At 43.0% G+C, this 72,089-nt stretch overlaps 1 protein-coding gene across 1 annotated transcript; it reads right to left on the bottom strand.

Annotated features, from left to right (window-relative positions):
* Positions 1-30,580: 30,580 nt before the first annotated feature.
* Il20ra (interleukin 20 receptor subunit alpha) lies at positions 30,581-62,035 on the bottom strand. The gene is made up of 7 exons (XM_050159456.1): positions 61,211-62,035; positions 46,416-46,551; positions 40,062-40,240; positions 38,619-38,791; positions 37,898-38,042; positions 34,301-34,440; positions 30,581-31,756 (listed from the first exon to the last, which is right to left on the bottom strand). Exons 1-7 carry the CDS (start codon positions 61,305-61,307, stop codon positions 30,992-30,994), a joined length of 1,635 nt encoding a protein of 544 aa, XP_050015413.1. The 5' UTR covers positions 61,308-62,035; the 3' UTR covers positions 30,581-30,991.
* Between the last annotated feature and the right edge of the window lie 10,054 nt (positions 62,036-72,089).

Raw genomic sequence — 72,089 nt, 5'->3', positions numbered from 1 at the left:
CTCAATATGAAAAGGGCTAAAATACTAATGGAAAATTAAAGTGATAAAATTTCTGATGAGCTAAAACGCTGATCATATGCTAGCATACATTACTAATGTAGCTCTGTACGGACACGGCTCTTAACAAAGCCATCAGTGATCTTCATCTCCCTAAATCAATTCTCCACTTTCACACTGCTTTTCCTGTCAATAACTATTGTTGGTCCCACGTTCCTTTAAAAATCTTCTATGTCACATTGACACCTCGGGGTCTGTGTTCAGCTCGCCTGCCATCCTCCCTTGGGTGATCCTATCCCTGCTAACTGGCTCCGTCTTCCGTATCATCAACATTGCTCAAGCATCTAGAGGTCATTGCCAATACCTCTTCATTCTCCAGGGCCGCACTCAGTCCACCAGCGGTTCTTTCCTGCCCAACTGTGCCCATCTGATCACTTACATATCTGCAGCCCCACTTCCCCGAGGTCAAGCTCCCTGCCTCTCACAGGCCGAGCATCCTTCCAGTCTTGTTTCCTGCAGTGAAATCATCACACCAACCCCAGAAATGGATCGTCTTCATAACATAGCACTCCCTTCCCCATGCTCCAGATCACCCAATTCTTTCCCCAGAAGCAATGGAGTTCCTTGTATTTTCCTCTACACTTACTCCATGAATTTGCCAATGAACTCACTTCCATCCAGTGCCTACTTGTGTTAGAATGACTGATCTTCCATAAACCTATCAGGTATTCCCATTATTCTCAGAATATAATCTAAATGATTGGCAAGTCTATCTGAACATGGACTTTCCCACCCACCTCCCAAGAGACTACTCTGCCTTCTTGCAGTCAGAGCAAGTCCATTCTTTTCTCTGCATATTTGCACACAAATATTATTTTCTTATTCTATTTTCTTTGTTTCCTTGATACTTCTAATCAGCTATGCCCTCAGCAGAGAGGTTTGCTCCGTCTCCCACCTAAAATACCACTTTGTGCCTAATGACACCGGTATCTCGCTGTACTTCATAGGTCATCTGCCATGAAATTGTATTATAACTTATCTGCCTCCTGCAGTAGGTACTGTCTATACAGGAAATATTTTAATCACTACCGTAGGTACAGGACCTACAACAATGCATGGCAGATGATGGCATCCAGTAAATATTAGCTGAAGAAAAAACAATATGTGTGAAAAGGTTAAAAAAACCCAATATGTGCAAATATGTAAAAAACTTGTTGCTTATCTCATGTGAAATTGGCATACTTCAAGGTTTATAAATATTGGTAATCAAACTGATAGGAGGTACTATTAGAATGTATAAACTTATCATTTTATCCATTGGCTAACAATGAGAAAAATGTGCATCAAGAAAGTTTATATAGCCAGGCATGGAAGTTTGTATCTGTCATCTCAGCACTCAAGAGTCTATGGCATGAGGATCCCTGGGGGTTTGAAGCTATTGGGGCTCCACTGTGAGATCCTGTTTCAAAGAAACAAAAACAAACAAAAATGTTCTTAATATATGTGTCCTTTCCTTGTGTGTTCAGGAATCTGTCCCAAGGAAACATTTCAAGTAGCTTAGACACCAAAGTTATACTTTAAAGCCATCACTGCCTGCATGGGTAGTTAAATAAATTAATACAGATGAACAAAGTGATTGGTTTCCCGGCCATCCAGACCCAAATGACTACACAAACACTATATTAATTACAATACTGTTTGGCCAATGACTCAGGCATATTCCTAGCTAGCTCTTACATCTTTAACTAAAGCATTTTTATTAATCTGTGTATCACCACGAGGCTGTGGCTTAGGTTCTGGCATTCTTCTTCTTTGGCAGCTACATGTTATCTTCCTGACTTTGCTTTTTTTTCTCCCAGGATTCAACTAAGTTTTCCAGCCTAGCTCTATTCTGTCCTGCTATAGGCCAAAGTAGCTTCTTTATTAACCAATGGTAATAAAACATATTCATAGCATACAGAGGGGAATCCCATATCAATAATGTTATTAAATAATATACCTTTACACAGGAAAATGGATTGCTATGGAAGACAAAAAGGAAACATAAATCACAAACACTGAAATATAAGTTAGGCACATTTTTTTTTCCAGCTGGGTCCGCTGACACGAGCAACGATATTGCCAGAAAAAGCCTTTGCTGAAATCAGGCGAGTATTCTGGGGATGAGAAGCTGACACTCTAGAATTTTAATTTAATGAGTACACAAAAATGCATCAGATTTCCTGAAGTGATAGGTCTGGGAGGTTGTAAACAGACCAAAACAAAGGGGAATGTTGAGTTCAAATGTGGAAGCAGTATTTCAAATCAAAACTTACCCATTTCCACACTGTCATAGTTCCCAGTGCTTGATCTGCATTCTAGAGAAGAAATTTTGCTGCCAGGGTCTAGTCTAGCGGAAACCAATTGTCCAGCCCAGGCGTTTGTTTCCCTGGAGAAGCAGAGAACTGTACAACAATGTAGATGAGGTCCTTCTAAACTCCCACAAGGGGATGGTTGTTCCTAGGCAATATGTCCATGTCTAGGAGCCTGGGCCTGGCTGATTAGGGAACCTGGCATGAAACATGAAATCACCACCCCTTCACCTCTGCCTCTGCCTCTTCTTTTCTCCCTCCATCCTACTTTCTTCTCCTTCTCTCTTCTCCCCATGGTGTATACAAAAATATCTGTGCAGTGTGTGCACGCAAGTATGCAAATGTGTGGGTACGTGGACGCCAGAGCAGAATTTTGGTTGTCTTCCTGCATCACTTTCTCTCTCTCTCTCTCTCTCTCTCTCTCTCTCTCTCTCTCTCTCTCTCTCTCTCTTTCTGTTTCTCTGTCTCTCTTTCTTTTTTTGAGATAGGGTCTCTCACAGAACTGGAAGCTTGCCATTTTGGCTAGGTTGGCTGGCTAGCAAGTTCTAGAAACCTTCCTATTTCCAACCCTCCATACTGGGGTTACAGGCACATACAGTCATACTTCTCTTTCTATGCAGGCGTTGAGGGTACATGTTCAGGTCCTCATGACGCACGGCACGTGTTCTTATCCACTGAGCCATCCCTGTAGCCCCAGAGACACCTATATAATTAGGTACTCTAATTTCTTCTTAAACTCTCTATGTTCTCTCTATTATTTCTTCTTCTAGTCCTAATCCTCAGAATTTCTAGGGAAATTTTTATTTTGTCTTAGCTTCCATTTTTTGTTGCTTTGATAAAATGTCCCAACAGAAGCACCTTCTGTGAGACAGGGTTTATTTGGTTCACAATTTCAGGTTACAGTCCATCCCTCTAGAAGAAGCCAAGGCAGCAAAGATTTGAAGTCGGATATTAACAATGAATTTATGCTCATGGAAAAGTGTGGGTTTTGCTTTCTGTGGACTGGCTAGAGAGTCAGTCTAACCAATCTGCTAGCCCCAGGTTCACAGGGATAGCCTGTCTCAAAAAATAAGGTGGAGAAGAGAAAGACAGAGAAAGACAGTCAGCATTGATGCCTGGTCACCACACCTGCACATGAGTGCACACCCACATGCACAGGAATGTACACTCACATGTACAGGAGTGCATGCCTGCATGCACAGGGACACCCGCATACATGTAACTACTCATTCACCTGTCCATATACATAGTACAGACAGACATACAAATACATATGCATACAGGTACATGGACAGACATAAACACAAGAGGAATAAAAATACCATTACTCACAGAAGACATGACCATGTGTGTCAGGATCCCAAAATATGGATATACAAACCGTTAGAATGCTTAAATTTATTTGTATAATTAATATTCTGCCATTAAGCTATCGCCAACTCTCCTTTAACTGTTTAAGACAGTGTCTCACTAAGTTCAGACTAGCCTTAAAATTACTGTGTAGTCGAGGATGACCTTGAACTTACAGTCCTGCCACAGCCTCCCTAGTAATTTTATGATTCAGCAACAGTGAATTGCAAAAGAAACCAAGCTCTTTCTGTGTGGTTTGTAGAGAAGGAGCTCAACCATGAGAACATGGCAGTGGTGCTCAGCAACACGAGAGAGAGAGGGAGGGGGAGAGGGAGAGGGAGAGGGAGAGGGAGAGGGAGAGGGAGAGGGAGAGGGGGAGAGAGAGAGAGAGAGAGAGAGAGAGAGAGAGAGAGAGAGAGAGAGAGAGAGAAACTCTAGAGATCACACAGTCTTACCCCTTCTTTTACCCAGAAAACATGCTCATACCACCAAAAGTGTTGGTTCAGGGACAATCCTTGCTAGGAAATAAGAGCTTCATGCCATCAGAGGACTGAGACGAGCCAGGTCTTATCTGCTAACCTGCCCACAATGAGCTAGAGATGGATTTAGCTGAACCCCCTTCCTTCCTTTATCCCATGGAGGGTTTGATGTCCAGCTCTAGGGGCTAGCTTCAAGCAGTAAGACTGACACTTAACAGTGGTACCTGCAGCTATAATTGTACCCTGAAGACTGTCTGTGGCAGAATCTCCTCTTTCCTGAGCAGATAAAGGACTCAGGTTGTCAGCAAGACTCCTTCAGTCCCTTTCTTACTGTATGTGCTTTGAAAGGGGAGAGCTTGTAGCCCCAGTTCTTGCCTACCTTTTCCCTTGTCTCTTCTACCTCACATGACCCAGAAAGCAGGAATAAAGAGTATTTGTTGTTTGTCAATAAAATAAAACAAAACAAGGTTTCTGATGAGAGAATATTGCTTGCAAAAGATTATACAATTTTATAACTCCTAAAATTGTAAACAACACACCCGTCTAATCGCTGCCATGCCACCATTTTTGAAAATATGAAAGAACTTTGGAGTTTATTATTTTCTTTAATCTCCAGCTTTAGAATAGTCAGTTACACAGGATCACCCCTTGAGAAGCATGCGTTTGTGTGTTTCTCTTATTGCTAGTTTACTTTTCTGGCCTGTGATCGCTATCTTACTGCATGCAGCTGACTAGTTTTCTAAACCATTTCCTGTGGATTAACCTCTGTCCTATTATGTTTGATTCCTTGGGTTGGCAAAATATGAAATGGTTGAGTGCTTGTGTTATTTAATTTTCTTTGCTACTGATATCCAGGAGAAATGAATGTGATGTCATCACAGTTTTCCTCTTCTGTAATTTAAATTTATTTTCATATTTTTATAAATGTTTTCCCCCCTCCATGAGTATTTCCTGTATATTATGAAGTTTTATTTCGGGGTAGGGGAAACACAAAGAAATAAAATAAAAGCCATAGATATCATACAAATATTCTATCTGAAAATAAGACTGTGAACTATTTTGTGTGAATCCCTTTTTTAGCTTTTGATGTTACATCTGTTTTATAATAAACATTGTAAATTATTATAATTCACATTTACTATATAGTTTTATTGTTTATAGTCTACTTCATTGTAAGGGATATTGAGTAATAATCTATTTACACAAATATTGGCACATGTTTGATAAATTTCCAGTAACAGTACAAAACACATTTGTGGTAGTTTGAAAAAAAATGTCTACACAGATTCATATATTTAAATACTTGGTCCTCAGTTGCTGGAGCTGTCTTGTGAGCCTCAGAAGTTTGGCTTTGTTGGACCATGTATGTCACTGGAGATGGGCTTTGGGAGTGTAAATGCCCAAGTCATTTTCAGTATGACTCTCTCTGCTTCATGCTTGCAGTTCAAGATGTGAGCTCTGGGCTTGTGGCTCCAGCTACCATGCCTGCCTCCATGCCCACCAACTTCCTCGCCTTGATGGACTCTTACCCCTCTAGTGCCTTTGTCTTCTACAAATTTCCTTCATCATGGTGTTTTACCACAGCATTAGAAAAGCAACTGATAAGATATTTTAAAGCTTTGGGTAAATTATATATATATATATATATACCTGTAAGTTTCACCAAGGTGTGCTCCTGAAATCATGGCAGGGTGTGTGGTCAGACGATCCCGAGCAGCTCTGATCTCATCTAACATCACTGCAGGAGACTGTGTATAGGATCCAGCTAGACACCTTGGGAGTTCATATGCTTCAATCTTCACTTACTTGCATATTAATCTCTCCCGAGACTCTTTTTGTATGTACGTATTATGTTTTCACATTCTCCATCTTTTCATTTCCACTGTGAGCTAATAAAAGGATCTCACTATCTTATAAGAATTCTTCCTATATTAAAGCTTCTAACTTCTTGTCTGTCACAGATTTTTAATAGGTTTGCAATTTGCCTTCTTAATGGCATTTCCAGATAACCATGAATAGTTATTGAATTTTGTCAAGAGCTCCACTGGTACCTATTGATAATCTTTCTTGCTTTTAAAATCCACAGATACATTATATTGCTTCAACAAAGATAAATGATATGTTAGACTACTCTTATATTGCATAACCTCTCATATACATCACATGCTATAATTTTGCTTGTCAGTATTTTCCGGAAAACAAACCCTCTAAAGCTGCTAAGTTGCTCATTGCTTTCTGTCACCAAGATCCTTTTTGATATAAAGTGGTCCAGCTCCTTCCAGCAGCAGCAGGCATCAGGTGGCTGCTAGGACTGAGCCCCTGACCTGAGGGTAGGGAGCCAGTGGCCACACTGGCACAACTCTGAGTGAGACCAATTAAGTTTCCCTCTTGAGGGTTTAGCTTATTCAGTCAGTGCGTGATGAGGTCTGGAGCCGAGAGCTCCTGCCAGAAGGACCAGGTGGCAAGCGTGTCGGGCCATGTGCGAGATGAACGTGCAGATATGCAGCAAGCCCCAAGGTTTCTGAGTGGAACAGGGTGCTCTTGACTTCCTGTGGGCTTTTAAATTTCTCACGTCTCCAGTGGGTTCACACGTACACAGATGCTGTGAAAAACTGCAGGGTCGCTTTGTTTGCACAGTTTCCCTCTTCTTTCTTTAGGGGACTTGGGATAGGTCTCTGATTATGCAATAGAAAAACCTTCCCTAGGTACACTGCCCCCTCCTTGTCCACCATAGATCAGGGCAAAGTATGTGGCTCTGTGGTCTCAGAATGGCAGAGGGTCCCTTGCCTCTTTCTAAAGTCAAAGACATTGAGCTCAACATTAAATGAACCCGAAGTGAAAGTTTCCTCCCAGCCCTGTAGTTTGGTGAATCTTTAAAATTAATAAATCTTTATATTGGGGGCATTTTCTAAACCCAGCTTGGTAGAACGCTAAATTAACACAGGATTCAATAAAAAGTAGGAGCCATAGGGCAATGTATTATTAACAAAGATACCTTAAGGTAGGGAGAACTTTTCAATTTTAAGAAATTGATTTCTTCTTCAAACCAGAGGGAGTATTTTGCCTTTCCAGCACTGATTCAGAGGGTCCCTTTGCTTCCTAAGAGATGTAGCTACAGCTGTTGTGTGTCTCCTCACTAACCCAACAGGCTCCTAGCAGTGAGAAGTAATCCAATCACCTCAAGGGATGATGAATCATTAATTTCCATCTCGGGCCTCAGTTGGGTACTGACGGACAGGGCCTCAGTGGCTCTGCTCAGTTTGTTCTGAGTTTCCCTGGCAGAACTGGGCAGTTTTCTCTGTGAAAGTATTGATTTATGTCTTTAGAGGCAGTTGCCATCGAGATCAAGATAAGAGAGATCTGCTCTGTGAATAAAACAGTTTTTATATGCAAAACAGAACTCTGAATTGGAGTTCTTATGGCCAACGGCATGCTCACTGAAACTCTAAGAATTGGTGATCATAGCTTGGCAGTGGTGGCACATACCTTTAATCTCAGCACCCAGGGGGCAGAGATGGGGGAATCTCTGAGTTTGAGGTCAATCTGTCTACAGAGCAAGTTCCAGGACAGCCAGGGTGACACCTGTTTTAATCTCCCCAAAGAATAGATAATCACATTGTTTTTGAAGTGTCAGAAGGCTGAGGGCATCAAGCTAAGCTCCTACAGGAGCTAGCGCCATGCTGGGAAGTGTCTCCACTAACGCCCCTCTCAAGTGTGAGAGAGATCCAATCAACACTATAACAACTATATGTTTTTGAATTCTCTGTGTTTCTTTCTTCTTGTTGGTATCAAGCTGGGGCAGTCTTAGCTGATAGCAATATCAGCTACAGTGTATTTAAACCAATGAAATGTATGTATAACTATTACATTTGAACCTCCTAAAAGTTCCTGGAATGGTCTCTGCTGGGATGTGTGACGAGCGATGAGGGCTTCTCCAGACATGGGACAGTCATTTAGACTAATTGGCTTGTCATCTGGGCATGGTAGTGACACCCATAATCCCATCACTTGGAAGGTAGAGACAGGAAGATCACGATTGTGAGGCTAGCCTGAGCTAGACAGAAAGACCCCATCTCCAAAACAAAAGAGCAAAGCAAGGAAACACAAAGCCGATTCTTTTATAAATTACTTTTGATCAATCCCTGGTAACACCTATTCTGCACAGCTATCTCTGACTGTGTCTTAGGTTGGGTTTCCAAGAAGTGGTCCAGAAAATGAAGAGTCCTTTGAGAATGGTCTATAGGAAATATGCCCATGAAGAGCTGGTAGGAGCCAGGAAATAGGAAGTCAAGGAAGTGTGCAAATTAGTACAAAATATGATATTCCAAGTAATACACAATCTAACACTTCAGGTAGTACACAATGTAATACTTCTGATAATACACAGTTTAACACTCCTGGTATTACACAATGTAACATTTCTAGTAGTACACAATGTAATATTTCTGGTAGCACACAATGTAACACTTTAGTAGTATATAATGTAACACTCCTGATAGCACACAATATAACACTCTTGGTAGTACACAATGCAGCACTCCACAGCAGTACATAATATATTAGTATTCAGGCATCTGTACTGGCCTGCCCTTGGGGCCTGACAGGATACATCCTTAGCTGCAGCCACGAAGAGGACCTTCTGTGTACATTCACTAAGTTCCCTTTGAAAAGGTGGACCTTGTCCACCTCCTGTCTATTTCTCTCTCTCCTCTCTGTTTCTCTGCCTGTTTCTCTGTCTCTCTTGCTCTCTCTTGCTTGCTCTGTCTTTCTGCCTCTCTCTTCTCTTCTGCTATTCCTTAGGTCAGTCTCTCCCTCCCACTTCCCTCTTTTTTTCTGTTCCCTTTTCCCTAAAAAAAAAAAAAAAAAAAAAAAAAAACCCTCCCTGTGAGCTCTCTCTGTCTCATGGTGTCTTTCTCTCCTGTTCTGCCTTTTGAAACTGCAACCCCTGGCAGTATACAATGTAACACTCTGGTATTACACAATGTAACACTGACGGTAGTACACAATGTAATGCTCCTGCTATTACACGACCAACACTTTCGGGAATACAGAATGGAACAGTCTTGGTAGAGCACAATGTAACACTCTTGGTAGTACAGAATGTAACAGTCTTGGTATATACACAATGTAACACTCCTGGTAGGACAAAATGTAACTTTCCAATGGAAGAAAAGAGTAAGACCAGCAGCCAGAAGATGGGGATTCCAGTGGCTCATAGTCTGAAGCCAGTCCTGGACTAGAGAGGGATGGGTACTCCTGGGCAGGAGTGGAAGCCCAATGAAGGAAGGCACTGACAGCATCAGAGGCATCAGAGGCATCAGAGGCTGTGGATGGAGACAAACAGCAAGCTGTAAGTGGGATCTGAATTAACCCTGCCTTTGGCTGCCGGGGATAGACACCTGACTTAGTGAGTGACCCAGAGTAGTCTCCACTGCCACACCGGTGGCATAGGCTTTGTGTAGCAGCTTCATGACACTATCTGTGAACAGTGTTCCTGCTCTGTCCTCTCAGGGTGGCAAGGTGACCCTCCAACCTTCAGCCTGCTGTCTTCATTCCTCTTCAGAAGAGGAAGGGGAACAAAAAGAAGGCAAACATTTTCCAGAAACCTCTAGCAGACTTCTGTTTTAACTTGCCATAACTGTTAACCATATACTGTTGAGGTCAGGTATTCTAGGAAGGTGGCACACGGCTCCCTTAAGAAGAATCATATTTTTAAAAAAGCAAAATTAATGGGGATATAGTAGTAGCTACCCAATAGAGGATCTCTGTCTATCTTTCTCTGTTTCTCTTTCCTTTCCCTTCTTTCTTCTTTTTAAAAAGTCAGTAGGTTATCTTACAAGTTTCCACAGAGAAGATAGAATAGTTTGGGAAGATAGGAAAGCTGGCCAATCAGAAGTTGAGCAAGGGTAGTTGTAAGAACTCTGAAGGAACCTCATGTTTTGGTGAATATCTGCCTGTGCCTTCTTAAAATAAAGAGTAACTTCATCTTTGAGCTTCTGTTTTGTAAGTGAATGGACCACTATGCTGTGTGAAGTAGAACACAGTTTGTAGCTTACGCTTATGGCACCATATGGGAAAAGAGAAACTTATTTTATCTTTTGTTTGAGACAGGATTTCATGCAGCCTGGGGCTGGGCTCACTGTGCTAAGAAAGGACAAATACCTTGATTTTTTGGTCTTTCTGCTTCTGTCTCTCAAATGCTAGGACTTCAAGTATATTGGTGTAGTATGTTGACACTGATTTGTACACTTCTAGGTTTAGTCAGTCTCTCTCTTTCTAGAACTGTCTCTCCCCAGTAGTGGAATCCGGGGCTTCATGGAGGAGAAAAGGGCTCTAGCATATATCTCCAGAACTCCCCCCCCCCGTATATTTTGATACAGAGTCTCACTAAATTACTTTAGTTTGGTCTCGAATTTACTCTGTATCTCAGTAAGTCTTGAACCTTTAATCTTCTGCCTCCACCCTTCCAAGTTGCTGAGATTATAGGCTTGTACAACCAGATTGAGCTCCAAAATTTATTTTCAAGAAACATAGATTCATTTTTTCATTTTATAAGGAAGTTGCTCATACAATTGCATGTCTTTCAAAGTTTCCCATTGATCATTTTCAGAGTGCAGAAAAAAGGGAGAAAAAGGTTTAAAAAGAAGAAGAGAAAATAAGATCTAATGGAAAGATGAGTAATTCATCTGTGGAGACTAAGTAACATCATGCTGAAGATTTAGTTGGGAACGTACCAGAAATACTCTCTAATAAAATCAAGGGGAGTGTGAATCGAACAGTAAGTATTCATTGTGGTGGTTAATTTTAATTGTCAGTGTGAGAGACTCTAGAGTCATCTGGGAAGACAGCTTGGGTGAAGGATGACTTTTATTATGTTAATCATGTGACAAATCTCAGCCACCTGTGGGCGACTCCACTCCCTAGGCAAGATATGGTGACCATTTAAGTGTGGAGACAAACTGAGCACGAGTGCATGGATTCTCTCTGATCTCTTGACTGTAGATGTGACTAGCTGCTTTAAGTTCTTGGTTTGACTTCCCCACAGTGATGGGCTTAACCTGGATTGTGAGCCACATAAACACTTTCTCCCTTAAAGTTGATTCTGTCAGTGTATTTCAGACAGCAACAGAAATGAAACTAAACTTTTCATCTTTTCAAAATCTTTGGATTTCTTCCTTTTTTTGTATTTTGATATCAACTCTGTTAAGCTTAATATGTCCTCATTTTTCAATAACTGATATGTGAATATATTTTCTTCAGATTCAAACAAAAAGTGAAAGAAGTCTGCAATGCATCTGGCTACATAGCAGGACTTTTGCCCTGGCCCGGGTTGGTAGTGGTGACAGTGTCATCATCATATCATCACCACCATCATCATCACCATCATGACCATCACCACCACCACCATCATCACCACCACCACCATCATCATCACCATCATCACCACCACCACTACCACCATCATCATCACCATCATGACCATCACCACTATCACTATCATCATCATCACCATCATCGCCATCATCATCATTATCACCATCACCACCACCATCACCACCACCACCACCACCATCACCATCACCACCACCACCACCACCACCATCATCATCACCATCATCACCACCATCATCATCACCATCACCAGCAGCAGCAGCAGCAGCAGCAGCAGCAGCAGCAGCAGCAGCAGCAGCAGCAGCAGCAGCAGCAGCAGCGAGAAGCTTTCTATGTCAGCTTCACCAAGACCCTGCCCAGGGACCAGTTTATCAGTCTGTCCCTGAAGCACATACACACATCTTTAGCCAATAACTGGTCCTTCTTGGCAAGTAAAAGTTTACTAACAAATTATTATAAAATAAAATGTACACATCGATATTGTGATAAAGTCTTTCAGGGAGTTATAAGATTTTTTTTTTTTTAGTTTAAACTTCTGGTTTTGAAAACTACCACAATATTTTGAAAGACAAATATTCACAAACTGGGAAACAGAAATCAATTTTAAAGTTGGGTTCGACTGGTAAAATAGAATGCTTTTTACGTGTGAAGACTCAGATGGCTCAGGCATTAACAAAGCAGGCAGTTCTAAATTTAATTTTCTTTTGCAGTTAATGACTTAGTGATAGCAGATAAACAGGAGTTTGAGTTATATACAAACTGTGGGTCAGTTTGTTTGTTTTTTTCCCCCCACAATCTCCACAAAGCAGAGAAAATGTAAAAGGAAATAATAAAATACCATTGAACAAATTTGCATTTAAAATCAAATTTAGGCTGACATGAAGCTGGTTTGTACGAGAAATCAAATCTTTTCAGAATATTTTTCTGTAATAATTATCAGCCCTGGATTTACCAATATTCATGTTTCAAAGTAATTTATCAGAAATTTACTCAGTATTATCACAGCTTATAAAATACTCTTAATGGGTGCATCAACAGAAATTCCTTCCTCAAAGTTAAAATTATGAAAAAAATGCTTGCAACCTTTATTTTCCAAGAGAAACTTGTGTTAATTTTAATTATATTGATTTAAAATGAAGCTGCCGAAAAAATAAATTTTGATGATCCAGTATATAGCTACACAGAAATGACAGAAAAAGGTAATGATTGGCCAAGATATCAAATTAACTACTATTTAGTATCCAAGATTATGACACCACATGTTTTCCATAGATGATAAGTATGGTGGTTTGAATAGAAAGGACCCATAGGCTTATGTGTTTGAAAGCTTGGCCCTTAAAGAGTGGCACTATTGGGAGGTGTGGCCTTGCTAGGTGTGACCATGTGTGTCACTGTGGGGGTGGGCTTTGAGGTCTCACATGCTCAAGCTATGCTCAGCATAGCTCTCCTTCTGTTATCTGGGGAATCAAGATGTAGAGCTGTCAGCTCCTCCAGGACCAGGACTGCCTGCACACCCCTGTGTCCTGCCACCATGACGACAATGGACTAAACCTCTGAAACTGTGCAGCCAGCCCAATTAAACGTTTCCCTTTAGAAAGTTGCCATGGTCAGCAATAGAACGCTGACTCAGACAGTGAGTTATGGGTTAGTATTCCCTGCCGCGTGTGTTAGCACAATCTCTTTGAGTCCCAGTGGGGCTGATCTGGAGAAGGGGTCTTTAATGGGGAAGCCAGGGTTAGTTAAATGAAACTGTGGGTGTGGGGCTCTAGTCCGGTGGGACCGCTGTCCTTGTGCGAGTTGGAGGAAGATCAGGAAGTTTTCTCTCACCTAGCACTCAGGACAGCTGTCCGGGGATACGGTGAGGTGGGGAATGGCATCTACAAGCTGGGAAGAAGGGCGCAACGTCACCAGCCCTGGTGCCATCTTGGTCATAAACGTCTGTTCTCCAGAATGGTGAGAAAATACAAGTCTCCTGTTTAAGTCATTCATCTTGTTTTGCTTTGTTATGGCAGCCTGACCTTACCAATACACAGTCCTTTACTGTATTTTTGTTCTTTTGCAGGGCTAGGCCAATGCTCTACCACTAAGCTATGCTATACCTCTGGCCTTTGTAAAATATTTCAAGAAAACAAATCTTTATACTGTAGTACCTTTAATAACATGTCCTCCTCGCTTCTGAAAAAAAATCCCACTTTTATTTCCCACCAGGTAGGTGCTGAAAAGTGTTCAGTCAGCTCCCTGAGTGGAGGCCATCCTGTGCCTTCTGCCATCTTCACAATGGCGTTTCCTTCATCATCCTCTCCTAGATCAGCTGCGTCCACCTTGACTCTATATGACCTTTTAGGTCAAATACTCAATGGTAGCCAGCCAATTAGAACCAAAATTCTAAATGTATGGGGGGAGGACCACGCTGGCTTATCCTAGCTCCAGATCTGTGTTTATAACGTCACATGTTCCTCTGTTCTGTGGTGCTGGGGCTCTCACCAGTATATTTGCTGTCCAGGCCTTCATCTGCGAGGCTCAGGTTGAAGACAGCTCACAAGGTGGTGGTTCAGTCTGGGTTTATGCTCCTAAGGGAGATGGTTGCAGTGTGTATAGAGAAGGTAACCTGACTCCATCTGCCAGCTCAACGTCTTCCTGCAAGGGCATTCAGCATCTTCAGCCGTAGTTGAAAGAGAAGAAGAAATTAGTGATGCATGCATTCTGAGGACCACCTCAGGACTGTCTTGGACAGCTATTTATTGAAAAATAAAATATACCGTTAACGATAGGATTTCTTGGAGATTTTTAACAGAATAATGTATAACTCACTTTTAGTTAAGGGTATCTAAATTTGTGTGTGTGTGTGTGTGTGTGTGTTACTGGAGACTGAACCCAGAGCTAGGCACATGCTTGTCATAAAAATATAGTGATGCTATATTTAAAAAAAGTGCTACTAATGGTTGGTGTGATGGTATGATGGGAAACTACAGATAAAGTGTCACACATGCCTGACAACCTAAGTTTGAGCCCTGCAACCCGCATAAAGGTGGCAGGTGAGAAGCGACTCCACAAAGTTGTTCTCTGACTTCCGCATGCTTACCATGGTATGTGCACAACAATACTAACAAATAATAAAAAGATTGTAATTCCAAGACTCTTGTCTTATGTTTTCACGGGCGAATTTGGAAGATTTCGGATCACTGAAAACATAGCACTACAGCACTTTAAGGAACCAGAAGTAAGTGAGGGCTGCAGCCTGGACCAAAGCCAAAGAAGAACAAAGCCCTCTGCGCCCCTGAGACAGCCACAAAATCAGTGCCGTGAAACACTCTGCTCTGTTGTAGAAGAGGTGCTCACAGAGTTCACACTCTTGATTTAAATGTTGTCCGGATAGTGTGCTGATGTGGTTTGCTAGCCCCCAGCAGACGAAAACAACAATTTCTTGAGTAAAACATTGAGAGCAGCTTCTAAAAGGCTTAGAGTGATTGCTGATGTCTTTCAAGGAAAAAAAAAACCCACAGTCATTTGGAGGCAGCCATGACATGTGTGGTTCACCACTCTTGAGTACTTGTAATAAGGTTGAGTTAAGGGACCGTCCCTAGCCAATCACAATGCGCACTCCCAGGATAGAGCAGTCAAAAACTTGGTGCCCGCTTCCGAGAGTTATAGCATGGCATAAACACCACTGTAATAACGTAAATGGGGATTGACTGGGCTTAGGCCAGAGCAATAAGCCAAAATGCCGCTCAGTGCTCCCAATGAGATTAAAAATCTGAATTAAGACTGGCTATAAAGTTGGAAAGCTGATCTGTCAGTTTGGTTTTCTGCTTTGGTGATTAAAACACTGTGACTCAGGCAATTTAGGGAGGAAATAGCTCATTTGGGCTTATGGTTCCAGAGGATTAGAATATTTGGTGGTGGCAACAGCGTGGCAGCAAGAACAGCAAGGAGCCCACACCTTGAACCAAACACAAAGCAATGACAGCAGAGTCTTAAAACTGTCAAAGCCTGCTTCCGGTGACATACTTCCTCCAGCAAAGCTGTTCCCTCAAAACCTCCTGGACAGTAACACCGAGGACCAAATGTTCAACTACAGAGGCCTATGGGGGACACTCTTACTCAAGTTACAGCCGTGGTAAGACTCGAAAGATCAAAGAAGTGAACAGAATTACTGGTGAGGTTGTGAGATTAGGTGTGAGGGAGGAGAAAGGGCAGAGCTCAAGAGTTTGGCTGGTGTGAAAATGTTTGGGGCAGCCGGGCGGTGGTGGTGCATGCCTTTAATCCCAGCACTCGGGAGGCAGAGGCAGGTGGATATCTGTGAGTTCGAGGCCAGCCTGGTCTACAAGAGCTATATATATATGTGTGTGTGTGTGTGTGTGTGTGTGTGTGTGTATGTATATACATATATATGTATATATATGTATCAGAGGAGCACAAAATCTGCTTAGTAGTGACTTCCTGCCAGGGGAAGAAACATCTCATTTTAAATGGCTGGTGCACAGAGAGCTTTGTAAGTTCCCTGAGGGCAGAGCACACATTGTTTATCCTACATCCCCAGTGCCCAAATATGGTAGACACTTAATGGTAATAATGCATTTATGTGATTTCTAGAAACCAATCCAAGTCACCTTGACCTTTTTTCATCATCTCCCAGAGGCAAGTAAAGTAAGACAAAGAAACATGTAGATGTCTTTTGTCTTTTAACTAATTAGTGGTGCCCTCCTACTGAGGAGGACCTCATGAGCTCAGACTGACTTCTAACTTGCTACACCTTGAATTCTTCATATTTTTCCCACATCCTGAGTCAAGCCATATATCACCACACCTGGCTGTTTGGATTGGAAGCGCCACCCCAGCCCCTGGCCTCCATCCTTGGAGCGCCAATGGAGCAGGGATGGAGCAGAAAGCTCCATTTCAAGGCCCCTCCCCTGTGAGTCGCCTTGGTCTAGACTGCCAAGCAGTGACCCCTCCACAGGGAGGGTCAGGACCACTCCTAAGGCTGTTTAGGCAGCTGCCCAGAAAGGAACACGTGGTCTCCGGGTTTTGCCTGGTCTCCCCTGCTCTCTTCCCTTTGCCATGCTTTCTGGGTACCACCCGGGAATGCCGCAATTAATTAAACATGGGCATCTTTTATTTGGTCTAATTTGATCTAATTGGAATTATTTCCATCGGCAGAGAGGCTTCTCTTAAGAAATATACCTAACACTGGCCATATTTATCTTTCAACTTGTCTCTCAGCGAGGTATTGAAAGGCTCTTATGGTCTGATGAGTCAAGAGCTTGTGGTATCACCCTATCCATCTCTTCAGGCTCTAGCTGATTGTGTGATTTTCTTTTCTTTTCTTTTCTTTTCTTTTCTTTTCTTTTCTTTTCTTTTCTTTTCTTTCTTTCTTTTTTCCTTTCTTTCTTTCTTTTTAGCTGCTGTTGCTGATCATCTGCCTGGCTCAGCAGGAGCAGGGAGCAGAGGGAGCTCTTCCAAGCTATGAGTTCATGTGCCCTTGGCACGCTGTCCGCTTACATATCCAGGCAAGGGTTGCCACTCCCTCCGCAAAGGAAGCTTCCCTTTTCCAAAGCTGTGGAGCAAATTATTCTCCGAAACATTCCCGCTCCCCATTATGTTCCAGGGGTGAGGGGGGAGCTCATCTTTACCCGCAAACAAATCAAGATGTGCTCCAAGGAAAAGACAGGAACTGAGTCAGGTCTGGACACAGTTTAGACTCGATGCCTATGGAGCTTCTTGAAAAAGAATGCTTTTATGATTTTAGTTACTGACATCTACCGTGGAATTATTTTAAAACTCCCCCACCCCCAATTTGGATGTTTAATTTTCAAGTCTGAGAAATGGAAGTATTTTACCCTTTATTAAATAATTCTGAATCATGGTTGGTCTCTCTGGGGGGAAAAAGCTATTTAAAATCTCATTTGACTAGGAAGTAGAAGCCTAAACAAAACAAAAATCTCACAAGGAAACAAGATCTACTCCCTCCCCCAATCACGTTCACTCTTGCATGAGAAATAGACTCTTTATATCAGAATCAGATCAAATTGGTGAGGCTGATGGCAGATTTTGCACTCCCAATTCTCTGCTTGGCACCATCCTGTGTAAACCATTAAACTACAACGGAAACACAGCCGTGGGCTTATTGTGTCTCTTGGACAGAGGAACCATTCTTGCGTTATCTGCTCTCCTTCCAGTCTTTCTGTAGCGATTGTCTATAAACCCGAGGTGGGCTGTTTTTCCATTAGCCACATCTTGCAGGGGGTTTATTCTGAAAACAATTTAGCAGGAGAAAGGGAGGCCTCTAAGGTTGCCTGGAGCAGAGAGAGAGGGTGAAGCAGGAGCCAGACCAGGATACTTGGGCAGCTCTGGCTCTTATCATCTTCTGTCCCCAGTGAGGGGCCATGGTGAGGAGAGAAGTATTTGGTGAAGACCACAACCAACACAGTATTGGGATGATAAGTAGAAAACAAAGCGGGGGGGGGGGTGGGCAGCACGTAGGTGGGTGGGCCAGCTAATAGATTCTATTCCATTTCTGAACTGGGGAGGGGCGAAGGTCACAGACATTGTCATTTCCCTATTAGGAAAGGTTGCAGGGTGATCAGGCCACGACAGAGCTTTCCGAGAAGACTGTGAGATCAGATCGGAGTCATTTTTGGATGCAAACGCCTGTGGCTCTCCTGCGCAGTTCAAGGAAGACTTAATTGCTGTGTGCTGCCTCCCTGCGCTCCTCTCCCGCACTCCACCGCCCACCTTGCCGGAGCACATCTGCAGGCTCGGCAGAGACGTGGCAGGCAGCCACGATTCTGTCCCACACTCAGCACCATCTCAAATGGCAGACTTGCTGGGATTCTGCACGGGAGAGAAGAGGGTACCCAAGCAGTCAGAGGAAAGCACCTTTGACTAGTGCAACAGCTTCCCAGGAACAAAGTGAACCTCGGAACCTTCTGGGCTGAAGGAAGAGAGGCTGCGTTTGAGCGTATTACAACAAACGGCAAGTTGGTGTGTGTGCTGCTGTTGTTGTCAAACCTTAAGTGCTTTTGGTGCTGGAGATTGATACTTGCCTCTCCGTGGGGCTGCAAAGAACACCCTCCCACCCCTGTTTCCAAAATTTTAATTCCAAACTCTGCCTTCTGTACTCAAGCTGGGAAAGCAAATCCAAACCGGAAATGGTCATATTTACTCACTCCCCGACTAAAACCCTTGCAAACTTTGAATCCTTAGCGATTTTGCTTTCTATCATATACAATGTGTGGCCTCGGAGGCTATCCAATGGATTAAGACATTTGCTCATACAGTTACACATTGGTGTACCAGGCTCTAACCAAACCCAGAATACTTTCTCTAAGTGAGCCTTGTTTCATACCTAACATTAAAACCCTACCGCACAGTTCACTTGGGTTCATTGACTCATTTATTTGCAATGATGGAGACCCAGTCCATGGCTCACATATGCTAGGCAAGCCCCGTCACTGAAGCGCATCCCTGACCTTCCAGGTCTTCCTAATGCTGTGTTCTTTTAATACAGTTCCGCATGGTGTGCTGACCCCCAGCCATCGAATTATTTCATTACTACTTTATAAATGTAATTCTGTACTGTGACCAATTGTAATATAAATATCTGATACGCAGGGTATCTGATCTGTGATCCCTGCGGGGGTCTCGACCATACATTGAGAGCTGCCATTTTAGACAGTTACAGCTGAAGCGTCCCTGGATTGACAGCATGCTTTCTGTGGCAGACCTGAACGACTACCTTGTTCTTAGTGACAGCAGAAGGCTGCTGTTTATTTCAGGGTAGCTCCTGTCTGGTGTCGTCATCCCGGGCCGTTTCCTCGTTCCTAATGCGTTTTGAATGTTCCTATCTGAGCTCCTATGCCTATTTAACACGGCCAGAAGGATGCTGCTCATTTAATTCTCACTCTTCCATCTCCATAACTTCTGCAAGAGCCCTTAGTCCTTAAAGATGCACTAGCCCCAAGGCTTCTCTGTTCCCGAGGGTGGTACCAATCCCAGAATAAATGTGTTTGTAATAGAATTTCCACTCTTTCCCTTTCAAGCAATTTTAGGGGTGGGGAGGTAGTTCGGTGGGTGCCTTAGTTGGGTTATTGTTGCTGTGAAGAGGCACCATGACCATGGTAACTCTTATGAGTAAAAACATTCAATTGCGGTGGTTCGTTTACAGTTTCAGAGGTACAGTCCCTTATCAGCAGGAGGGGAGTGGCATGCAGGCAGATGTGGTGCTGGAGCTGAGAGTCCGACATCTTGACTCAGAAGTAACAGGAAGTCCACTGTCACACTGAGGGAAGCTTGAGAAAAAGACCTCAAAGTTTGCCTCCACAGTGACGCACTTCCTCCAACAAGGCCACACCTCCTAACAACGCCACTCCCGTTGGGGGCCAGTTTCTTTCAAACCACCCGAGTGCATAAAAATGCTTGATGCACATGTATGAAGACTTGAGTTCACAATCTCCAGTAGCCACGTGAAGATCTAGGTGTGATCTTGTGTGTCTGTAACACTGCCACTATGGGAAGGAGGGCAGAGATAAGGGGACCATTGGGCTTGTTGGTTGCCAGCTCCAAGTCGAAGTGAGAGCCTCTGTCTCAAGAGAATAAAGTGGATAGTGGTAGAACTGGGCACCAGCATCCCCCTCTGACTTCCATGAATATGCCTGCAGGGGCACATAAACACATACACACACACACACACACACACACACACAATGTTCAAATGTCACAAGTGATGCATACCCATGGTTAAAAATAAAAACAGGAAACTGAAAAGAAAAATCATGTACTTTCATGTTTACTTTTAGAAATAAGTATTATTTTAAAAATGCATATATACTTATAAAATATTATATGCCCCATTGCTTTGAAACATTTTCCTACTTAACATATTGCGATTATTTTTCTTAATTCAAATGCTGGGCTAATTTTGTGGTGAAACGGAATGGATTTAATTGATCTTTTCTATTGGAGATGCAAATTCCTTTTAGGTCTTTGCTACTGGAGATAGCTGCATGGCATCTTAGAGTTTTTGTTTCTGTGCATTTGCCCTATCTGTTTTATAATGTAAATTCGCTAGATTCAGTTTTGTTCTGACCACAGCTCCACTCATGGCCTCAACGTTGTCGGCTTCAATGTGCCCTGGCTTTGTTGGTGCAGATGGTGAAATTACCTTTATTGGATTCTCCATATTAGTTCCTCTGGTGTGGACTCTTGATTTTGGCTGTTGGGTCTCTTGTTGTTTCTCACTTTGGGTTTTCTGGGCTAGAGGCTGTCTGGAGTGGGCCAAGCTTACCTCTATAATCTTGTGATCCCTGCCATCTCTCAGCACCGCCTGTCTTTGTCCTCCCTTTACACATCTCAAAGCTTATCTTTCCTAGATGTAAACCATGCTTTGTTCCCAAATTCCAGAAAATTAAAACAAATACAGAAAAAATTAAAAAAAATATTTCCCAAGGAAAACATCTGACTTATTTTACTCTTTTTGTATAATCTTTCTGAGTATTTTATTGTATCTTGTTATTTATTGTAGGTGCATGTGTGCATGCATATGTTTGAGACATGTATGTATGCACAGTGCACATGTGAAGGTCAGAGGGCAACAAACAGAAGTTAGTTCTTGCCTTCTACCCAGGTAGTCTTGGCTGGCACTCAGGTGGCCTCTCTGGCCTTCTGACTGACCAGTGTTATCTTTTTAAAGTTGAAGATGCTTGCTTATCCACTTCTGAAGTCAAATTTACCTTATCAGCCTTATCACATTATGTCAGTCTTTGGTATAAAGCTCCCCAGTGACTTCCTGCAGGTATGAGGGTACAGCCCTGGGTACTGACACAGTCCCTCTCTCTGTCCCCTGCTTCATATCTCAGCTGGCTGCTCTTGCTTCACTATGGCCAACTGCGTCTCTTTCACATCCTCTCCAACACACACATAGAAGCCAGGACCCGAACATGTCCCCTGACCCTCCCCTTGTCCATGAACCCCTGTCTGCATTCTGCTTTGTGTATTCTATCTCAAAACCATCTTGAGACCCAAGGTAAGTTAGGCTTTTCTTCTGCAGTTTTCTTTTGAGAAGTCTTCCCACGTAAAATTAAATTAAAGGAAAACATGAAAGGCTTCTGTTTAAATGCTTAGTTTTCTTGGCAGCAGAAGCCTAGCTGGTTCATACTACCTAGTGCATACACACGGTCCTTTTCTATTGAATAACTGGTGTCCATCAAAGCTCAATTGAGTACATTTGTGTGGCTTTATTTCCTGACATCAGTTCATAGAATTTCAAGATTTATGTATTTATATATTCCCCCTGCAGCTATTTGACTGAGTAGCTACAATGTCATAGGTATTATTTTAGGTATTGGAAATATAATAGTGGGGAAATGATTAAAATCCTTATCATTTTTATATTGAAAAGACAGCATTGTCCCAAGAACCACAAAGAAATAAAGAAGTCCTTGTCATGATAAAGTTGACATTGCAGAAGTCATGTGACATATTACATATTGGAATAGTTTTGGAGTTATTTATAACTGTTGCCCAGCTGAACATTGCATGCGCTTCCAGTGTACCTGCTTGTCCATCACAGACTTGTGCTGGCTGTTGTGCACTGTGTAAGGTACAGGTGATCTGGACATTTCCTCCTCCCCTCCCATTGCCGTTCACTCTGATTTCATGTTTTTTTTTTTTTTAACCTGTTGAGAAATCCCAGTAGTATGATTATCAGACTTGAGACACAGAGTACAGTAGGAAACGGAGCTAAGCGTCAAGCTATATTTAACAATGCAGCCACACTCCAGCAAAGAAACCTTTATTCTAGTTACGTACAATGTCCCTGTGACAAGCGCCTGAGAGAAAGACTCTAAAGAAGAAATGATTTCTTTTTAGCTTGTGCTTTCAGAGGCGTTCGCTTGTGATTGGCTGGCTACGTTGCTGGGGTCTGACAAGAGGCAGAAACATTGTGAGGAAAATCTGCTCGCCTCATGCCAAGTGGAAAAGCAGGAACAGAGAGACAAGCGAGGAGCAGATAAGCTCTCGAAAGGCTTGCCTCCAGTGACCTATGTCTTCCACCCGGGCTCCTCCTCCTCTTCTTCCTCCTCCGCCCCAGCAGCTCATTTGGTGCGAACTCAGTGCATTAACTCATTGATGAAGCTAGTACCCTCATGATCCAATTGCCTTCCAGTATTGTCACTATCTGGGGACCAATCTTTCAACACATAAACAATTTTGGGAAACATTTCATATCCAAACCATAATAGCTGGCTTTGGGGTATTCTGAACAATGAGCCAAGAATAGAAAGTGTTATTCAGATGGAGGGGGAACACAGGCAGTTTCTGGCAGCTCTAAGTCTATGACTTATTCGTACCCTTGAATTGTGGCATTGTCCCTTAATGTCTAGACTTGGTATAGAGTTTGGAGATGGGCCCATGATGACTTCTTTGCCTATTTACATAGTTCTTCCTTTTTCAATAACTTGAAATTTTCTTTTAAGAGAGGAAAAAAAAAGGAACATGGGCAAGCAGGAGAAATGATGGACAGGGAGGAAAAGATGAGGATAAGAGTCAAAGTAAGTTCTTGGAAGACTGAGCTCAGGGCTGCCTGTCCGATTCTGACTCCTGAGCGGAAACTTCTGAACTGTCATGAGTCACATGCAAGGAGAGGCACGACTTGGCTCTTTGTAGGCTGTGGCCAAGGACAAGTTCCCGGTGGTTTGTGGGAGACATACTTTCAAGCTACTGAATTGCTTGGAAGAAAAAGAAGGAAAAAAAAATAAGGAGATCATTTTAATCATTCCAGGAATTTTATTTTTATATTTTATATTAGATATTTAGAGGTGGGAGACATTTTGGAGACCACCTATTTTCACCTTACCTTATGGGGGGTTCTGTCCTCAAAAGCTTCAGGATAAGCCAGTCTATGCTTCATCCAGTGATGGAAAACTCAGTCTCATGTGGTCAAGAATCAAGAATTGTCATTTAATTATTTAAGTGCCTCCTGACTTGAGATGAATTCTGTTTTTTAGCAACCCTAGCTATGTGTCCTACCAGATTGTCTAACGTTCCCTTCACTGGAGAGTCTTTGCCTGTGGCCCCTTCAGAACATTACTAAATCCTGGATTTCATTCCTCCTCTGCACATCTGAGACTCCAGATCCCTTTAAATAGCTTTCTAATTGATTAGCAATCTTGCTAAGGTGTAATGTTCAGAAGGAACACAGTACTGCTGGTTTTTTAGACTAGGACGTAGTTGAATGCCAATAAAAGTCTCGCTTATTTCATTGTACTTCTGATTACATAAATGCCTTAAGTATACTCTGTTTTTGTTTTCATTCTCTCTTTTTCTTTCTGCAAAGGTAAAATTTCTAAATTTCTTTATTATACGTGGATCAAAGATGTGCCTGCTTGACAGTGTTGTTTGAGTCTGCAATTAGGCCGTCTTTCATTTTGGAAGTCAGTGACAATAAGCTACCAGGAAATGTGAAACACGGAAAAAGCAAAGTCATTCTATTAAAAAAATGATCACTAAGCGTTTGTAACCAAGGCAGCCACAGCACAGGAAAGGCCAAACATTTTGACATCTTTCTTCTCCACACACTAAAATTTGTTAACAGACAACAAGGTTAGACCCTTCAATACCTGTGAGCATTGAAGAGTGGCCTGAATGTCAAGTTTGTGGGAAGCATAGTCCTCTTCATTTCCTTCAGGGCTCAGCTGTTCCTTTCAGTTTTCTAGGAGAGCCTAGATGCTCAGCTCGAGTTCTTCAGAGCAGAAACGCTACTAACCAACCATCCACAACTCTTCCTTGTGTAGAACTTTAGTCAAAGACTTGGTAAATATGGCATGGTCATAAACATACTTGTTTCTGGTCCACATGTGAAAATAATGGCCTTGTCATTCCAAAGGCCTTGACCAACATTATGAAGGCAGTAACTAGCAATGGAGCCTCTCAGAATGCCATTAAAGTATACCAGAGACTTTGGGGTTCTATTTTTTGCTAAACTAAATATACATATAAGGGCTCTTATTGCATACTAAATTTGAAAAAAAAATAATAAAAGGAACACTCTGTCCATAGGAGACTCTTACAATTCTAATGACCACCCCCTGTCCCCCCTCTTTCCTTGGATTCCAAAGGGGGAGACTATGACTGTGTATACTGTAGTACTCATTGGTCCACCTTTCTTTATAGTTTTGCCACTATATTCTTTTAAAAGCAAAATAGCGGATCAGAGAGTCAACCTCACACCTCTTTTTTTGTGAGGTTTGGATTGAAACGAACTTCATGTTTCCCCTCTCACATCAAATATCCTGAAATGTCTACAGATTAAATCAGCGTAAGTAGGATTTAAATACATCCATCAATCCCCATCCAAAGACTGGGGAATATATGAGGAGAAGGCATAATATGTAATCTACCACAATTACATAAGGCCCTTCGGAGTTGAGTCTAGTTCTTATTTCCTGTGGAAACCAGTTGCAGAGATGCCAATGGCTGGTCATACATCTCTCCGTCAGTGTCCATCTGTCTTGGTGGTCTGTGCATGGAAACACGACCATGAGCCAGATGGCTACCCCTGATGAGTACCGCCTTCCCCAGGATGACAGATCCAGAAATAAAAGACCATCTACCGAGCAGCATAAACAACATGACTCCTCTGTTTCCTTAGGCAGCAAAAGGCAGATGTATTTTTTTTTTTTTTTGCTGGAAGGAGCCTCACCTCAATGACCCGAATATTAACCTGAAGCTGTCATGTGACAATGAAGCTAGTAGGTGGAAAACCATGCGGGAAGAAAGCTTCAGCTGGATTTTCCTTGAATTAAAATCAGAATGGAAAACAATGGGCAAGTGTGCTAAATATGAAAGTGAGAAAATTGGTGTCAGGATCCTATAGCTGCCCAGGCACGGAGGCAATGGTATCGCCATACAGACCCGTGATGAGGGTCGGCAGTCCTCGAGAAGAATGGTAGAGGACCAAAGTCAGTACCCACAGGTGAAGATGCACCTGACGGTCATCAGGTCACATGACAGACCATCAAAAAACAATGCTTTTTAGAGACTCGGTCATATTGAAAGCACACACTATATGTGTTTTAAAACAGCCAGGTCCCAGTGTATAAGAAAGGATCTGAGGTCCTGAAAGCTTGAGGAACGAGGCAGGCAGAACAGCGTAGATGTTGTAAGCGACTCGGGACTTACTGACAGAAGTGTGGTCCTGGGTAGCAGCAAGAACAATGGATCCTGGTATTTGGATGAGAACTAAGGGGCTTATCAAGTGGTGGAGACAAAGGTGATGTCACCCAGTCTGGGATGTACCTGGTTTAGCTTAAGCTAGCATCAAGGACATGAGGTATATGAGGTGCCGGCTGCACCAGGGTCTCATCACTAAATTGCACATATGGCTTGTTCTGATTTGAATGTGAAATGTCTCCAAAAGGCTCATGCATGTTCCTGCATGTGGTGCTGTTTTGGGAAGTTGTGAAACTTTTGAACAGGAGCCCTGGTAGGCAGACACGGGGTTGTAGGAGTGGGCTAAAGTACTGTCTGCTTGGCTTCCTGATCAGTGGGGCTGTAACAGACCACACCCACAGTCCTTATCGCTGTGGTTAGGGCCCCAGTGCCTTGTCTCCGCAGTCATGAACCTGTAGGCTAAGATACATTCTTCTCTGGTTAAGTTGTTTCCTCTCAGATGTTTTTGTCCCAGTGAAAAGTAAAGCATCAACTACATTATTGCTTTACTTCTTTGTAGAGTTTGGCAAACTCTGTGGTAAACCCAACAGGGATGCTTCAGGGATACTCCAGGGAGCTGTGAACAGATACAGCTCAGAATTGCTGCAGCCAGGCCAGACTGAATATTTATGGAATCTATAAAGGAACCTCCCTCCATCTTTTTGAGAAAAGGATGGCTTCAAATTCACATAGCTAAGGCTAGCTCTGAACTCCCAATTCTCCCATCTCCATCTCCCAGGTTCTGGGATTACAGGCATAGCCACCATGTGTGGCTATGAAGTACTCTTAACAGCTCCAATTTTTTGGTCACTGTTTTTGCTGTTAAAAACTAAATATTAAACTCAGAAAAATAGTCCCCACTCTGCTGCTGATTCTGCCATCAATAAGGCGGATACATCAAATGTAATCATTAGCTAAAATAAAATAATTCATTAGACTTTTTTTTGGGGGGGGTGAAAGAACCAAGTTAACAGAATGATTCAACATGATCTTCATTTGGGAGTGTATGCATGCAAGACTCTGGGAAGGTCTTCAGGACTAATTTGGGCTGGTCATTCTTTGTTATAGTGGCTTTGTTGTGCAGAATATCCCCAGCTTCTATCTCCATTAGCAGAGATGTCTCCCTCTCCAGGCCAGGTGTGATGGAGCATGCCTCTAGAGTCAGTCACTCAGGGAGAGTATGGCAGGAGAACCACTTGAGCCCGCATGTCCTACAGCATCCTAAATTCTATACCTAGTCCCAGGTAAACTTGGGCTGCATCGTGAGACTCAAAAATCAAAACCAAAATCAAAGCCTCCAGACATTGCCAATGGTCCCCAACTGAGAACAGCTTCTCTGCCCTAATAAATCTGTGCGGGATTTAATTATAAATAACTAAAACTATTTCCATTTCTAGTTGGTCTATGATCTATCTATCTATCTATCTATCTATCTATCTATCTATCTATCTATTATCTATCTATCTATCTCTCATCTATCTGCATGTATCTTAATGAATTTTCTACAATAAAAATAAAAACTATTAAAAAACCCATAGCCATACTATTATTATAAATTACAGGCACTTTTTTTTTTTTTAAAAAAAAAAGCTTTGAAAAACAACTGTAGATTGTGGCTGATATAATGTGAGGAACCAAAGAGGAAAAAAGAGAAAAACAATCCCAAGATAATTTAGTTTGGATTCATCTGGACGATGCGGGGTGGTAATGTGTGGGCCAGAGAGAACAGGATTTATGACCCAACGCCCCCAGCCAAGTTGATCAACTCCCTGTGTAATGCCCTCATTCTGTTGATCACACTGGGTAGCTTTGCGCTCTGGGCTGTACAACGAGCTTTGCCTTGCTGTACTGATTTCTTGAGGTAAGCACAGCCCAGAGCATCAGCTCTGTCTCCTGTTCCCGGGAGACAAGTTCCCTTTACACACTCTCATCCCACGGGCAAGATACGACATTTGGTGTCACTCACTTCTCAGTGGTGGAATCGCCTTTCTTTTGTTAACAGTATTTATTTTATTTCTTATGTGTCTGGGTGATTTGCCTGCCTATATGTTGTGTACCACATGCATGCCTGGTGCTTGTGGACTGAAGAGGGTGTCTAACACCCAGAAACTGGAGCTGCAGATGGTTGTGAGCAGCCATGGGGGTGCTGGGAATTGAACAAGGGGCCCCGGGAAGAACATACAGTACTCTGACCATTGAGCCATCTCTCTGGCTCCAGTGGTGGCGTTTAGGAATGAGGGACTATGGGTACAGATTCAGTGACAAATGTCTTCATGAGTAAGAGAAATCTATTGTAGAAGCCGTATATAAACCCCTGTACCGAGTGATCACCAGTGGTAAGCTGAATGGCATTGGTCAAGAACCCTGCCTCTTCACAGCCATACTTCCTCCACAGGGATAGACTCCAATGAAGATCCAGAGAAGGTGTTGGGGCCTGACTATACAAGAAAGGATACATGACATCTGCCTCCTACATCTGAGACATAATGACCTTCTCCCTACAAGAAATACGCCATAGTCTTGTTTAAATGTATTGCTCTGATTTCACTAATTAATTCATCATAGGCTGAAAATATAACTTGAAAAATGAATTTAGTATGCTGCATTAGTTTCACGTAGTCACAATAATAGACCCGGCACAGGCGACTCATAAAGTAAAGAAATGCTGATCTTTGGCTCACAATTCCTGTGGTTTGAGCTAACAAATGGACAGTCTCTTACATGTGGCCTCTTTGAGGGTCGCATACTAGGTCAAGCGTGCACAAGGAAACCAGTGTTTGGAGCACAAACCAGGAAGCAAAGACTGGGGGACCTAGGTCTCACAATTCCCTTCAAGGGTATATCCCCAGTGTCCTAAAGCCCTATACTAAGCCCCACCTACTTGAAGCCCATAGTTTTTAATAGCACAGCCTTGGGGACCAACCTTTCAACATGTGGACCTGAAGAGATACTCAAATTTTAGCATTGCTAATTCAACTACCACGGCAACTCAGTCTACCACAGAGCTATTTCCCCTTTGTGACCACAGGGCTGACTGGGAGCTGTGACTCCCCAGCATTAACAGAAACAATGGCACATCACTAGATAAGAGAGCAACCAACTCTCGGAATCGAAGGTGTGCATTTTCTACAGAATGCGTATACCTTTGAGCCAACGAGCTAGTTGAAACATCTAAGTCGAATCCTAAGCCAGGGATTCTTCCCATCTCTGTCTTCCTCTGTGTGTATGTTCACATGTTCCAAGATACTGAAACCCTGTACGCTTCTGATACGCTTAGAATGGCAAGAGACAGAAAGACAACCCAGAACTAGATTCCTCTTTTAAAGGCAGAAAATGTGGTTCAACACGGGACGATTTCAGTGGCGGTGCAGAGAAGGAAGCAAATCACCACTGTGCTTTCAGGTGAGAAAAACCACGTTAGGCAAGGCAGACATTTACATCATTCTCGTGTCAAGATGGCTGCTGGCTCTGATGCTGAGCACAAACTCAGCAGAGAATAAAGATGAGGCCATAGCCGCCATTCCACACACTGCCCTGCTCTAAGTGTCCCCTGAAGACTAGCTCTTTTCCTCCTCAAAACAATGATAAAAAAGTTTTTATTTGTACTTCACGGATGAGGACACTGATGGATGTAGTAGGCACTTCATAAACAAATAAATATTTCATGAATGAAATTAATAAGCCAAACTACCATCAATTATTTTCCTTTTTGCTTTTCAAAACAACCTAGTCTTTTCTATTCCTGAACTTCATTTCCAGTTTGTAGCATAAATCTGTTCTTCCGAGCCACCAGAATCATTTCTACAAAGACCAAGAAGAACAGAACACTCTGATTAATATGATTATGCTCTAAATTAAACCATTAAATCAGAAACTGTTTGCATTTGTGGATAATTGCAAAAGACCATGACCCCAGAATCCATCTCTCCTACCAGAGCTGTCTGCTTCTGCCAAACATATGACTAAGGAAATAGGATGATATCTGTCTTCCTGAAAGACGCGCAGTGGGCTGAGTTCATAATTAAACAAAAACATAAGGCGTTGATATTCCTGTAGGTCCAAAACATGGAAACCTCAATTGTTTTGCATGGTTCGGCTTTATAGATTCTGTCGTGTTTAATGTAGTGTGATGTAGAATTTAATTAAATGGGGGAGACGATGGAATAGTTACTGGAATTACCAGGAAGGTGTTTTATGATGTACTTCAGCTCCCAGAGTGAACCATGTCAAACTTTAATAAACCCTTCCTCATATAGTCATTGAACTTGCTTTCCTATGCCCCGTGTTTACTTACTACGGATTTTACTATTATGGAGTGAGGTGATATTCATTCACGCATCTCCCTAAGAGACCTGGCAGTATTGACTGTCCCTGTAGAATGGTTAGTGATTCAGCGCTTCAGGTGTGGGTGGGACATTTTACAGTTACTAAAATGTATTTTAAACAATACATCTCCCCCAAATAAGTGTGGCATTCTATTAAAAAACTGTGGCAGATCTTTTAGGCAACACAGGGCCCTATTAAATTACTGAGAGGGTGTTATCCTGGCTACAAAAGAACAGCCATTTTGCTCACACTCCAAAACTGCCCCAAAACTGATAAACACTGCCTCTTATGGAAGACAGAAGCATGAAGGCTGGCCTGATTGCTCGTTCTGAGCGTGGGTTGTCACGACTGCACAGTGAGTTATGTCCTTTATATGCTAACCACTCTCCATCCACTTCGTGGCATGGGTACATCTTGGAGCGTCCTAACATTCACACAATCAACAAATTATAGAAAAGGGGTGTTTATAAAATACGTGACTTTTATGAAACATTTGGATAGAGTTACATGCATATGGTAAAAATCCAGAACCTAACTGCACAGGCGTACTTGTTAGAAAATAGGAAACCTTGACCATGGTACACACTCCCCATCCAAACTGGAAATGCTTACTCTGTCTACAACAAAGCCCAGGGCTCTGTATTCCAGGAAGTTCCTGTACTCCAGGATTTGCTGTGGATTGGGAAGATGGTCCCGTAGAAGTCAACCATCTGGAGGTGGCAGGGTCAACCAAGTGCGTGAACAGAAACAAGACAGTCATGTCTAATGCTGGGGAATCTGAACACGGGTTGACCTACTTATTTCCGTGGTTCACCCCCTGGAATGGTTCATTCATTTGCTGACAGGCACATGCCCCGTCACTAAAGAAGTCAGCCAACAAAACATATGGGGTTAGCTTTCCATTCGTACACTCAACCCCCAGTCCTCCATAAATTGCATGAAATAGTTCTCATGTTCGTCCTCTGACTTGTCAGGTGCCTGGCTCTCATAGAGTCTAGACAAAAGGCCACCCTCTGCAAGCCGTTCTCTCTCATAACGTTGGTATTCCACAGGCTCCTGGCCAAAGCTAGGTAAAGAAGGGATGCACAGCCTGCCAGTGTGAGGGTCCCAATCCACCAGTGTTGTAGATGACTCTTCCTCTGGCCCCTCTCCTGAGCCAGGATGCTCCTGTCCCAGGGGACGTAGGTCTTCAAGAGGCGGACCGAAGTTTGCTGAAGCTGCCTGTGGCTCAGATAATTTCCCTGTGCTGGATGCCTCTTCCTGCCCACAGAACTGGTGGTCTTCGGCCTCTCTGTAGAAATCAGTTGGGACACTGTACTCGGCCTCGGTGTCGGCCTCCGGAGTGGGCATGGTGCCGCTAAGCCATTCACGCTGGTCTAGGCAAGCATTTCTGTCGCTTCGCTCAGCACCACAGACATTGTCCATCAAATGCGAAGAGTATCCTAAGTGTTGTCCCTCCACCTCCTCCAGATGGGGCTCCCGGCTTCCACGGAGCTCGGAGTCATTCAGGCTGGAACTATCACTGCTTTTCCCCAGCAAGCTCATATCCTTTTGAGAACATTTAGAATCATCCAACATATCGAGGGTGATAAAATTGAACTGAACTGTTTCAGTAGGTTCAAAGAACCTTTCAATTTCATTTCCGTAAATCAAAACCTGCAGAGAGAAGAGAAGGAACTTCATCTTTTCACTTCGGAGAGAGATTACAAACAGAGCCAGCTAGAACTTCCGGTGTTGCCGGATAGTGTGAGACCCTCTCTGACCAACTTGGGAGAGATAATTAGGCTCGGTCTATAGAGAAAACTTTACTCTATCAACAGAATGCAACCAGAAGTGAACTGCATCACTGGTGAGTGTCCAGTGTGAGGTGCGGGGTCGGGGCTGTGTGTGTGACTAAAAAGGGGGCTGCTGGTGAGTCAAGTTCTAGAATCTTCTCGATTCTTTAAGATTGGAAACTGCTAGATGAGGACTGTTGATGAGTAAGGCAGGTGAAAGCGTGTTCTGTTTGCTGTTAGTAAGCTGGGGCTGCCCAGACCACTAGCCCTTTCCTGGATAGGCCGTGGAGTAAGATTCAGAAAGGGAGTATGATATTTCTATTGTCACCTCGACAGTACAGAATCACCTGGGGGGAAACTCAATGAGGAACTTTCTATGTTTGGATTAGGTTGGTCTGTGGGCAAGCCTGTGAGAGATTTCCTTACTTAAGCTGAGGTGGGAGGACACACCCTGGACGTGGTCAGCATCTTTCCCTAGGCTGGGCTTTGGAGCCATTAAACCATTGTTCTCTGTGATATTCTGCTTCAAGCCCCCACCATCTTCCCCCATTCCCAATGATGGGCTGTAATGATGTGGGATTCCCATCTTTATTCTATAAATATGTTTTATTGCCAGTGGCTTATAAAGAATCTGCTTTGGGCCTATGACAGCACAGAATGGGGTAAGGTGGGAATTCCAAGCGGAGATAGGGGAGAAAGAAGGCAGAATCAGAGAGACACCGTGTAGCTGAAGAAGGAGACAGATGCTGGAGAACCTTACCTTACCAGTAAACCATGAGCCTCATGGTGATACGTAAATTAATAGAAATGGGTTAATTCAAGATGTAAGAGTCAGCTAGTAAGAAGGCTGAGCTAATAGTTCAAGCAGTGTTGCAATTAGTTTTGTGTGATTACTTTGGGTCTGGGTGGCTGGGAAAAAACAAGCAGCCTTTGTCTACATTGTAATTTGGAACTATGGGCTGAAACAAACTCCTTTTCTTGGAAATTGATTTAGTCAAAGCACTCTGTTACAACACCAGAAAGGAGTGGACGCAGGAATATAATGTTCAAATTGTGCTAGGATAATTAAAAAAAAAAGCAATTAATCTGCTAGTTTATGGGAGATTTTTAAAAAAATTCTAAATCATGTCAATAATATACAAGAATAAGGAAAATCAATAAGGCCCCAATAACCCCAGACACTCTGGAGGCTAAGAGAGGAAAGACCATCTGAAGCAATTTAGTCAGACCTTGTGTCAAAAGAAAAGATAAAGAATTGTGTGGAGACGTAGCTAAAAGGCGGAACACTGTCTGCATGCGCAAGGCCCTAGCTCCACCCTGAGCAACACAGACATAATTTTTGTTCTGCTTTGGGGTACATGGAAGGTGCCTGTTATCGAGGGAGGCATCAGTGACAAGGTACAATCTTCCTGTCACCCCGTGACATGCTTTCATTTAACTGCTGAGCCCATGGGGTCCTTTTCACCAGATGGTCCCAGAACATCTCATTTGCTTCTTCATCTTGCTTCCTCTTGCAGTGTATGCTCAAGTCCTGGCCATGTGCCTCCTAAGTGTGTTTAAATTCCACATTCCAAATCCCTAAGCCCATGCCCCATTCTCCTCTTTGGGATTGTCATTCGTTTCTCCCCTGGTAGCGTCTTAGCTGCATTTGCTTTACTAGGACAAGTTGCTTTTATTTTCTACAAGAAGATCTAAAACAAAATGGTGATCATAGCATTGCAGCTCAGAACCTTACTGAAAATTCTCTGAAGACCAAACAAAGCTCAGTCCTGAGAACAGCACCAAATACTCCTGCGACACAGCCCAGTGTCGGCTCTCCAGTGTGGCTGCTCACAGAGGACACAATAGGCTGGTCATATGACAAACTTTCCCAGCATGCTATCTGCCTTCCCTTGCTCTGCTAATTTCTCTGCCTGTAGTAACTGTCCCAGCTCATTCATGCCCTTGAATATGAAAATGGATCCCCCCCCATACTAAAGATTTCAGGGCTTCCTTCTACCCCATAAGTCCTCAAAAGCTTGTTTTCTTTTGTTTAACCTTCACGTGTAGTCTCTAAGAGGCTTGAACTTGGAGAATGACAGAGAGATCATGACTTAAATGATCTGTTTATTCCAAACCTTATCTCAAGCACTTATTAATTATAAAAGTGTTTCAAACCCGAGGAGGGTTTAGTGTTGGTATATCTGTGATTGGATTCAGTACAAAAGCTGCTTTTTGTTGGGTTTTGGGGTGCAGGGGGTATCACCCAGAATGGCATACACGCTATGGAAGGACTCTCTTACTCAGCTGCTCTCAGCTCAGAATGTGTTTTAGAATTCACCACCAACTTAAGACACTTGGCTCTGATGGAAAACCGTATCTGTTCTGACCCTCCTCTTCTCTCTTTCTGTTGTCAGAACAGTCTTGCCCCGTGCCAAGCACTCACCAAATTCGACGGGTGCTTTTCTTTGCCAACGTGGATGTAACGGTAAACTGAGTAGCCAATCACAGAAAGAAGAAAGACGATGACAGACGTGGGCAAGACATACCAGAAGATGACTTTAAACTTCAATGCTGACATTCGGGCTGTCAAAGAAAAATCACGGGTCAGGACTGAACAGTTGTGTTTCTCAGCTAGACGCCGAGAAGCTAAGTAAGGAAGGGGTCTCAGAATTTGCCATCTCTCTAACCGTGAAAGTCTCAAGGCACTGTCAAAACTCACCCATGTCTTTATAGTAAGTCTGCATTCCTAATATAAGACATTAGGCATTCCGAAATCTCTTTTAATGCTCTGACACTGATCCTGGCTCATGTATGTGAAAACCCATGGGTCTGTCAGCCTAGGAGTTCACAGCTCTTCAAACCAAGCAGCAAACACCCTCTTTAGTGAAATCCCTAGTGCCAGGCATGGGAAGCCTCCCTTTGAGTTAGTCAGGCACCTTTGTGAAGCTCTTGGGGACTGCTTGGAAGTTGTGCTGGTTAACTTTATATGTCAATGTGTGTAGGCCATGGATACTTGCTAGACACCATTCCAGATGATTCTTTAGATGTTTGTAGATGAGATTTAGCATTTTAAAGAGTAGATTTAGAGCAAAGAAAATTGTTCTCTAGAATGTAGAAAAGTCTCATCTACTCAATTAGATGCTCTTAAGAAGAAGAGACCAATGAGCCTGAAGAGGAGGGAATTCTACTCCCATGTGGCATTTGGGAATGAACTACAATGCCAGTTGTCCCTAGGGTACTCAGATTGATGCCTGCTCTAAAGATTTTGTACTTTCCAGCTTACACAGTCAGGAGAGCTGACTCCCGAATATCTCTCTTGTGTCTATATATCCTGTTGGTTCTGTTTCTCTGGAGAATTCTAAACTGCTGCAGAAATACACACTGGGGTACATGCTTGCACATGTGTGTGCACACACACAGAGACCATGCAAACTTAGCACAAACCACATAACCCTTGACATCCTTTATATACTAATAAGATCAGCCATTGTGTCACAGGAGCGTTCTCATCCATGTGGATGTGGGATGCTGTCTGATGGAAAGAAAACTGTGTAGCATCTATCCCACTAACTGCCATTTACAGACGTAAATGGGAAACGGATGTGTGTATGATGTGTGTATGATGAGAGTGATGGGGAGTGAGCGGCCACACCAGCGGGAAAATCCATCATGGGCATCCCTTGAAGCCTCTTTTACTGACTCCACTGTCCGCAGAGAGAGTGCTCGTTGGCTTACACAGAAATGCACCAAGGCTGTGGAACAAATGCTGCGGTTGTTGGATACTTGTCCTACTTCAGATGGGACCTGTTCTGCTTAGATGGCAGCTCAGCCCTCAGCACAGCCCTTGATCTCACTGTGAGACCGGGCTGATCCTGCCTAAGAAGATCATGACAATTTCTGGTGCTTAGTGTGACATAGCACATTTGCTACAATAAACCTAATACATTTTGTTTTCTGATGTGGGAGGGTCTTCTGTTTTGAGGTGGCTTCATTGGTTAATAAAGAAACTGCCTTGCCTCTAATAGGTCAGAAAATTAGGTAGGTGGAGTAGACAGAATAGAGTGCTGGGAAGAAGGGAAGTGAGCCAGACACCATTCCTCTCCTCTCTGGGTCAGATGTGATGAAGCTCCGATTCAAGATGGACATAGGCTAGAATCTTCCTGGTAAGCTACTGCCTCTTGGAGCTACACAGATTATTAGAAATGGGTTAATTGAGGTGTGGGAATTAGCCCAGAAGAGGCTAGATATAATAGGCCAAGCAGTGTTTATATGAATACAGTTTGGTGTAATTATTTCAAGTAAAGCTAGCCGGTGGCTGGGAGCCGGGCGACAGGAAGCAGCCCGCTGCTCCTTCAACAGTTTTCACTTGGGGGGGGGGTTAGTTGAGAAACTTCTGGAGCAGAGATATTTTTTAAGGCATAGTCCCTAAAGAGATAAAATTGATTTTTTTTTTTAAAATAAAGGAAGCAGTGTCTTGGAAGGTATGCTCAGTCATTGACTGGGTGGGATATTATGGGAAGCATCAATACCAGATATGGGGTGCCTGTATCTGTTCCTTTTACTGTACTGGCAAGGAAATGGGTTCCATGTTCTTACAGAGAAGATGTTGGGTGAGCTGTATTTGGTTGTCTCAGCTCTGCCCGTTGAGTAAGCAAGCTCCATTGGACGGTAGGTCAATGCCCTGTTATTGGCACTTATCAAGCTGTTAGGAAACACAGAACTTATTCCAGACACAAAACTTATACCTCCAGCCTGCTCTGTGTCCCTTTCTTGCTTGCTTGGCATTTGCGTTCTACTTGTATATTTGCGTAGAACATCCTTTCTTGCCAAAGAGATGGCATGGTGAAGTGAGACTCCCAGGTACAATAGAAACGGAAGAGGGGAGCAACAGGGTGGCGGTGGGGCATGGGCGGTACTGAGCCTGGAACTGGGGGCTCTTTTTCTCTAAATTTCTAGACAGGGTTTCTCTGTGTAGCCATGACTGACCCAGAACTTGATCTATAGACCAGGCTGACCTCAAACTTAGAGTTTTACCTGCCTCTGCCGCCTAAATGCTGGGATTAAAGGTGTGTGTAGACATTGACTGGTAAGGGATGTGGGCTCTCAGTCAGGGATGGGGGAAGAACCAGAACCCGCAAGAGGTTGTTAGAGGGGAAGGTCAGAATGATAAGGGATGAACACTATCTGATGAGGCAGAGGAACTTGAGGGTCTATGTATTTTCCCCCCCTTTTTAGGGTTTGAGTTGAAGTTCTCTCTGTAGGGTAGGCTTATTAAACAAACACAAGACTCATAACTCCAGGTCTTTTAAAAGAAGCACTCAAGACAACAGTTCCTTGGGAGCCTTGCTTGGAAAACCCAAGAAGGAGGCAGAGAAAAGCAATCGTAGGAGAGTGATTCTGATGATTCCACGTCTGCCTGTGACTGAAAGTGACAGGTGATGTCTGAAGGCAACTTGAGGAGCCTGTATCCCAAGGGGGAATCAAAGCAGTGGTGTCTGCAAGTGTTCACAGGACAGTGCTTTGCTTCCTACTGTACAGTTTTTGGTTAGAGTGACTATGGCTGGATAGAAGAAGAAATGACATATATGAAAATTCTTTCTTGTGGGAGGTGGGATTTCAAGACAGAGTTTCTCTTTGTAATAGTCCTAGCTGTCCTGGAGCTAGCTCTTGTAGATCAGGCTGGCCTTGAACTCACAGAGATCCTCCTGCCTCTGTCTGCCAAGTGCTGGGATTAAAGGCATGGGCTCCCACCACCCATTTCTCATGAAAATTCTTAATTCTGTTTCTCAAGGTAGAAAGCTCTGTTAATTGGGGAGGATGGTTGCCAATGGACTACTGGGCCTTGCTGACATTTTTCAGATGTTGCAACAACCCTCCCTAATAGTGACCAAGCTCAATGGCAGATAGTTCAATGCATTTAGTGAAGTAGACATTTTACTACTGTTTCAAACCTGATATTCATAGACTCTATCTAAACTGTCGTACTTTTTGTTTTATCAGCTTTCTTTCCTGAAGCTAGCTAAAATCTCTCACAGCTTACCTTTCAAAGTACTGAAGCATCGCTTTTGAGAAGGCAGAGGGAGACGAGGGGGCCCTGGGACAAAAGACTCCACGCGGATGCAGTATTGAATGCTTGGTTCCAGCCAGGTGAACTCCAGTGTGCTGTTGGTGATGTACTGGGACCACTGGGGCAGGGAAGTGCAAACCGAGATTAGAGCCAAAAATCCCAGGACCTCCCCAGGACAGCTCGAGGGAGAAGGGAAGGGCCAAGATGCCACCAGATCCTTCCTGTCATAAATTATAAGCTTTTATTTTTCTCAGTGTAGTTTTAAAAATATATTTTCATTTAGCTGAGCAGAACATAGTTAGAAGTGGACCCATTCTTAAGGTAGAGTTCTTGCTTAACTTGGCCCTGCCTTCTTGCATATATATGCATGTGTGTATACATATATATGTGTACAATATATAGCATATAATATATTCATATATCAATAATCCCTGGAAAGTGTCTGAGAGATGATGTGTCAGTAAAGAAGCTTCCCCAGGTGAAAAATGCCCGATTGTTCTACACTCCGATTGTGACGTCACACACTGAAAGGCCAGAAGTCTCCTCAGCTCTCATTTTATCTTGCGCAATATCTCTTCTGAATAGTATCAGCCTCCACCTTCTCGGAAGAGAACTGAAGCAGCAGAATTGCCCGTGCTTGTGGCAGCACAGAAAGGGAGCCCAGAGGACAGACCCCATCCCCGGCAGGGCTCACCATTCGTGATTTAGTGTTGTGCACAGACACGTTGTACTTCAGATTGGAGTATATCTGCTGCATAGAGACAGGGTCATCTTCGGGATTTATCTTCCACTTCTCCGGTGCTATCAGGACAATAGAGACAGACTTCTCTCCCGTTTTCAGGACAACCTCTGGCGGGCCAACTTGTGCTTAGAGGAGAAGACGGTATTAGCATCTTCAGGCGTGAAACAACCCCGAGATAAAGTTACAGCACAACCTTTCTTGGATCGAAGACCTAAAACCACCCTTTTATGGGAGATCCTTTCACCATAAAAGCCCAGAAGCTCTCTGCAGGACCGGCATCTCTGCTGCAAGGACTCCACTCAGTTTGTGGCTCAAAAGCAGTCATTGGCCTCAGTGTAAATAAGTGAGCAGGGTTGGAGTTCTGGAAAACTTTATATACAGACACTGAAGTCTGCAAAAATCTTTTCTAGATTATTTTTAAAATTTATTTTTATTTTATGTGTATGGGTGTTTGCCTGCATACCACAGCACACTCATTTCCAGTGGAGGCCAGCAGAGGGTGTCGGATCCTGTGGAACTGAAGTTAGACGTGGTTGTGAGCCACGTGGGTGCTGGCAACTAAACCCGAGTCCTCTGCAAAGAACAACATGTGCTCTTTACTGCTGAACCATTGCTCCAGCCCCTGACATTGAAATGTAAACTTCACGTCATTTTCACGTGTCAAAAATACTGTTTTTTTTAAAAGCTATTTTAAAAATATAAATAGCATTCTTTTCTTATGCCTTGTTGAAAAACAGAGGAGCCGGATCTGACCTGAGGAGATGGGACACCAACCTCTGACAGACCTGACAGACCCCTAGAAAAGGGACCACCCCCTGGGGCTTCTGTGGCCTTGGACGTTTCATTATGGTGGCCCTGCCTGCATCCCTCATGGTTGGGTCAGTCACATATAAGGGGAAGGAAAAAGAATGACAAAAAAAAGAAAGGGAAAACAAAGAAAAAATAGCAAAAAATAAAAGCAAATATCAGGAACATTCTTGCCTTAATTCTGAGTTACACCCAGAAAAAAACAGCACAATACCACGTTTAATAAAAACGAGATTTTGCTGTGCAATCAGAGAACATATCCATGACTTACTCACCCACAATATATTTTTGAATGCATAGCCTCTTCTATGATAAAAAAATGATAAGACAAAATAAAAGTTTGGTATTATAGGCAGCTGTCTTTAACTTTGAATCTGAGAGAGACCTTAATGATACCTTGGCCAAACCTATCAATCTACAGGTTAGATTCTGGGGTTCACCCACATGAAATGCAGGGCTGGTTCTCAACCTGCTCCACAGACCAGAGTCAAGCAGACCCTTTTCCCTGGGCAAAGTTGCCCATGAGGCCAGAGTACCATGCTAGGAATCCCGATTAGAACATGCTCAGCGGACAGCGGTGTTACTCACTTTCTAGGAAAGGATAGAACCGTCCCGTCTCAGCCCATTCGGAACACTTGGTTTCCCAAGCGGCCTGCACCTTGGCATAGTACTGGTGCTCATAGTCTGAGGTCTCAGCAGAAAGATCGCAGTAGGTCCTGCCGATGCTTCTGCATTCAGACACACTCAGCCATTCCTTCTGGCCGTATCTGCCAAGAAAGAAACGACGAGTTAGCAATGAGGCCCCTTGCAGGCTTTACAATTTAAAAACATCATTAAGAAAAGTGGATGGGAGACCGTCTCTTCAGCAAAACACAGATGCCTGTCTTTCTGATCGATGGGAATCCCCTTTGGCTGTGGTCGATATTTTTATTAGCTGTCAGGAGCGTGAGACAGAGTTTCTACCAACACTTTGCTTTTCTGTGAATTAGAATGTGGATAGTGCGGCCTGAAAGCATATTGGAGTTTCATACTTCAGCGACAGTAACATTTTTGAATACTGTGCGATCAGTCTCTAGTAATTAAGTTTTTATTCTACTATATACTTACACATGTGAGGTTAGAGAGGTGGATGCATTAAGGAAAGTTAGTCTTTTTTTTATTGGAAGAGCTATTACTTTGACATTCTCATAAAATTTAAAGTTTACTAAGTATTAAGAGCCTGGGGGAAATTTTACTAGGATGCAGTGCGTGAGCGTGTACCATCACCATATTGCTACTGAACTGAGAAGGTTGTTTATAATTTCTTGTGGTTGTTGCCGTTAAAATACAACCTCCAAAGAAAATGGGGAGGGGAAGTATTTTCAGCATTTCTCAGCTTAAAGAAACTGTGGCATAAAACGTTTGTCAGTCAGAGAGATAGGGTCGCCCTGGAGGCAGACTACTGAAGGGATTAAAGCAGGGCTTTGGGGAACAAGCCAAAAGGCCACGGCTTAGAAGGCCAAGCAGTCATCTCCAGAGGATGTAGTGTGTGGTGGTCGCCTCTAGAGGGCAGTGTGGAGGACACCGCTGTGGTCCAGGGAGTGAGTGGGAAGGGGTAGTGAGATGAGTGAGGACACAACAGAAAGAAGATCTTGTAGGAGCCAGGACCAGGTGACTGAGCGCATGCAAGAGATAACTAAAGATGATGAAATACCTCTTCCCGGTCAGGGCAAGAGGAGAGAATATAATTGATCTGATAAAGATCACCAAAGAAGAGTGAGTTTGGGAGATTGGGGAGGGGAAGGATAGGAGGAGGAAAATCTAATAAATTCAGCAGTGCCAGGCTGAGTTTGAGGTGTGTTAAGAGTCTTCCAAATGCTGGCGCTCAGGGTTCAAGAGACAGGTATGAGTGGGAGGTAGTGATTCTGGAGTCAATGCTCAAATTGCTCGTGGATGGCTTAGGCAGGAATACCCAGAGCAAAGTCTGCATTTAAACTTCAGGAGCATGACTGAGCATCCTTTGGATATATACATTTACACAATGGTGTGCTATACAGCAGAAAAAAAAAATAATGACATCTTGAAATTTGCAGGCAAATGGATAGAGCTAGAAAACATCATTTTGAGTGAGGTAAACCAGACCCAGAAAGACAATTATCACAAGTACTCATTCCTAAGTGGTTTTAAAACATAAAGCAAAGAAAACCAGCCTACAAATCACAATCCCAGAGAACCTAGACAACAATGAGGACCCTAAGAGAGACATACATGGATCTAATCTACATGGGAAGTAGAAAAAGACAAGATCTCCTAAGTAAATTGGGAGCATGGGGACCATGGGAGAGGGTTGAAGGGGAGGGGAGAGACAGGGAGGGGAGCAATGTAGAGCTCAATAAAATCAATAAAAAAGATTAAGGAAACAAAGTCTCATAAAGTGAAAACAATGTTTTATAGCAGTGTTGCTTTTGTGATTACTTTATGGGCAAAAGTAGAGAAGTTTAAGAAGGACAAAAGTAATTAAAGCTGTACAAAAAAAAAAAGGTTCAGGAACATTAAAGGGGCCATAAAACAGACTTGGGAATAGCAGCAAAAGGGGCGAGTGGAGGAGCATTCATAACAAAAGTCTTGGGAAGAGTTTGTCTTGATAAGGAGGGTTTGGCAACCTTCCTGTGTATTGCCAAAGTCGTCAAAAATCTGGCAACAGAGTTCTGAAGCGAATCTCTTTTATTCCATAAATGCCACATCTGCAAAAAGATGTTAGAAGTGCAGTCAGATCTTAATCATCGTCTCCTTGCAGGTTATCAACCGTGCCTGGAGACTTTCTGATAAAGGAAAAATGGATCTATATTTACATAGATAGTTACATTTGTACTAAGGCACAGAAACAGGTTTTACCAGATTATACCCAAACATCTTTGTTAGCTATGCATTTGGCTGTTTGCCACTCCATACCACTCCAATTCTTTCCATACAAGATACCATTTATGTTACTCAAAACTGATCTACTCGTCAATTTCTTCTTATTGTTTTTGGTCTTTTGAGATGGGAGGCTCATGTGGTCCGGGCTAGTCTTGAACTCACACTGAAGCTGACAATGACCTTGAACTCCTGATTCTCCTGCTTTGACCTTCCAGATGTTAGGATTAGGAATATGGGCTCATGTTGCCTTCTTAACCTGTCAACAGGTTTTGACTTGAAGTGGGAGAAATGCTGTCATTACTTCCTTTGTGTTCCCTTCTGTAAACTGCCTCACTCCACCAAAGGCAGGGCACCTTCTTACCATGTAGATGCTGACCGAGAAGAAAATGCCGGTCACTGATACCTGCTTGGGAGACCTGACAAATAGTCCAACCCCAATCCCGTGGGGGCCTTGCTGGTGGTCTCCATCTATTTCTAGTAAGCGCCAACGTCTATGAATGCCTGTGATGAGCTGAGGCTGGTACTCCAGGCTTACACATTTCCCCCTATTGTAGCAAGTTGAAGAAGGACGCAGGGGAAGTGAGCTTCCTTGTTCTTGTCCCATTATTACAGAGCAGGAAATTGAAACTCAGTACAATGAAGGGATCCAGTCAAGTTTGCAGAAGTAGCAAAAAGGTTTATCTGGAATTGGAATCGCTTTCTCCAGCACCAAAGCTGGTGTTTTGGGAGCTATGCTGTTTTCCACACTAAATTATTTTGTGAGTAAAACTGAAACTTTAAACAATTTTGCTCTGGAAACAAAACCTCACTAAACACTATAAAAGTGTGTACCACGCTCAAGGTTGCTCGGGCAGACTCACAACCTGGCCACAAACCCAGGACTGTCTTGACTCCAGCACTACACCCATGTTCTTGTCCACTGGTACATACCCGAGTGTGTCCGAATACCCATGGGGCAAGTGTCTTTTTAAGTGCTCCTTTTAAAAAGCTGCATAATTTAACTTATTTGTTCTCATATGGCAACGATAACCCTGACTATCATTTAAAGTACTTTCAGAAGCCCTGGGAAGTCTACAGGACAGAGCAAGCTCTTTGCCCCACCCGATGGGAGGAAGAGTGAGGAGAAGTTGGTGAGCTATCGCTTTCTGCGAAGCTGAGGTCTTCCTTTAAACACCAGCTCCTGACAGCATCCTCGGAGGTGAGAATGGGGCTCAAGACAACGGCGAAGGAGTGTTTCCTGAAGTTTCCCTGATCAGAACTCATTTCCCAAGGACAAAAATGGTCATTGTCACTGGCAAATGTGGCGCATGCATGTGTTTTAAAGTTCAAACCATCATACAAGTCAGGAAGTATAACCAAGGGAGAAGCAGATCACTCTAACTCATTAACCAGAAACATTTGGTGTAAGTGATGCCGGGCTTTTTATCCTACTTATAGAAGGAAGAATGATTAGACAGTTACGTGGACAGAAATCAGGTCATACCTGAAGCGGGTTTCTAATAAAGCAACGACTTTTACTTGATTTGAATCTTAATCAAAAGGAATGAGGTAAAATGAAAAGAATTTGCTGAAGTTCAAGTGTTCTGTCACTGTGAGAAATATTAGTTCCTCATGACCTTTGAAGTAAGGAAACCGGTTTTGAAAACCACTGAAATGTTAGCTAACGACACGATGATGTGCTGTCCATCCTTGGTACCCATGGGTACCAAGTCTGTAGGTTCAACCAACCATGGATTAAAAGCATTGGAGAAGGGATTGCATCTTTCCTGAACATTTGCCGTATGGCAGTACTTTGATAGCATTTACACTGGTAGCCTGTAGTATAACAACCCCGGGTGGCTTAAAGACCATGGGAGGGTATGTGCAGATTATAGGCAGATACCTTCTGGAAAGGTCTAGTAAAACTGTGGAGGGTTTGGAACCAGTTTCTCCTGGGTGCCAAGAAAAGATGAAGTTCTACAGTTACGCTTCCTGTCACAAATCAGTCTAGAAAAAGTCTATAAACAGCCCTATTTCTCAGTATATGCCTATAATCCCGGGTCTTGAGAGCTAGGTAGAAGAATTGGGGGGGGGCATGTCGAAAACAAGGGCGAGCAAACTGAAAAGGTTGTGCTGTTCATAAAATAAAACAGCACAGACCGTTACTCTGAATTCTTTGCTTATTCCCAATGGGAATGGTCTTGGAGGAACTTTTTATTCAAACTCACTTTCCCCTTCATGCTCAAATTAGGTGTTATCCTAATTTCTCACTAGTGCTTTGAATGTGGCTGGCTACCTGTTGGCTGATCAGGCAAGCCTCATCTGTCATAGACAGAAAGCTGTAGAAAAGATCTCAAATGAAACCAATGAAAGCACCAACCCTCCCAGCCCACGAGACCCTGAGAACTGTGGAAAGACTAAAATAGTATTTAAAAGTCTGAGGTGTAGGCGTGGGAGTCAGATAATGAGCTTTTCTGTGCAGAATTTTAAACTTCTACTTCTGTCAAATACTTTTTTTTTTTTTTTTTTTTTTTATCAAATCTATTATTCCCTCTGCGGGAGCCCCTGCCTGCCTTCAGCTCCTGGCCTCCTGGGGGCTGGTGTGGCTCACGGCACTGCGGTGAGGTCATGGTCAGCTTGGGCTGCCAACCATCCTCTGCACCTCCTTTCTTCCTGCCTCTCTTTACTCTAGGGTTGTCGCTGCACTGTGACTGGGCCCCCATGATGAGCTGTCACTTCAGCTCTTCTTCCCATGAGATTCTGCGGAACCAAACTGTGGCTCCTTAGGGCTGTCTCACCAGTTTCTAGCTGTAAGAACACTAACATACCCCTTCTCAGAGTGTTGGGCCAGCCTTTTGAGCACGTTGGCACTTATTGCTGAGGAATTATTTTTACTCGTAGAGCTCCAGTGGTAGCCGTGTGGGGCTGGAGAGGTTGCGCAGTGATTAAGAACTTTACAGCATCCAAACCAGGGGCTGGGAAACTCAAGTCCCCAAGAGGTCTGGACCCTCTTCTGGTCTTCACGGGCACCCACACATGTTTGACATACACTCACACAGACACTTACACATGCAAAAGCACATACACATCAAGAAAATTTAAATCTTAAATAAAAAGCCGTTCTTAAAAAAAAAAAGTGCCAGCCAGTAGTGGCACACGCCTTTAATTCCAGCACTTGGGAGGCAGAGGCAGGTGGATCTCTGTGAGTTTGAGGCCAGTCTGGTCTACAAGAGCTAGTTCCAGGACAGGCTCCAAAGTTACAGAAAAACCCTGTCTCAAAAAAAAAAAAAAAAAAAAGGAGGGGGAGCTGTTTTGCTTTTGGTGTCTGTGGTTGTTTCACTCTGGGTTCTACAGTATTTGGTTTGCTTGCTTCACGGTTGGGGGTCCTTTAGTCTCTGGAGATGAACACTGTCTTGAGTATTTTGGCTTTTTCCGTGCTTGGTAAAGGGTCCTGGAGGGCAGGTGCAAAGTGTCCATTTGCTGCTATGTTTAGTAGGATTCACTTAGAATTCTGCTTTGTTTGAGCTGAGAACCATAATTCCCATAATCTTAGCGGTCTCAGAGTTGGTGGCCTGCTTCATTTGCATACACGAACTACCTCTCTAACCGACTTCCTTTCTCCACTCATTTCATCCATTGTAATTTCGTCTGTGTGTATATGCATGTGCACCAATGTGTGCACACACGCACACGCATGTACCACAGTGTGCGTGTGGGTGAGAGAGGACACCTGGCTGGAGGCAGTTCTCTCCTTCCAACATGTGGGTCCCAAGAACGGAATTCAGGTCCTGAGGCTTGGTGGTAAGTATGTTAACCTGTCAAACCATCTTGCTGGTCTCCTTTCTCAGTTTTTGTAAGGTACCTCCTAATGCTCTGGCCTGAATATTTGGTGCTTCTGACTCCGCAACAAAACCACTTTATAATTTATCATAATAGCAAAGAAACAGGAAATGTCCAAACTTTTCTTTAAAAGAACTTAATGCCATAGAAAGTTTACCATTGCATGATTAACAGGGTCTGAGTCTCATATTTATGAACTACGTGTAAGGAAAAGAAGCAACTTACATGAAATACTGCACAGTGTATGTGACTTCAGCTCCGTGTTGACCCTCGGGTGGATTCCAATGCAGGACATTCTTCATGTTGATAGACAAGAAGGTGATATTTGTAGGTTTAGGCAAACCGCCAGGGACACAAGGAACTAGAAAAGGAGTGGAGAGGAAGTGGCGTTTTACTGGAAGGAAGAAAAACTTAATCCTTATAGTAAGTGGCTGACCTTTAAAGATGGCCCCAATGCCTTGGACCCTGCTTTTCTCTTCAGACTCAACCTGAGCGGATGCTGCGAGGCGGTTCACCCAAGAGCAAGTCGCTAATGTGACTCAGGAATGAGGACTTAAGGTCATCTTGAAGTTTCTGCTTTTTGTGCTTTTAACCTCCTGAGTGGCATGCAAAACGACAGCCAGAGTGATGGAGAGACCACGCCCAGAGGTCATTTGAAGGAGAGGATTGGCTGTCTCAATGTCCCAGCTGAGCGCAGGCCTGAAGTAGTTGTGCCCACTCCAGCTCCCCCGCCATAGACTGAAACTCCATGAAAGACCTCAAATAAAACCAGCCAAACCACGCAGCTGAGCCCCAGGAGACCCTGAGAACCGAGAGCAGTTATCACCACACAGATCGCGAGCAGCTGGTTTGAGGGCAGTTTGCTATGCACCAGCAGGAAAATGAACAGTCCAGCTTTTAGAGTTAGATAAAAAAAAAAAAAAAAAAAAAAAACCCATGAGTCTGCACTGGAGGCCATGCTCACTACACAGCCAGCCACTCCCCATTTCCCAGCATGACCCAGTGTGCGCTCTGCTAAAGCCCTGTGCGTATTAAAGCACAGAGTCTGTCCCTACCCTGCTAAGGTGCTATCTTCTCTACAGTGGGGTGACAACTGCTGACCCACTGTGCAGACTGCAGGCCTGTATTAAAGATTTAAACAGAAACTAGCCTTAAAATTTTAGGATTATCATGCTGGTATTATTCAGATCTGAAAGTTAATTGAGAAGCCTGGGAAAATGTGCTTTAGGGCTATACAACCAAAGTTTTATTTAAGCATGGATCATTTTAAAATACACTATTATGGTATTAAAGATGAGAAATAAAATTTCTGATGGATATTATTGAAAGACTGGCATTAGTGGAGGTTGGAGTTTTGACTGGATTCACCAGCATATATAATAAGACAACAGACAGAAAAACAGTCAGTACAAGGTTAAGTTACTCATTTAGTATGTGTGTGCATGTGTGTATGTGTGTACATGTGAGTGAGTGTGTACATGTGTGTTATAGTGTGTGCCTGTGTGTGAATATGTGAGTGTGCATGCATGCATGCGTGTGCATGCGTGTGCATATAGGAGAGTGTGTGCATGCACGCACATGTGTGTACATGTGTGTTAGTGTGTGCACATGAGTATGTTCATGCATGTGTGCATGTGTGTGCATGTGAGTGCATATATGAGAGTGTGTGCATGCATGTGTGTACATGTGAGTGAGTGTTGTGTTAGTGTGTGCCTGTGTGTGAACATGTGAGTGTGTATGCATGCATGTGTGCATGTGTGTGCATGCGTCTTTATATGTGAGTGTGTGCACATGCATGCATGTGTGTGTGTACATGTGTGTGTGTGTGTGTGTGTGTACATGTGTGCAGGAGCTCAGAGCCAAGGAGAGCAGAGAAGGCACTGGATCCTCTGGAATTTTAGTTACAGACAGATGTGAGCCACACCATTGGGTTCTGAGAACTAAACTCTGGTTCTCTGCGAGAGCAGTAAGTACCCTTAGCCACCTACCTACCTCTCCAGCCCCCAGTTTTTATTTTGAAACACTGGCAAGCCCACACAATTGTTCTGTAAGCCAAACTCTGTCTTAGAGGATCTATTCATAGAAATCCTCTGAAAGACGTAACGAAGGATTGGGAAGCTACCACAAACAATGGGAAGAATGCATTTTTCTGAATTAGGATCTGTGCCTTCAGATGGCTCACTGGGGAAAGGCTCTTACGGCTAAGCCTGCGGACCTGGATTCAATTCCTGGGACCCACAGGATGGAGGAGAGAACCAACTCCTAAAGGTTGTTCCCTGGACTTGCATGCTCTGGCAGGTCCCCTGAAATAAATAAAATGTAATAAAAAATAAAATAGACTGATTCTTTTATTGAGTGTGTGGCAGGGTTGAGGATGGGATCCTGGGCTTTGAATACGCTAAGCATGTTGTGCATCCCTGAGCTATCTCCAAGACCAGTGATGATCCATGAATGAAAATAAATGAAAGAATTTCGTGTTAGCATGTAGGAACCAAAGCATTAACACCGGAGAGATCACAACATGCCATGCAATAAACAGTCCGCCAGATTTGGTGAGGAATTTATCCTTTTGTAAATATACATATTCTAGTCTATGAACCTGGAAAACGTAAGATTCGATATTTGCAAATGAAGCTTAGGAAATCAAATTTAGCCCAGTCACTGACATGGGGTCTCTTGATACTTGCAGGAATTAGCTGGAACTAATGTCAAGGAAAGAAATTAGCTTAATGCTTTGGGCAATCTTTGGCTCCGAGTACCTCTATATGATAAATTATAATACCACAAGGCAAATAAGAAAAAGAAAATAATAATTTGTTCTAGAATTAAACTTTGCAATATTATCCTGATTCTAAGCAAGATAAGCTCTTTACCATCTGGGGGACTGAGGGCGCGTAGCTGTGTGTGCTTGCGCAGTGTTTGTCCTGCTTCCCACTTTGCACCTTGATCACTTTTTAAAATAAAAAAATAAGAAAGTTAAACACTAAAAAAGAAGCGCGTCATCTTAACCAATCTCCGCACACAGGGCTAGTGAGGTGATGGTTGCGGTGGGAACGTCTCTGAAAGGCCAGCTTGACCTCACACCTTAGCTTTTCACACTTCCCCTTGGGAATACTCTGTGAAAACTGATGCTGGCAGGTTCTGTAGAATATAGATAATGTACAGTGTGCAGTTAGCGGTGATTTAATTAAGGCCCGTGGATTAATCAGATTTTTTAACAGGGAACGAGGAATGCAGATAGGCAGTATCTCTGACCGAAATAAGTCCCGGTCGTTCAGGACAGAGGAACCGCTTTAACAAAAAGAAGCCTCTAAGATCCTTGTAGGTCTAATTTCCTGTGGAGCCACAGTTTTACATGGCACTGGCACGTGTGGAGTGGGAGGTATCCCAGGAGAAATGTAACTGAAATAAAACCGCATTCTGATATCACTGATGAAAGAAATTGCCAAAGCAAGGCTTTAAAGATGCAATCGAAAAGGAGTGGGATATTCTGATGTGTAGCAACATGATCTGGAGATACAGATCTCAAGTAATCTTAGATCTTACAGCGCAGGCACATTGCCTCAAAGTTTATATGCATAAGCGTCATCTTCGGTAACAACTAGTCTCTGTTTGACTTTAAAATAAGTAAGCAACCCACAAACTAAAGATGCCTAAAACGTGCCCCCAAAAGATTTAGGAACCATTTTGTATTAAAAAGAATGGATTGTTCATTTAAATTAAATTTGGTGGTTGTTACAAGGCAATAAAGCAGTTTTATTCTTCTGAAATGAATTACACTCTGGAATACGCTTTCAATCATTATGTTCACTGATCAATAGACATCTCTCTCTTCCTTGTGCATGTGGTGTATATTCATGCGTGTGTCCATGGGTGTAGGTGCTCCTGAATGAGTTGACATATGTGGGGGTCTCTCTCTCTCTCTCTCTGTGTCTGTGTCTCTCTGTCTCTGTCTCTCATCCTACTCTAACTTGGAACTTGTCTCGACTGGCTGTCCAGTGAGTCCTGGGACCCACCTGTCTCTGCTTGTCCCTTCTTCATGTTGCAATTACACATGTGTGCTGCCGTGCTTGGATTTCTGCATTTTTATACAATGCTGGGGATCTGAACTCGGGTACTCACGTCTTGCGGCAAACACTTCATTTATTTACTGAGCCATATCCCCAGCCTCTCAACAGAGATCTTGATTTATATTTTGCTATTGTCCAAATGGACTTTCACAAATGCTGGGCTAATTATCAAGAGGGCATCAAACTCTGGTGATGATCTGTTTCAGAGCGTAACACAGCTTTTGTAGAAACACATTTAAAGTAGATGTTTCTGTCGTACTTACGATTTCTCTAGCCCCACAGATTCACCACTGGGGCCAACGTTATTTGTTTTACGGCTTAGGCAGAAAGTATAGCAGTTTTGGATCATCTCCTTGTCAACGAATCAAAGTATTGTCCAGGGGGTGGCCCCATTATGAGCAAAGTAGGTCACACCTTATCTCGCCATCTCTCCAGGAAGCAAAACATATTCTTTGTTGTGGCAAGGCTTGCTGTTTCCCAAACTGTTTTTATCAGAGCACATTAAGCCATGCTAATCTTCTTCACTCATGCATAGTACATTTTGTTTCTCTGCTCACAGACTGCTTATTTCCAGAAATGAATGCTGAGCAGAGGCTGTGGGTTAGTGGTTACTTTGTCTATATGTACCTGCGATACCTTTTGCTAACTATGGAATTTTAACGATTTGTCTTTGGCCAATGACAACAAAGGGTTCTAACTACAGGGAATTTAAGGGTTCTGAGTATTCTCCCAGCTGCTTGCCCTCTTGGTCCAGGTCTCATTTCAGTAGATGATGGGTCTTTAGGGACAACTGAAGATGGTAAGCTAAGTGACTGTTTTGATAGTGAATATAGTCTGTACATAAACCTCAACTTACACGAGACTGCACAAAACATACAAGTGGGAAAAAAATCTTCATATCTTGATGACAAGCAAGTGTGTAATAGAAATAGTTGCTTAGGTTTAGAATCATTATTGTGATAGTGTAATGTGTTTTGCACAACCAACTCAGCCAGTCTCCACAGAAGTCTTATAGTAGACACTGCTGTCATCGTAACTCTACAGATAAAGCAACTGACACACAGAGAAGTTAATTGCGTGAGTTCATGTAGTTAATGTGAAGAGAAATGTACTTGAGAGCACACAGCCCCATTTAAACACCACTCACTCACCTCCATTGCAAAGCAGTTATACCAAGAGAAGTCAGAGCTTATGGGAAAGCATGTATATTCTATGACATTGATATATAAAATAATTTAAGTATTACAATGATTTGATACAATGACCTGATCAATACACTAAAAAACATCCACCACATCTTATAATAGAAGGTCTTTCTTTTTTCCTCTCAGAATACTGTCTTCCATTTCCTTCCACATCTGACCCAGAAGCATGCAAGTAGGAGCTGTCTACTAGTGTGCACTATTAAACACATTCCCCAACAGTGTGGTGATGGCAAAGGCAAGGGTTCCTAGACTGTTGTGTCTGAGTTTAGTCTAAGTTCTTTTAAGTTGATGAGTATATGATCTCTATTAATTTGGGATCACAATAAAACTATATATTTCTAAACGTTTCGCCTTAACCTTGAATGTTAGCTTATTGCCCTTCACATTGAGCACTAAAGTCAGTTCCCCCTATATGAATATGAAATGCCGGTTCATCATTTTAGTTATTCACTTCATTTATTACTTTTTGTTCTACAAGTTGAATTGTGCCCGTCCCTTCTCTCTAAATACGCTGAAGTCCTAATTCTTAATAGCTCTGGATGTGAGCTCATTTGGAAAGAGGTTTGGGGCAGAAACTCCATTAGCTGGGGCCACACTGGAGCAGCATTAGCTCTTAACGCAGCATGACTGGTGTCTTTGCAAAAATACAACCGTGTGAAAAGACAGAAAGAGAGAGGGAATCATGCGACGATGGCGGCCACGGCCTGGAGAATGCATCGGCATGCACGTCCAAAACTCCTTGGGATTTCCAGGAGTTAGGGGAAGGATAGACATAACTTATTCTGAAGGCTTCCAGCAGGAGCCCAAGCTGGCCAGCATCTTGATTTTAACTCATAGCTTCCAAACCATGAAGGAATAAATTCTGTCTTTTCAAGCCAGCCATATTGTGGAGCTAAAGCCTGGGACTACTCTGAGTGTATCTAATTGTGACTAAGAGATGAGTTTCTGTCCTTATAGAGCCTCTGGCCACTGAAAAGAAGGAAAGCGCTAAAAAATTAATCATTGAATTAAGCAGATAGATTCTTACACAGTGATGATCAGACTTGCAAAGGGTGTCTGTCACCCCTGTGAGTCACAGGGCATAGTTGGACAGGGACCTAGGGAGAAACCTAGGCTTGGGAGAGCAGCATTCCCAACAGAGACTCTGGCATGGGAAAAGTCATCTGTCTTCACATTTGAAGCGCAATGAGAACGTGGTCCAGCCTCATCAAGCAGGAGATATCATAAGCCTATTTATATCCAAGTGGAGGCCTCACTCTGGAGGGTGCTGAATATGAGTTGAAGGGGATGGACAGAAGGAAGTGGAGACTGGTGAGACTATCCCAGCATCGTCCCAGGGAACAGACAGGGCTTCCACCAGGATGCACGCTTGGGGTTGGCAATGGACCTCAAGCAAAGTTGGGCCAGTTTTCCAGGAAAAGCCCAGTGGAATCAGGTGAAGACCTATCAATGAACTCTTTATCCCTTTGCTGTTTTAATAATACAAAGGAAGAATTAAAAAAAAACAGGATTAATACTTTTTTTTAAAAAAAGAAGACAATAAAATATAATTTAAAAAGGAAAAACACGCATTAGGGAGATAGCTCACTCAGGAAAGTGCTTGCGGTGCAAGCATGAGTATCAGAGTTCGATCCCCAGCAGCCATGTGAGAGCCAAGTGTGAAGTTCTTTATGTCTGGGCTTGCTGGCTAGCCAGCCTGACTCAACCGGTGTGTGCAGCTCCCCGTGAGAGATCCCTGTCTCCATAAACAAGATGGACAGGTCCGGTTGCACCACACGTGGCCTCCATGTGTACACATACGCATGTGTACACACACCCCTCCAAGGAGAACATGCACACCCACACACTCACCTACTCCTACCTGCATCCCCAAAAATGAAAAGCAATCTGATACTTAATGATTCTTTGGTGGTTAAAGGAAAGAGCTACAAAATTTTAGGCAAAATTTCAAGTTAGAAAACTAGAAGGATCCTCCTGCATAAACAGCCTTGTTGGAATGAGTTATTTCTCTAACCAACTACTGCTAAGACAATCAAATTAATATTAAAGTAAAAAAAATAAGCCACACCCACATTGTTTATAGGAGCCACTTGCCAGTTTAAGGGTAAGAAAACCAGCAGCATTTCTGAAAGCATAACTGATTTTCTAATAAACCGTCATTGCCAGGGTCGGTACATAGATTCTTCACGACCAGTCCTGGTCTCTCTCTCTTTGCTGTTTTCCCAAGGCACCAAGTTCACCAGCCTTTTCTAATCCCCCTCCACACCACAGCTCAGTCTGCTCTTTCAGGTCCTTAGACATTAGTGTTCTATGCCTGCCGAGTCTTTCAGAATTAAAACACTCTCAATACTCTATCTGTGCATCATTTGCTGAGTGTCATCTTGTGCTATCTTTAGCAATATTATTACGGCATGGTGACATATATCATCAGTGTGGCCTCCGTGCCACTGAACATTCATGACTCCAGACAGCTGGGTGGAATGTGTTGGACTCGTGACTCTCTTCTGATTTTCTTGACTCCTGTGGAGACTAGATCCCTTTGAGTGTTCGAAATTGAAAGTACCTCAACAAAGCTGTAAGGGATTGGCGGGGAAGTTTCTGTCAACTGCATGAACACTGAAGTCAAAACAGGTTGTCTATACTTGTGAACTAACTCTTATACTTTGGTGCCAAATGTGGCCCCATTCATATGCTAAACCTGAGGGCGGGCTCAATGTTATATTTGAAAGTGGGGCTTTGGGGAAGTGGTTAGATTATACAGGCCAAGTCTCATGGACACTGTTGATGTCCCTGCCTCCCTTTTAAAGATCCCAAAGAGATCCATCTTGCCCTTTACCCGAGGAAGATGCTAAGCTGGCAGACTGTGCATTAGGGAGTGAGCTGTCACCTGTCACCAGAGCTACTAGTGTCTTGATCTTGGACTTTCTCACCCCAGTCTCAAGAGCTGTGAAACATTCATTTCTGTTGTTTAGAACCCCTCCCCATCTTTAGTGTGTTCTAGCAGTCTGGACTGATGAGGACAGTTGTCTTTAAAAAAAAAAAAAACAACAACAAGCTCTGCTTCATCTGAGAAACACCTCTGCAATAAATAGTCCTGTGTCTGCACTTGGGTCCTTCCAAAAAGAGATTGGGAAACCGAGACTTACAACCCATGAATCTAAGACAATTTCATTAATGGAAGTTGATTGACTGAATGATACTATAGTAATGGGGGGGCTGAGCCCAGGTTTTACAGTTAGGCAAGTGTCCTACCACTGACTGAGATGCAATTTCAATCCTTTTAAATATTTTTTTAAAATTTTGAAACAGTCTTGTTAAGTTGTCTGAGCTGATCTCAAACTTGCGGTTTTGCTGCTTCAGAGTAGGTGGGGCTACAGGCATTCAACTGTGCTGAGTATTGTTAGGTGCATCTTATAAAATATGGCTGCTACACTGTTTCTCAGAGACATCTGGGATGCAGTTCTCTAGGTATAGCAGGATGGTATGTGGTATTTACCTAATTGCCTCAAAGCTAATAATACCAAAATGCTATTTAATAATGTTGCAGTTTAGGGCCTGGAAAGATGGCTCAGCAGGTAAGATCATTTGGGAGTCTTGCATATAAAAACTCAGAGACAGATATCTGATCTTCAAGCTAAAGATCAGAAAACAGAGTGGCGAATCACTAGAGAGAACTTCTATCTCTACCAAATCTTCTGACTGAATGGGTGAGATCCTGTCTCCACAAATTTTCAGACTCCATACTCCAGTGAGTTCATGTCTCTTCCCTTTTATCTTCCTCTCTCAGCCCAGCCATATCACTCCTGTCTCTACCTCCCTAGAGCTGGGATTAAAGGTGTGTGACTCCCAAACACTGGGATTAAAGATGTGATCCACCACCACCCGGTTCTGTTTCTGGATCGATCTTGTGTAGCCCAGGGTAGCCTTGAACTCACAGAGATCCATCTGCCTGTCTCCAGAATCTTGTGATTAAAGGTCTGGGCCACCACTCCCTGGCCTGTGTGGCTGACTAGTGTGACTGCTTTGTCTTCTAATCTCCAGGAAAGCTTTATTTATTAAAACATAAATAATATACCAGTATAGATATTAGTATCAGCAGATCCGACGCTGCATTGACAAAGTTAGAACTTTTCCAGGAACAGGGTGGGAACTGGATCAATAAGCCGCCCACTTCATACTTATTCATTAAAATTAGCACGGCCTTTCAGGAACTGTGTTGAAACAGGAAGTGGGACACAGCACCTTTATTAAAAAACCGCATCTTAACACGTGTGCCTTCTGATAACTGTTTGTGGTTTGATTCAGTGCTGCAGAGGGCTGCAGACCACAGTGGCTTGTGGAGTCTACCAATGACCTTGAGGTCAGTCTCTACCCACAGAGGTCCTCACTCCTACCCACTCCACAACCACCAGTTTCAGAAAGAGCTTCCTTTCTACGATGTTGCCGTGTTTTGCTCAGATGTATTTTGTAAGTAGGAAATGTATGGGAAGAAGAATGTCAGTACCTGGTGATTTAGAGAAAGGATTCACTTAGTGTGAGACTTACCCCAACCCCTCCCTTTTGCTAATATTTAAATGAAAAAGGATTAGATGTATATTGAATTGTTAATATTTGATGCAATATATAGGAAACAGTTTTGGTTATTTGCTGAATTTTAATGCATTTTCCCAAAAGCATTTAATGGTTCTTTTTCTATTAAAATACATTTGTCTTCTGTTGCCTCTTTCCTACTCAAGCAGGAATGTGATGTGGTGCATTCTCTCAGTTACATTTGCACCACAGCGACAGGAATGCCTGACAGAAAAGGTTAGGAGAGAAAGGCATTATTTAGGTCAAGATCTCGGAGACTGTCCAATTAGAAACCTCTAATTTGGAAGGCTGGAGGGAGGAGCTGGGGGCAGCTCTGCTGTAGAGGCAGAAACCTGAGGCGACAGCTGCCCACCTGGCATGAACCCGGAAGTGGAAACTGCAGGCCAGAACCAGGAACAGTCATGTGGCCTACCTCTATGATCTACTTCTGCTAGCAGAGCCCACATCATAAAGGCTCTAAGACCCTTAGAGCAGGCCTACAACCTGGGAGGAACATTCCAGACACGAGTGAGACATTTCAGATTCAAACTGCCCCATCCCCACATTATATTAAGGCTTTTCCCACAGGGGCCAATGCTGCCCTTGGACTAGACGAACTGTCTTGTTCTGCATGTCTAAGGAAAACTCTTCCCTTTGGTTCTGGCACTGGCTCCCTAAGTTTCCTGTCTTTCTCTGGAGACCACATGAAGAAGGGGTCTTTTTCTTGTTCAGTTAGGAGCCTGGAAGAGTTCCTACGTGTACAGATGATTGACATTAAATGAGTGAATGGGTGGGTAATGGGATTAATTAAAAATCACGTGGAGGAAGGATATATTTAAACCTGGGGGAACTCAAAGTGGATACATGAGATCTCATTTTGTGCAATCTGACCAATTTCTCATTTTCCTGCTTGTGCAATTTGACTGTGCACTTAAAGTCTATGAACTATTCTTTTAAATAATACCATGTTTAGGAACACTTAGGAAGTAATTTAGCCGACACTTTGCAATATATTGGAGGGAGAGCTGAGCTGAAATAAAACGGGTCGTTTCGCCTCCCAAATATTTGGAGCAGTTAACTGCAGAGATGGGAGGCAGAGGTCTGAGGAGAGAGCTTCCCTGATGCAGGAGGTTAAATACTACCAGTCTTTGTGGAGAGCCTGCGGCGGCTGTCCTCCATGTTTATGATACGGAAAGCGTAAGAGAAAACCTCGTATCTGCTCTCAGCGTTTTCAGTGCAGCCTTCCAGGTCTGACACTTCCAGAAACGTCCCGTCGGTAGTGGACACAGACCACTAGCGTGCTGAACAGGAAGGACTGCTGTGTGTGCAGCTGGAAAAACCTCCCTGGAGAAGCCGTGCCAAGCCCTCACATCTTGTCACCTCCGAGTGCGCGGTAGAGTTGTGAGTTGGATTGTACTGCCCAAGAGAAATAACTGAAATTCTAATGCCCCACTCCTGCCCCTAACACCAGTACCACACAATCTTCGTTTATTTGAAAACATGGCCTTTACAGTCAACAGGCTGGGTTGAAATCCTTTAAAAAAAAAGGGGGGGACTTGAACAAAGAGGCAGACACACATAGTCTTCAAGGTTATGCGAAGGGACAGAGAGAGGTGTCCACTTGGAGACGAGATCAGGGCAGTGATGGAGCAGCATGCCTACAGGTGTAGCCACACCAGATACTGTTAGCAGCTGAAAGCAGAGGGCGAGCCATGCAACAGAGCCCACCCCCAGCCCCTGTTTAGGAAGGTGCCAGCCCCTAGCACCGTACTTCCAGTCTCCATAACTGTAAGCAATAAAGTTACGTGATTTGAATCTGCTTAGTTTGTGGTACTTTGTTGTGACAGCCCTATAAACATTAACACAGCTATCTTCTTCCTCAGAAGGAATACCCAACTTATTGAAGAGAATTCTGTAAGAACTGCTGGGCCACCTGCAAGTAAGAAGGCGGGGCCTAATGTAGGAAGGACGGTCGCATATGGACGGCGGAGGTTTAAGTGGTGGAAGCGTGAACAAATGCCGAAAATCTCCATTGTCAGCAAAACATGTTTGGTCTTTAGCTGCGTGGAGGGAGACTCTGACTCCCATCCAAGAAAAAGCTGGAATGTGCCCGTGAGGAAATGAAGCGTGTCTGGGACACGTGCGGACAAGATGGAGTGTTTGTTTTCATACTCTGGTTCAAGCGGACGGGGCATCAGATTAGGTAGTGGGCAGAGTGAGGAACGTTGCCACCTCGGTGGGTGTGATCACCACCCTCAAAGAGCAGGGAGAATGCTGTACAGATAGTGTTTAAAAATCAATTAAAATTTCCTCTCCTGGAGAGCGCCTTGGTTGTACTAACAGCCCACCCTCATAGATATCGGTGATTCTAGAGAAGGCATCAAACCATACTTTCTTTCTCCATACCCCAAGAGGAAGCAGGAAGCTGCCTTGGCCAGACAAGTGAAATTGTGCTAGTAAGAAATTCTGAATCTGGTCACAGTTTGTCTCACAGAAGACAAAAGAGATGAGAAGAGGGCCCTTGAAGGCCTTAGAAATGACGGAAAATGCAAGGACAATCTTGCTTCCATGTTTAGTAAGGGAGCCAGTCCATCAGGCTCTACAGGGAGGCAGCCCAAGAAGTCACCATTGTGCTGGAAGACATCCTGAAAATAGCACAGAGAGGGGACAGGGCACAAATACAATGTAGGAGGCTGTGAGCAGAGAATAAAGAAGAAGCTGACTCGCCGCAGATACATCCCGATCCGAACTCAATTTCCTTATCCTGTGAACCTTTTCAGCTCAAAATAAATGCGCACAATGGTTGAAAACAGCAAGAAGCAAGTGTGGTGTGGTTTATGGAAGGAACTTTTATGTGGTTTATGGGGGGGGCATCTTGGCGATCTGGGTGCAGGTAGTGAGTTTCCTGTGGTGAGAGGTGCTCAGGTAGAAGAAGACAGGTAAGCAATTACCCTGGACCCATGATGCAAAGGGTGATTCAAAGAAGTAGCAGTTGGGTAGGATGACAAGTGAGTCCTGCGGAGTCTGTCTCCACGTTGGAGACTAAGGGATTTCCTTCCTGTGAGAGTCACATTGAGGTGACAGGCAGACTGGGCAGGTTTAGCCAACATGGATAGGGAGGGGCATTCAAGTAGAGGGGCCTGCAAGTATGGATCCTGGACATTTGGCTTTGGGAACTGGGAAAAGACCGGAAGAGGCTGGAGAAAGAGGAGGGAGCAGGTCACACAGAACACTGTGGGATTTAGAAAATTCCGAAAGCATTGGAAGCCTTTGAGGAATTTTGAATTGAGACATGTCCTCAGAAATTATTGTTTTTGTAGTCTCTTATAGGCTTAAGGTATGTTTATATAATGCTGGCCATTATATACAAACTCTGTTTTATGTCAAACATCATTCTGGAGCGCCTCATTCTCATTGAGATACAGAAATGGTACACAGCAATAAAGACATAGGATTATCTACAGGACCCAGTTTGATAGGCTATAGGGATAAACTATCTGGTAAAACCTCTATCCAGAGAGCCCGGAGAGTAAATAACCAGGTTACACCAGCCTTAGGGAACAGCAGAGACACTCAGAACTCCTGTAATAGTTCACCTTAAACAAAACATCAAGATCTGTAGAAAATGTCGGCCCTGCACGAGATGCTGTTCAGTTCTCTTGGGTGTTCTGGCATTATATACCCTTATCCTGCTGTGTAACTCTGAACTTTTGTGCAAAAGAAAAAGTTTAAAAAAGTTAAAGTGTTATCTGCCCATGAGTGGCTTCTCATATAACGTTTATAAGTCCACATTCCTGTCGACCACCTAAGCAGTTAGGTATACGAGTGGCATCTAGTCACTAATCTACCTCTTAATTGGTTTTCCTAGTAACCCTCAGAGTGTCAGTGAAGGACAGTCCCATGTTAAACGCCGAGAAAGTTTCTGGGTCTCATGGACCAAAAAGCATGTTTCTCTGAGTGTGTGTTTGCTTGCAAATTTTGCTTTGAAGCTAGGAATATCACTGCTTTCTAATGTCCTTCTCTTTGACCAAATTTTATTTCTCTGATTAAAAGCAAACAAATTCAGTAGGCTGGCTCTATTGCATGCACTATATGTGGAGATCTTCCCTTAATCATTCACACAATATACATATGTACATTCATATATACATGCACAGAGATATACATATGTACATTCACACATATATATGTATATGCATGCATGCACACACACACAGTCACACACACACAGAGTCTCTCATTCCCCTTGATGCCTCTACTTAAAACCTTTTGTAATAAACTTCAACTGTGCTTTAAAAACCAAAAACAGATTTATATCAGCAATGTTTGAACTAAGTCTCTTTACATTTGCTTATCTGGAATTATTAAAATGCAATCACATATTTTCATAAATTTAGAAATCAGCAAAGAAACTTCTTGTCTAGAATAGACCATCCAGCGGTCGCTCTGAGGCCAGCGTGCAAGTTTCTTGTCTCTGGAAGCAACGCTGCGCTTCCCGTTTTCTCAGATTGCAGTCTCAAGAACAACTGCCATCCCCACTCGCTGTTCAGTGCAAGGCTAATTGGCACAGCTGCCTGAGTCAATTTTATGTGAACTGCAATCGATACTTTGGGAAACCTTGTGGCTGTTTCTTTAATTAAAAACTTAAGGGGGGGGGACGTGTGAGATATCTTGCTTTTTTTAAAGTATGTTTTTATATGAAAGAAATACAGAAAAAAAAACTTCTTTAGCAAATCGTTATCGTTCTCAATCACAGCGGTTACGGTTTAAACTTTTAAACAACACTTCTGAAAAAGTGTTTTCTTTTGCCACTTCTGAAAACTCAGAGAACATATCTGTACATGTCGTGATTGCGGAGGGAAGACTGTTCCCAGAAGAGCAGAATGTGGCTTTCCCTTTGGAGCCGATCTTTGTTTTTTTTCCAAGCTCTGACCTGACCTTCCGGGGGCAGCTCTGTCTGGGAGTCTTGGACCTAGCATGGCGTTAGTGCGAGCCGCCCCTCGGCGTCATGGTCAAGGCTTCATGGACCCCTCTATACTTCTCTACCCCCAGCTCGGATCCAGCAAGTCAGAGCCCAGTCCGAGAGCACGGGAGGCTGAGTTAATCTCCCGGCGAGGGTCCCTCCAGCTCCCGCCACGTGGTCTTCGCCCCCGCCCCGGCGGCGCCACCGTCCTACCTGCCCGTCCCGAAGCGGCCAGCAGCAGCAACAACAGCGGGAGCAGCAGCCGCGGCAGTGCCGGGCGACCCGGTGCCTGGGTCCCGGGAGCGCGCATGGGCAATCAGCTGGGGTCACATCTCGGGGAACGCTACAGGCGGGACCAAGGGCGATGGAGCCCAGAATCCGGGCTCACACGTTGCTTTCCCCACAGGGTGTTCCCGCGCGCGGGGACTTCTTTCTGGGTTTCAGTTCCAAGTCCACAGGCTTCAAGGGCTGATAGAGATCGGTACAGGTGAAGGCTCACCCCGGTACACCATAGTCTTATCTCTCACTTGAAACGTCAGATTTCATCCCGGAAGAAGATGCGGGAAGAGTGCAATAGGTATTTCTCAACGTGTCGCCTTGTTCGAGATTTCCTTCCACCCCTGCCACCAGAAGTCAGGAGTCTTTGCCCTTTACCGAGAGCAGAGGTAACCTTACAAAATCCAACAACTGGCCTGAAGTCTCCCAAGCCTGTGAGAGGTGGTCCCCCAACTAAGAGAGAAAGAAAGGGCAAAGCTTGAAAAGGTGAGAAAACTCTACAAAGCAAATCTCACCAGCGGTCCTTTCTAGGTAGTTTTAAATATTTAGCACGACATGAAAACCAACAAATTAACCCTGTGCTTCAGGCACGTTCTCTCTCTCCTCCTTAGTTTCTTGTCGCAAATCCACAAATAAAGAGAAATGACTTTAAAATTGCATCAGCTACCCTTAGGAAGAAAGGAGGCTCAACAATTGAAACAAACCAAACCAAACAAACCCTTTTTTGGTAGCGAAGGTAGCTAGAAATGCCACTATTTTCGGAGCGTCTTAAAGCCCTGCTTTCTTCAGTCTCAAAGAGACAGAGTTCCTGTTGGATTGTCTGATTAGATGGCTTCTGAAAATTAAAGTCCGTTCACTGTGTCAGCTGTGCCTCTAGGTCCCACCGGTAGGGGGCACTAGAGGAGGAAGAACGGGACTTGTTTGCTGTTCGTTTGTTGTTTTCTTCGTAATTCCTCTCCAGGTCTTTATCCTAGCAAAAAGCAATTTAGTTTCAGCAGGCTTTGGTCCTAGTTTCCAACTTCTTTGTGTACTCGAAGAATCTGCCTCGTTGTCCAGACCCAGTTCTCATGGGTCCGAATCTTCTTTTTGTGATGCTCCTTTACTGAGTACAGAGTCCTTAGGTCCTCCCTTTGTTTCTACAGCCCTAAGAGTGAAAGTTGCAATGCAATTAGCAGCTACTCACTTTCCATCTTAGGGTTCCTTTCCAGCTTTTAGTTCTCTGACATCTGCCTGTTAAGATAATCATTGTGTTTCTCGCCCGAGCACTTACTAAGTCATATGCAATTTCTGAAAACTCTAAATACATGATTTTTATATCCGTGTTAGAACTTGTACGAATTTTTGTTTAAATATGACTCATCCATAGCCTAAAAAGGGCTATCTCAAGCGGACATATACCTGGCCCTTTCTTAACATTCATAACTGGCATTTCTTGGGCGATAGTCTGCACCCTGTCTTCTTAGGGTTGAGGCTGGGAGACAGCCAGATCCTGCCCTTTCTGGTGGTCCTCTCTAGAGGTTCTTGTGGGTTGCCAGTGCAAGGGTCATCCTCAAGAAGGCAGAGGAAGCCCTAGGACTTACTAGGTTCAGACTCAGTGATGTTTCCCTCACACTGAAGTAGAGTTTAATATCTTGTTTTTGCTTGTCGTCCAGAACCCCCTTTGGACACTTCCTTGGCATCTCTATGTATTTTTGTGGTGCTGGACCTTATATTCTAACCTCCCACCATAGCTGTTAATTCAAGGTAGGGCAGTCCTTGTCCTTCCCAGGCTAAGTAAACTCCAGTGTATCCTCCAAAGGTCTGTGAAGTAACATAATAACATAGGTATTTTCTATTACTTATCTATATTACTGCACCATTGTCACCATTAATCATGTTGAAATCTTAGCTTATGGAGCCTATTGGACTAGGAGTTTTTGTATTTTCTAGTTAAACAAATAAAAAACAAACCAGTATAGCACCTCACTACTCTCGCCTTTAAGTACTAACAACAACAACAACACAAACACACACCAAATCGCACGTTTTCGTAGTCCACTCTAAGGCCTAGATATTTTCTAGGCATGAATCTTAGCTTTGTTGATTTGACACAAACTAGCATCACACAAACTGGGAAGAGAGTCACGATCGGGAATTGTCTACATTTGGGTTGACCTGTGGGCCTATCTGTCTGGGATTGCCTTATGTTAGTTGATGTGAATGACTGGAGCCATTATGGGCAACACTCTTCCCTAGGCAGAAGGTGCTGCCCTGTGTAGAGTGTAGAAGTTGAGCTGGTACAAGCAAGGGGACATCTCTTGGTTGTGGATGTGGTGTAACTAGCCAGTGGAAGTTTCCGCCTTGGTTTTCCCACAGCGATGAACCTGAGCCTTGAGTCATACGCTGAAATAATGCCTCCCAGCTGCTTTTGCCAGGGTACTTGGTCTCAGAAGCTGAAACGAAACTAGAGCAACGGTGTGATATATAGTATTGATACCGCGAAGTTAGTGGGTTCTTCACACAGACACTGGAGAGGCTACGCTAAGATTTTGACATGTGCTGCTTCTTTTAATGCCAACAATCCTGTGAATTAATTATATTACCCGAGTATCAAAGAGAGGAGACAGGCTTGGGCAGGTTGTTCTTTTAGAGCAAGAGAAGTGGAGCTGGAGTTCTGGTCGCTCTCACATGCCTTTAATATTTTCCTTGTCTGCCTCTCACTTTAAGAAAAAAAAATAACTTTGAGGTGTGAACTGTAGATTAACAGGACAATTAAAATGCATGCGTGTTAACTTTTGGTTTCTAGGTCATTAACTACCTTGTGAATAGGAGAAAAGATGTTTGCTCCTGAAAATCAAGTAGAGTCAGAGGCAGGTCTGTACAAACACGGCTGTTTTTAAAGCACACTTGAATAGGTGGCAGTTACAGGAGAAACTGGGCGAGACGTCGTTCTTTGTAACAGGCTGAGAGTGGGAGGCATAAGCAGAAAAGAGAGCCCTGGGAAGGGGGCGCAGTAAAGACCTAGGCCTTATGTGATTCCTAAGATGCTCCTAGTGATCCTGTCTGCGTGCGTATCTAGAGTCCTGGCAATTATTTCACATTACACCATCAACTTAAATACTAGCTTTGTCTAAGATCTAAAATCCTATGCAACCCCATCCTACCAACTCTTCCACAAAACCATTTTATTTAATCACTTTTTAAAGAAATAGATTACGCTTTAAAAAGAGTAATTCTTGGATATGCTTGGCAGCAGAGCTCTTGATCAGCTTTTATAAGGCCTTGGGTGCAACACCCAGCCCCGGAAACAGTTGTAACCTGGAACATAGTATACAAAGGGGCAAATGAACAGAACAGATGTTGTAACTCTCTGAATCCTCACAAAGTGAACGTGGTGGCAAACATTACATAAGCCTCGGGAGCGGAATGATGTTCCTGCACCAGATGCTCAGCTAGCCCCTTTCAGAGTATCCTCTCACCTCTGGCTTTTCACTTAGCACTATGCTTACAAATGTTATCCATGCTGGAGTTGGAGAGATGGCTCACTGGTTAGGAGCACTTTCTGCTCTTTCAGAGGACCCACGTTTAGTTCCCAGCATGGCAGCTCACAGCTCGAAGGCATCTGGCACCATCTTCTTGCCTCCATGGGCACCAGGCATGTGTGTGGTGCACCCACATACAGGCAGGCAAGCATTCATATGTGCAAAATAAAAATAAATAAATCTTAAAAATTTGTTTATAGCTATAGAATTATCCATTTTATGACTTTCCCTCAAGTTGCAAATTCATTAAGTTTTTTTTTCTAGTTTGGGTCTTTTGGTCATTGTACTCTTTTGAGCATTATTGCAAATGCCACTAACATATATATGTATGTGTATTTCTGTCATCTATACAGTTAGTGACACAATTTTAGGGCTCTAGGCTAGATGCATTTCTAACTTAAATGGCTTGTGCCAAACTGGATTTCCAAAGAAATCGTACCAGTTTGCATTCTTACAGCTATGGGAGACAGTTTGTCCACAATTTTGCCAGAATATCCTGTCTCCTTCATAACTGTGGGTATTTTAGAAGGCGGGTAATGGTATCCACTGTGGGTTCATTTGCACTTTTCTGATGATGATCACTGAGAATGCTTTAAAGTTTTTACTTTTGACAGTAGCATACCTGTATACAGTACAAATGTGTTGTCTGGATTGGGATGCCGAGTGCATACCTGTATACAGTACAAATGTGTTGTCTGGATTGGGATGCCGAGTGCATACCTGTATACAGTACAAACGTGTTGTCTGGATTGGGATGCCGAGTGTTGCCGTCTCAACCGGATCCCCGGGACACTGACCCCTAAGGACATACCAGTGAGGGGATTTGCAGAGAGATTTAACTGGAGAGGGAAGACCTACCCTAAATGTGGGTGATATCATCTTGTATGGTAGGGTCCCTGACTGAATAAAAATAGAGACGGTAAGCTGTGTGCCAGCAGACACGGTACGACCTTAAGTCCCTGCCGTAGTGGACCGTGCCCTCAAACCGTGAGCCAAAACAGATTCCTCCTTCTTTGTCGCTTTTGTCGGGTATTTTGCCACAAGAATGCAAAAAAAGCAATGATAATGTTGGAAATGGTTTTTCATGAGAGATTCTCTTGGCTTCTTTTTTCAGCTAGATCGTCTTATTGTATTTCTATTTATTTATTGTATAAGTGGATTGGGGGCAGGAAAGTGTACATCTGGGTGATGTACATGTGTTCGAGCGCAAAGATTCTATTGAATGGAAAAGGCAGACATGAAAGAACACTGACCACCATATGATCCTGTTCATAGGAAAGCCAAGAACAGCTGAAACAGATCAAGTGGTAGTAGAAGTTGAAATAGTGACTTCCGGTGTGATGGGGCTATATATGAATTATGAGGAACTTTCTGGAATCTGGGAACAGCCTGCATTTTGATGTAAGATTGGCAACATGTTTGTGTATATATGAAAATATTGAAATTAGTATACTTTCAGATAGATAATGTAATTACCTATCTTATATCTTAATTTAAAATAAAAAACTAATTTTAGCTGGTTGTTTTTTAGGAACTTGAAAAAGGATCCTAAAATTTAAATGAAAATGAAAAGAGTAAAAAAAATCACTAAAGTATTTAAATGAGAATGATGTGGGAGTGATTTCTTATTAATAAAGAAACTGCCTAGGCCCCTTGATAGGCCAACCCTTAGGTGGGTGGAGTAAACAGAACAGAATGCTGAGAGAAAGAAGCTGAGTCGAGGAGTCGCCATGATTCTCCCACTCCAGGCAGATGCAGGTTAAGATCTTTCCTGGTAAGCCAGCTCGTGGGCTACACAGATTATTAGAAATGGGTTAGATTAATATGTAAGAGCAAGCCAATAAGAGGCTACAGATAACGGGCCAGGCAGTGTTTAAAAGAATACAGTTTCCGTGTAATTATTTAGGGGCATAAGCTAGCCATGTGGGCGGCCGGGTGCCAGGGACGCAGCCTCGCTGCTCCTAATGCTACATGAGAACAAGGTGGAAGTAATTGTTCTGTTAGCAAAAAAGACAAAGTATTGCTGGACGGTGGTGGCGCACACCTTTAATCCCAGCACTCGGGAGGCAGAGGCAGGCAGATTTCTGTGAGTTCGAGACCAGCCTGGTCTACAAGAGCTAGTTCCAGGACAGGCTCCAAAGCCACAGAGAAACCTTGTCTTGAAAAACCAAAAAAAAAAAAAAAAAAAGACAAAGTATTGTATTAGTATATTAGTATATTGTATATTAACATAATAGTAGATAAATAGATTAATAGGACAGAATATTGCCCATTAATCAGAATGCCTTTGTGATTCATTCACACTTTTATCTTCTTTTTATTGTTAGTGTGTTTCATAAGCTTTTTTTTTTCTTTTTATAATAGAGTGTGTCTTGCTATTTTCAAGACTAGTCTCTGATGTATGGTCCTCCTGTCTCAGCTTCTTACGTATTTGGATTACAGACATGGGTCTCCCTTGCCAGCTTCCACAATTTTCTTTTCTTCTCTGAGTCAGGGTCTCACTGTATAACCAGGCTAGCTTTGAACTTGCAGTGTTCTATGCTTGTCTTAAACTCTGGATGCTCTACCTCAGTCCCCCAAGTGCTGGGTAATTACAAGCGTATGCAACCGTGCCCAGCATTCTATAAAATGTGATGTCTATATTTATTCTTCTTTTAGCTTAAAGGCAAATGTGAGTTTTCTGTATAAGATTCAATGCTATTCTGAACAGCAATGACGGCATTCATTCTCAGATCCACCCAGTTCTTCCTCCTCCGAGATAATGAGATGAGCTGTGGGGATTACATGCGCAGAGCATGGGAGAAGAAACGCAACTGTTGAGCAAGCTTGGGGGTGTGTGGAGGATTCACACGCTGCTGAGCTGCTACTCTTTACTTCTCAGGGAAAGGAAGAACCCCCCCCCGCCCCGTTCAATGGGGATAAATTCTTTAGAAATTCAATTAATTCCCCTGAGAAGTCAAAGGCCAGAGTATCCCCCTGGAATATAACAGTTGGCTGTGGAGGAGATGATTTTTATTACCCTCATCATGAAAACGGTTGGTGCCAAATCTATCACCCTTAAGACACGAGAAGGAAAGGAGTCTGCTGCTAAGTAGATAATCTGTAGCAGACAGATTTCCTTGATTCAGAAAGACAGACTGTCCAGGGTCATGAAAACATGGAGTATTGATTCCCCGACACTGTTTCTGGATGCTCCACTGTGTCCATTTTCTGCCAACCAGCACTGGGGTTCCTTCTCATTATCGGTCTTTGTATATCCCACATTCAGATCCTTTGCCAGGTGTATGTTACAGTGGTTTTACCAGTTTATGGTTCATTTCCATTTTTACGCCAACATCTGCAAGAACAAAAGTTTTTAATTTTAAAAATGTTCAATTTTTGTTACTCTATCCTTGTGTTTTGGTATCCCATATGAGGAATTTGTGAATTTCTCGAGATTAGAGAGCATTTTGTCACGCATTGTTTTTAGCTTTTACAAATCTGATCTATAATATTTGGCGAGTTCTTCTGAGTATATGTGAAGAAAGAGTTTAGATTTTTGGACCCATGTCTTATTGTTTCTGTTCCATTGTTTAAAAAAGACTTTTCCACATTTAATCACTTTATCCATTGAGTACATTGAGGCACTTTCCCCTTCTCTTTCCTGGCAGAATTAATTGAGATTCTAAAGAATTTGTTCACATTAAACAAGGTTCCCTCCCTCTCTCAGGAGAGTATAGCAAAGCAGCATGTAGCTTCCAGAATCTCTTCACGTTTGCTCATCATTTATGGCTTCATCATGTATGGATGATACATGCAAACTGATACACACAATACTTACCTACTAATGATACAAGCAAACTGATACATATGATACTTACTTACTAACGATACAAGCAAACTGAGACATATGATACATATCTACTAATGATACAAGAAAACTTAGAGTTCTGGATTTGTATTCTTATCGGTCTATTTTCATATTTTTGCACCAATACCACTTTTGTTTTAAAGAAACCTTTTCCTTGTCTATGGTGGCTGGGGTCAAACTTAGGGACACTGCTACTGAGGTATACATCTGGCCTTCTGCTGTGGTTGGCTTTGGTTTTGTACCTTGTGTATGGAAAAGTTGGGGAGGCAGTACAATGTTTCTTGGCTCCTTTACAATTTCAACTCTAGTTTTAGTCAAAGGAAAAAAGCTGTGGCAGGAGGCAGGAAAGTGAGTGATGGTCAGTCTTTGGAGGAGGAGTTCAGACTCAGAGTGAAACAGGGTGGGCTAATAACCAAGTGCTGCTATTTAGAGCCGTTTACTACAGTGGTGCAGACACAGCTCAATGCCTCCCTCTGATCCTTCTCCCTTTGACAGGTAAGGACGTTTTAAACATCTCTCTCTCTCTCTCTCTCTCTCTCTCTCTCTCTCTCTCTCTCTCTCTCTCACACACACACACACACACACACACACAATCTTCAACATGTCAGGGTCTCTCTTGCTTTATTTTTTCCCCTATGGTTTATATACCCCAGCAAAAATTACAATGTGGTTACATTCTCCTTCTCTTCAAGTGAATGATTACAATGAATACAAGTAAAAAACAGCAGGTTCTCTAATACCCTTATGTGTTTAAGCATTTTATGTAATACAGGTGAAAAACCAAGTATTCCTAAGGACCCACATACACTCAAGTCTAAGCAACTTGTTACAGATTAACAAAATGTAAGCAAGCAAGGTATTCAAGGTATTCTTCTCAGTCAGATTCTCTTCCCCCCTTCCCCCTCCCTAACTGGCAGGTTACATTTTGCAGTTACAAAGGAAAGATCAATTGTTTTATTATTTATCTCAAAGGTAACCTTAGAAAAACACTTAAAAAATCGCAAATCTAAACTTTTATCTATAAAAAGAAACCAGTAATTTCTACTTTTAGTCCCCAGAGTGCACACCTACCCATCAACCAGGAAGAAGCCAAGGGCAAAAATGGGTGCAAGAATTTCATCATCACCTTGGGTCGCCAACCCATCTTTAACAAGAACTATATATACATCAGCTAGTGATAAATGGGCTGCCTTTGTTTCTTGTTCCCTGACCTCAATGAGTCTCTTGCTCAACTATTAAACTTGTGCCTTTCTAAATTTCAAATTGTTCCCAAAGGTTTTCCACATCAAAGCCAGTAGCAAAAATATCTTTTTTAGCATAAATCTTTTTTTTATTGTTTTTATTGAGTTATACATTTTTCTCTGCTCCCCTCCCTTTAGCAAAAGTATCTTAACCCAACTTTACTAATAATCTAGATCTCTAAATTCTAAGGGTGGTGATTGAATTATTAATCTGCTCCAGGAGCAGTGCTTGGAGAAAGTCAGTCAGCATCATTGTAAGTATCAGAAACAATGCCCAGTGAAGGAAGGCCTAGAAACTTCCTTAGAGTTCTCATATAACCCATAGATTATGAGAAACATGGTGACCTCAAAGGCAATAAGCAGAGGTAGCCTCAACAACAGCATGGGGTTAACAGGAAAAGTAGGCACAGGGCCTCTGCCTTTCAGAGACACACCCACTGTGATTATGCTAATTGGGAACCATTTTCTATGAGCTCCAAAACAGCTTGCTCTTCTTCTCGCCTGGCCCCAACACAAAGAGAACATATATAGTTCCTGATTGCAAAATTTACTGAAAAGTGGCAGTAGTCAAGATGGTGATGGCTTGCATGGTGTGCACACCAGATGTATTTATGAGAGTCTAATAATAGCAATCAATGGTCCATAGCTTTTATCATAGATGACAATTCAGAGTTGGGAGAGTTCCCGACAATGGTGTGGGACCACTGTAAACCTAGAAATCAAGGGATAGAGACAAAATGGATTGGAGACTTACTCTGAGCAGTGAGAGGAAACTTTGATAAGGAAACATAGTAAATCTTACAACTTTGGATTTGATAATGGTTTCAAGCCTGTCCTGGAAGTAGCTGTTGTAGACCAGGCTGTCCTCGAACACACAGAGCACTGCCTGCCTCTGCCTCCCAAGGGATTAAAGGTGTGTGCCACTACCGCCCATCTGAGAATGGTTTCTTGATATCATATCAAAGCACAAACAACAAAGGAAAGGATGAATAAACTATATATTATCAAATTAAAATTTATTTTTTGCTTCAGAGCCCATCAAAACAGTGAAAAGACACTAAGAATAGAAGAAAATATTTGCAAACTTGTATCTAAAATACAGCACTAATATTAATATCTTAGAGTTCAATAATAAAAAGATAAATCAATAAAAAATTGTAAAGTCTGAGGACAGTTTACACATAAGGAAGATAAATAAATGGGGAATAAAAACATGAAAAGGTTATTAATATCCTAGACTTTGCAAAAGGTTATTAATAACTTAACTACAAAGATATTTTCAACACATATTTTGCTCTTTTTGAAACGGCTGTTTTTGATGCTGTTTTGGTCATTTCCTTTCCATGCTGAGGTTGAGAACTGCTCTGAGAACAGCTGTGAAAGGGTTTGTAAATAGCTTCAGGAGGTACTTCAGTCACCACCAATCGCGGTGTAGCAAGAAGGAAAGAAGGAGGGAAGAAGGAGGGAGGGAAGGAAGGAGAGAAGAAAGAAGGACTAAAGGAAGGAGGGAGGGAGAGAGGGGAGGAAGGAGGGAGAAAGGGAGGGAGGAAGGAAGGAAGGGAAAAAGAGAGAATCCTTCAGTATAACTATTATTGGTAGTAATTTAGCTGGTGCTTGTGTTTGCCAGGTATACTAATTAACTAATGAGCCAGCGTGTGCATGACTGTGTGTGTGTGTGTGTGTGTGTGTGTGTGTGTGTGTGTTGTGGGGGTGGGGTGGGCCGGTGTTGGGGGTAGCCCCTAAAGATTCTTCTGTTCTACTTTGGCAAAACAGAGCACAACATAAACTATCTACTTTGGTAGGCGTTCAGTAAACATTTGTTGAATAACAGTTCTTATTTTGAAAATTATAAAAAAATGTAATTTGGGGCTTTATATTTCTTAACCATTAAATATCAACCTTCATAACTTTTTTAGAAGTTTATTTTTATTTATTTCAGAATACTCATTCGGTTTCATTTTACATATATGGGTATTTTGCCAGCCTTTATGTCTGGTCACCATGTGTGTACATTGTCTGTAAAGGCCAGAAGAGGGCGCTGGATGCCCTGGAACTGGAGTTAGGAACCGTTGTTTATGCAGTGTGGGTCTTCTGGAAGATCGGGCAGTACTCTACCACTGAGCCACCTCTCTAGCCCATAAAAAATATTTTATATGTAGATTGTTGCATGTACATGTGTGCACCACGTGTGTGCCTGGTGCCTG

The sequence above is a fragment of the Alexandromys fortis genome, unplaced genomic scaffold, assembly GCF_014885135.2.
Source record: "Alexandromys fortis isolate MF-2015 unplaced genomic scaffold, M_Fortis_MF-2015_v1.1 scaffold_107, whole genome shotgun sequence".
Lineage (NCBI taxonomy): Eukaryota > Metazoa > Chordata > Mammalia > Rodentia > Cricetidae > Alexandromys > Alexandromys fortis.
This window is presented reverse-complemented; position numbering and strand designations above follow the sequence as displayed.

What these genes read in the sequence shown, in the direction of transcription:
- Il20ra (XM_050159456.1), bottom strand. Translation starts at nt 61,307, where the DNA reads ATGCGCGCTCCCGGGACCCAGGCACCGGGTCGCCCGGCACTGCCGCGG. An exon ending in GGCCGCTTCGGGACGGGCAG is followed by an intron (nt 46,552 to 61,210) that starts GTAGGACGGTGG and finishes CTCCTTTTCTAG; the next exon opens with TTCCTTGTGTCCCTGGCGGT. An exon ending in TACACTGTGCAGTATTTCAT is followed by an intron (nt 40,241 to 46,415) that starts GTAAGTTGCTTC and finishes CTTTCTTGGCAG; the next exon opens with ATACGGCCAGAAGGAATGGC.